Source organism: Sus scrofa, chromosome 15 (assembly GCF_054392235.1).
Source record: "Sus scrofa isolate SSC_HxYL_T2T_F1_AM1 chromosome 15, Sscrofa_HxYL_maternal_Yorkshire_Landrace_v2.0, whole genome shotgun sequence".
In the NCBI taxonomy this organism is placed as follows: Eukaryota; Metazoa; Chordata; class Mammalia; order Artiodactyla; family Suidae; genus Sus; species Sus scrofa.
Genome location: NC_139397.1, coordinates 98,137,651 through 98,209,058, shown reverse-complemented (window position 1 = coordinate 98,209,058; position 71,408 = coordinate 98,137,651). Strand labels below are relative to the sequence as shown.

The 71,408-nt window shown below is 37.4% G+C and overlaps 1 protein-coding gene and 1 non-coding gene across 7 annotated transcripts; both read right to left on the bottom strand.

The window, feature by feature from the left end:
• Nucleotides 1-33,836: 33,836 nt before the first annotated feature.
• LOC146396011 (U1 spliceosomal RNA) lies at nt 33,837-33,999 on the bottom strand. The gene has a single exon (XR_014830665.1). It is a non-coding gene; the product is annotated as a U1 spliceosomal RNA (small nuclear RNA).
• An 11,245-nt stretch (nt 34,000-45,244) lies between these two features.
• Nucleotides 45,245-67,599, bottom strand: RBM45 (RNA binding motif protein 45). Of its 6 annotated transcripts, none has more exons than XM_084999960.1 (10): nt 67,177-67,599; nt 62,831-62,953; nt 60,007-60,133; nt 56,904-57,026; nt 55,725-55,904; nt 52,699-52,828; nt 52,440-52,524; nt 52,100-52,263; nt 49,776-49,976; nt 45,245-45,532 (listed from the first exon to the last, which is right to left on the bottom strand). In XM_084999960.1, exons 1-9 carry the CDS (start codon nt 67,474-67,476, stop codon nt 49,784-49,786), a joined length of 1,425 nt encoding a protein of 474 aa, XP_084856086.1. In that variant the 5' UTR covers nt 67,477-67,599; the 3' UTR covers nt 45,245-45,532; nt 49,776-49,783. The 6 variants fall into 6 exon arrangements, with proteins under 6 accessions (XP_084856086.1, XP_084856085.1, XP_084856087.1 ...); XM_084999959.1 differs by having other exon boundaries at nt 55,725-55,913; nt 56,907-57,026; XM_084999961.1 differs by lacking the exon at nt 55,725-55,904.
• Nucleotides 67,600-71,408: the final 3,809 nt, after the last annotated feature.

Genomic DNA, 71,408 nt, shown 5'->3' with positions numbered 1-71,408 from the left:
ACAAAATGTAAATCTTCTATGCCTGACAATGCAAAAATGAAAAACTAACAAGGGTTATAGGGGCCAAGAGAAAGTAAATTGCACATAAATATGTTGATTCCCTTATCTTTCATAGCTAAAGTAAATGAATAAATATAATTTTAAAAACATGTGGTACTGGAGAAGTATTGTCATTTTCTGTGGCTTGGGTTGCTGCTGTGGTGCAGATTCAATCAACCTCTGGTCTGGGAATTTCAACAAGCCATGGGTGTGGCCAAAAGGGAAAAAAAAAAAGAAAAAGAAAACATATTTGATAGAGAAAAAGTAGGAGGTGGGAGAAAAAAATATTAATTTAATCAACACTTATGATAGGAAAATAGTCAAAATGTCTGAAAAATAGAGGTCTGGGGCATTATATAAGGCTGTAATTGCAAAGAGAACAACAAGAATAATACAAGATTTCCTATTTAGCAGAAGAAATACACAAGGAAAAACATCAAAGGAAACTGGCTACTACTGAAACTTTTTAAAAATATAAAACAATTACAAAAATAACATGAAAAAATTGAGACCATTAAATGTAACTGTCCAATCAATGACTATAAGTGAGCTAAACTTATCCATTTTTTTTTTTTGGCCAGTTCCATGGCATATGGAAGCTCCTGGGCCAGGGATCAAACCTATGCCATAGCAATGACAATGCTGGATCCTTAAGCCTCTCCACCATAAGAGAACTCCCATAAAGTCACCAATTTTTAAAAAAGTACATTTTGCTTGTATCACAAAGTGAATTCGGTTCTGACTTCGAGATATTACTAAAATAAAATAATTCAGTAAGGGTAAAAATAAGAAGATGGGCCAAAGTAAATTAAGCAAATGCAAAGAAAAAGAAAGCAGACACTGTGGTTTTATAGCAGGCAAGGTTGCATTCAGGCCAAAAACTATTAAATGAAAAAAGTAGGACCCTTTATAGCATTCAAGAGTACAATTCACTAGAAAATATGAATAATTTATACCTATTATCAAATAAAATAGCATTTGTATTCATAAAGCAAAGGTGATGCAATAAGAAATAGAAATATTTCAATGGTAGGAGATTAATCATTTCAGTGCGCAATAGATCACAAAGACAAAAAATAAGTAAAATTATAGTACACGTAAATAACATAGTGAATAAGATCTTATTGTTAAAACAGAGAATATATCTTCAAGTGTCTGACGGAAATTTATAAAAATTGACCACAAATTACGCCATAAAGAAAATCTCTACAAATTGGAGAAGGAAAAATGTGGACAATATTCACTGATCACAATGCAGTAAGAATATAAATTAAACCAGATTACACCAAACTTCTACCACTGTAACCCAGAAATTTGAAAAGCAGGCACTATCTCATCTCTTAGGTGATACATGAAATTCAAACTAAAATTGGAGACTATATAGGAAATAAGAACAATGAAAAACTATCAGAACCAATGAGACAGAGGTAAAGCACTGCATAGAGGTAATTTTTATAGCTCTTATACTAATAAAAAATAACAAAAATATAGGAGCTATTAAGTTATAAAATAAATCACATCCATCACAGATGATTGGATTTGGAAGATGTGGTATATATACACAATGGAATACTACTCAGCCATAAAAAAGAATGACATAATGCCATTTGCAGCAACATGGATGGAACTAGAGAATCTCATACTGAGTGAAATGAGCCAGAAAGACAAATACCATATGATATCACTTATAACTGGAATCTAATATCCAGCACAAATGAACATCTCCTCAGAAAAGAAAATCATGGACTTGGAGAAGAGACTTGTGGCTGCCTGATGGGAGGGGGAGGGAGTGGGAGGGATCGGGAGCTTGGGCTTATCAGACACAACTTAGAATAGATTTACAAGGAGATCCTGCTGAATAGCATTGAGAACTTTGTCTAGATACTCATGTTGCAACAGAAGAAAGGGTGGGGGAAAAAATGTAATTGTAATGTATACATGTAAGGATAACCTGACCCCCTTGCTGTACAGTGGGAAAATAAAAAATAAAATAAAATAAAATAAATCACAGACTAGTCTTAAGGAAAGAGAAGAAAAGAATTAATTGAGGTAGGAGTTCTTGCTGTGGTGCTGTGGGTTAAGAATTTGACTGCAGTGGCTCAGGTCCCTGCAGAGGTGTGGGTTCCATCCTCAGCTTGGTGTAGTGAGTTATAGGATCGGCATGGCCACGCCTACAGCTCAGATTAAATCCCTGGTGCGGGAACTCCCATATGCCAAGGGTGCAGCCATTTAAAAAAAAAAAAAAAAAAAAAAAAAAAAGGAGTTCCTGTTGTGGCACAGTGGTAACAAATCCAACTAGGAACCACGAGGTTGCGGGTTCGATCCCTGGCCTTGCTCAGTGGGTTAAGGATCTGGCATTGCCAGTGAGTTGTGGTGTTAAGTTGCAGACACAGCTTGGATCCTGCATTGCTGTGGCTCTGGTGTAGGCTGGTGTCTACAGCTCCAATTAGACTCCTTGCCTGGGAACCTCCATATGCCACAGGAGCAGCCCGAGAAAAAAGCAAAAAGACAAAAAATAAAAAAAAATTTTAAATTTAAAATTAAAAAAATATAAAAAAAGAATAGAGGTAAGTCAGAAATTAATAATTTAGAAAATGTAAAAATATTGAAACTAATAAACATATACAGAAAAACTATTTTTTTACAAAAAACACAGTAACAATATAATATAAACAAGTAATCATAAGAAAGAAATAGAGAAAGCACAAATACACAGAGTAAGAAACACAAGGGAGAAATAATCACTTAAGCAAAAGAAATCAGAGTCATGAAACTGCTTAATTCTGTCATAAATAATTATATCTACAAAAATAAAGTTGAAAAAAAAAATAAAGTTGAAGGAGTTCCTGCTGTAGTGCAGGGGGTTAGGAATCTGACTGCAGCAGCTCAGGTAGTTCCAAAGGTGTGGGTTTGATCCCCAGCCCAGTACAGTGGCTTAGAGGATGCAGCATTGCTGCAGCTGTGGCATAGGTCGCATCTGCACCTCAGATTCAGTCCCTGGCCTGGGAACTTCCATACGCAGTGGGTACAGCCATGAAAACCAAAAATGTAAAAAAAGAAAGAAAGAAAAGAAAAGAAAAAGGAAGAAAAGAAAGTTGGAAATGAATGCAGAGATGAATGGACAGTTGAAAATGGTCTTTGTTCTCACCAGCCCTCAGGAAGCACTCCACAGCAGCGCCAGAGCAAACACTGCCCAGCCACAGGGAATGCAACTCCACCATGAAAAAGAAAATAACAAGCAAGATGAAGAAGCTCAGAAACTATTCCCAGTTAAACCAATAAGAGAACTCACCTAAAGCAGTCAACAATGAAACAGACCTCTGCAGTCTGACAGACTTGGAGTTCAAAAGGGAGATAGTGAAAATACTGAAGGAATTAAGAGAAGATATGAACAGTAATGCAGATTCCCTCAGAAAGAAACTAGAAAATATAAGGAGGAGGCAAGAAAAACTAGAAAATTCATTTGCAGAGATACAAACTGAGCTAAGGGCAGTAAAAACCAGAATGAATAATGCAGAGGAATGAATCAGTGATGTGGAAGATAGAATAATGGAAATCAGGAGTTCCTGTCGTGGCACAGTGGTTAACGAATCCGACTAGGAACCATGAGGTTGCGGGTTCGGTCCCTGCCCTTGCTCAGTGGGTTAACGATCCGGCGTTGCCGTGAGCTGTGGTGTAGGTTGCAGACGCGGCTCGGATCTCGCGTTGCTGTGGCTCTGGCGTAGGCCGGTGGCTACAGCTCCGATTCAACCCCTAGCCTGGGAACCTCCATATGCCGCAGGAGCGGCCCAAGAAATAGCAACAACAACAACAACAACAAAAGACAAAAAAAAAAAAAAAAAGAAATCACCCAAACAGGACAGCAGACAGAAAACCAAATGAAAAAACATGAAAGCAATATAAGAGACCTATGGGATAATATAAAGCGGGCCAATCTACACATAATAGGACTTCCAGAAGGAGAAGAAAAAGATAAGGAGATGGAAAATATATTTGAAGAAATTATCTTTGGAAACTTCCCAAATCTAAAGGATACTGATTTCAAGACACAGGAAGCACAGAGGGCCCCAAACAAGTTGAACTCAAATAGACCCATACCAAGACACAGTATAATAAAAATGGCAAAAGTTAATGATAAAGAGAGGATCCTAAAGGCAGCAAGAGAAAAGCAAAGTGTCAATTAAAAGGGAACCCCCATAACGCTATCAGCTGATTTCTCTACAGAAACTCTACAGGCCAGGAGGGAATGGCAAGAGATGTTTAAAGTGCTGAAAGGAAAAAATATGCAACCTAGAATACTCTATCCAGCAAGAACATCATTTAAAATGGAAGGGGAAATAAAATATTTTCCCAACAAACAAAAGCTAAACAAATACAGCAATACAAAACCCATTCTAAAAGAAATATTGAAAGGGCTTCTCTAAATTAAAAAAAAAAAAAAAAAGAGGAAGAACTAGGATGAAGGAAACCACAATCAGAGAGCAGTCACTCAAATAAGCCAGCATACAGATTTAATCATGAAGATGTTTAAAATACAATTAAAAAGAAAAAAAGAGACATCAAAATCATAAAATGTGGGCAAGAGAAGTAAGGAAATAAATAGATTCTTTCGTTAATTTTCTTTTTTTTAAATTTTATTATGGTAATGATGTGTTTGATCCTACAGACTATCAGGCTAAAACACAATTATAGGAAGGGGTTAATATACTTAAAACACAGGGCAAGCACAAATCAAAACCAAACATTACATTCACAAAAAATGAAAAGCACTCAAGCATAAAATAATTGGAGATCATCCAACCAAAAAAAGAAAGGAAGAATCACGGAATCAACTAGACAATGAGATTTAAAATGGCAACAAATAATCATCTATCAATTAGCACCTTAAATGTCAATGGACTGAATACCCCAATCAAAACACATAGAGTAGCTGAAGGGATAAAAAGGCAAAAACCTTCAATCTGCTACCCTACCTACGAGAAACTCACCTTAGGACAAAGGACACATATAGATTGAAAATGAGGGGATGAGAAAAGATATTTCACGCCAATGGACAAGACAGGAAAGCAGGAGTTGCAATATTCACATCAGACAAAATAGACTTTAAAACAAAGGCCATAAAGAAAGACAAAGAAGGACACTAATGGTTAAAGGATCCATTCAAGAAGAGGATATTACAATCTTCAACATGTATGCCCCAAATATAGGAGCACCCAGATACATACAACAAATATTAATAGACATAAAAGGAGAAATTGCTGGGAATACAATCATAGTAGGAGACTTCAACACCCCACTCACATCAATGGACAGATCCTCTAGACAGAAAATCAATAAACCAACAGAGATCCTTAAGGACACAGTAGAAAAGTTAGACTTAATTGACATTTTCAGGACACTACATCCAAAAAAAAAAAAAAAATCAGAATACACATTCTTCTCAAGTGCACATGGAACATTCTCAAGAATTGATCACATACCGGGGCACAAAGCTAACCCCAACAAATTCAGGAGTAGAGAAATTATTTCAAGTATCTTCTCTGACCACAATGGCATGAAACGAGAAAGCAACCACAGAAAAATAAATGAGAAAAAACCTACTACATGGAGACTAAACAACATGCTACTAAAAAAAACCAATAGGTCAGTGAGGAAATCAAGAAAGAAACTAAAAAATACCTCAAGACAAACGATAATGAAGTCACAACTTCTCAAAATCTATGGGGTGCCACAAAAGCAGTGCTCAGAGGGAAATTCATAGCAATACAGGTCTTCCTCAAGAAAGAAGAAAAATCTCAAATCAACAACTTAACCCACCACCTAAATGAATTAGAAAAAGAAGAACAAAAAAGACCTAAAGTCAGCAGAAGGAAGGAAAGAGCAAAGAGGAGATCAATAAAATAGAGATGCAAAAAACAACAGAAAAAATAAAACCAAGAGCTGGTTCTTTGAAAAGGTAAACGAAATTGACAAACCTCTGGCTAGAAGGAGAGAAAAACCCCAAATAAAGAAAGTAAGAAATGAAAAAGGAGAAATCACAATGGATACTGCAGAAATATAAAAAAACCATGTGAGAATACTATGAACAATGATATGCCAACAAATTTGACAATCTGGAAGAAATGGACAACTTTCTAGAGGCTTACAGCCTGCCAAAACGGAATCAAGAAGAAATAGATCAACTGAACAGACCAGTTACTAGAAATGAAATTGAATATGTCATAAAAACACTCCCTACAAATAAAAGCCCAGGACCAGATGGCTTCACAGGTGAATTCTACGAAACATACAAAGAACTTATACCCATCCTCCTTAAACTTTTGCAAAAGGTTGAAGAAGAAGGAACACTCCCAGAGATATTCTATGATGCCACCATCACCCTAATTCCAAAACCAGACAAAGATACACCCAAAAAAGAAAACTATCGGCCAATATCTTTGATGAATATAGGTGCAAAAATTCTCAACAAAATTTTAGCCAACTGAATCCAACAATATATCAAAAAGATCATACACCATGACCAAGTGGGATTCATCCCAGGTGCACAAGGATGGTTCAACATATGCAAATCAATCAATGTCATACACCACATTAACAAAAGAAAAGTCAAAAACCACATGATCATCTCAATAGATGCAGAAAAAGCATGTGACAAAGTCCAACATCCATTTATGATAAAAACTCTCACCAAAGCGGGTATAGAGGGAACGTTCCTGAACATAATCAAAACCATTTATGACAAACCCACATCAAATATAATACTCAATGGAGAAAAATTGAATGCCTTCTCACTCCTGTCTGGAACAAGACAGAGATGCCCACTCTCACCACTGCTATTCAACATAGTTTTGGAAGTCCTAGCCACAGCAATAAGACAAAAGAAATAAAAGACATAAAAGAAATAAAAACTATCACTGTATGCAGATGACATGATACTATACATAGAAAACCCTAAGGACCCAACCCAAAAACTACTTGAACTGATTAACAAATTCAGCAAAGTAGCAGGATATAAGATTAACATTCAGAAATCAGTCACATTTCTGTGTACTAACAGTGAAATACTAAAAAAGGAATACAGAAATACAATACCTTTTAAAACTGCACCCCCAAAAAATCAAATACCTGGGAATAAACCTGACCAAGGAGGTAAAGGACTTATATGCCAAGAACTATAAAACATTAATCAAGGACATTAAAGAAGATGTAAAGAAATGGGAGGATATTCCATGCTCCTGGATTGGAAAAATTAATATTGTAAAAATGGCCATACTATACAAAGCAATCTATAGATTCAATGCAATCCCTATCACATTACCCATGACATTTTTCACAGAACTAGAACAAAAAATCCAAAAATTTAGATGGAACCACAAAAGACCCAGAATTGCCAAAGCAATTCTGAGGAACAAAAATCAAGCAGAAGGCATAACTCTCCCAGACTTAAGGCAATATTACAAAGCTACAGCCATCAAAACAGTGTAGTACTGGTACCAAAACAGACAGGCAGACCAATGGAACAGAATACAGAACCCAGAAATAAACCCTGACACCTATGGTCAACTAATCTTTGACAAAGGAGGCAAGAACATAAAATGGGAAAAGGACAGTCAATTCAGCAAGAATTGCTGGGAAACCTAGACAGCTGCACACAAATCAATGAAACTAGAACACACCCTCACACCATGCACAAAAATAAACTCAAAATGGCTTAAAGACTTAAATATAAGACAAGACACCATCAAACTCCTGGAAGAGAACGTAGGCAAAACATTCTTTGACATCAACCTTTTGAATATTTTCTCAGGTCAGTCTCCCAAAGCAACAGAAATAAAAACAAAAATAAACCAGTGGGACCTAATCAAACTGACAGGCTTTTGCACAGCAAAGGAAACAAAAAAGACAACTTGGAGTTCCCGTCGTGGCGCAGTGGTTAACAAATCCGACTAGGAACCATGAGGTTGCGGGTTCGGTCCCTGCCCTTGCTCAGTGGGTTAATGATCTGGCGTTGCCGTGAGCTGTGGTGTAGGTTGCAGACGCGGCTCGGATCCCGCGTTGCTGTGGCTCTGGCGTAGGCCGGTGGCTACAGCTCCGATTCAACCCCTAGCCTGGGAACCTCCATATGCCGCGGGAGCGGCCCAAGAAATAGCAACAACAACAACAACAACAACAAAAAAAAAAGACAACTTATAGAATGGGAGAAGATAGTTTCAAACGATGCAACTGACAAGGGCTTAATCTCTAGAATATACAAGCAACTTATACACCTCAACAGCAAAAAAGCTAACAACCCCGTTGGTAAATGGGCAAAAGACCTGAGTAGACATTTCTCCAAGGAAGACATACAGATGGGCAACCAGCACATGAAAAAATGCTCAACATTCCTGATGATTAGAGAAATGCAAATCAAAACTACTGCAAGATACCACCTCACACCAGTCAGAATGGCCATCATTAATATGTCCACAAATAACAAGTGCTGGAGGGGGTGTGGAGAAAAGGGATCCCTCCTGCACTGTTGGTGGGAAATGCAAGGTGGTACAGACACTGTGGAGAACAGTATGGAGGTACCTTATAAATCTATACATAGAACTACCATATGATCTAGCAATCCCATTCTTGGGCATATATCCAGACAAAACTTTCCTTGAAAAAGACACATGGTTCACATGTTCATTGCAGCACTATTCACAATAGCCAAGACATGGAAACAACCCAAATGTGCATTGACAGATGATTGGATTAGGAAGATGTGGTATATATACACAATGGATACTACTCAGCCACATGGATGGAACTAGAGACTCTCATACTGAGTGAAATAAGTCAGAAAGAGAAAGACGAATACCATATGATGTCACATATCTGGAATCTAATATACGGCACAAATGAACCTCTCCTCAGAAAAGAAAATCATGGACTTGGAGAATAGACTTGTGGTTGCCTGGGGGGAGGGGGAGAGAGTGGGAGGGATCAGGAGCCTGGGGTTAATGGATGCAAACTATTGCTTTTGGAATGGCTTTAGAATGAGATCTTGCTGTGTAGCCCTGAGAACTATGTCTAGATACTTACATCACAACATGACAATGGGAAGAAATATTATGTATACATGTATGTGTAACTTGGTCCCCATGCTGTACAGTGGAAAAAATAAATAAACAAATAAATAAAAATAAAAGTAAAAATGCTCAAAGTAAAAAAAAAATTGTTACATGGCAAAATTCCTTTAAAAATCTTTGTAAGTAGAATTCAGTAGCATAGTAATATTACAGTATACCAGACCAAGTAAAGCTTACTTTAAAAATGCAAGGATAATTCAATATTAGGAAATCTAAAAGAGGCGTTCCTATTGTGGCTCAGCGGTAATAAACCAACTGATATCCATGAGGACAGGGGTTCGATCCCTCTTCTCTGCACAGTGGGTTAAGGATCTGGCATTGCCATGAGCTGTGGTGTAGGTTGCAGACACTGGCTCGGATCTGTTATTGCTGTGGCCATGGCATAGGCTGGCAGCTGTAGCTCTGACTTGACCCCTAGCCTGGGAACTTCCATATGCTGCAGGTGTGGCCCTAAAAAAAAAAAAAAGAGAAAATTAAAAAAATTTAAAAAGGAAATCTAATAGAATAATTTATTACATCAATAGATCTAAAAAAATAATTTACGTATGTCATTAAGGTATTTGGTAATGTTTAATATCTATTATTGTTTAAGAAGATAAACCTCCCAACAAAATAGAGATAGAAGAAAAATTCCTTGACTTGATAAGATAGTTTTACCTAAACCCTAAAATTAGCATTATGCTGAATGAATAAACACTAGAAACATCCTTGTTAAAGTCAGGAACAAATCAAGGATATTCCAGATGTCAAAACCAATCTTTATTGCTTGGTGGTATAGTGGTTAGCATAGCTGTCTTCCAATCATTATTTAATACTTTTTGAGGTACTAGCTAATACATTTAAGGAAAAAGGAGATAAAATGGAGTACAAGTATTATAATTTGAGGATGATATGATTATATATTTGGAAAACTCAAAGAAATTTTACAAACAGTAAGAAAATACAACAAAATTAGTTACAAAATTAGTAAACAACAATGAACATATAATATATATTATAATATGTATTGCAGTATATAACATATATTTTATTTTATTTTATTTATTTATTTATTTTTGTCTTTTTGCTATTTCTTGGGCCGCTCCCGCGGCATATGGAGGTTCCCAGGTTAGGGGTCTAATCGGAGCTGTAGCCACCGGTCTACGTCAGAGCCACAGCAACGGGGGATCCGAGCCTCGTCTGCAACCAACACCACAGCTCACTGGCAATGCCAGATCCTTAACCCACTGAGCAAGGGCAGGGACCAAACTCGCAACCTCATGGTTCCTAGTTGGATTCATTAACCACTGCGCCACAATGGGAACTCCAACATATATTTTAGTAATAATATACACTATGGTATATGACATATAGTATGTAATATATATTATTATATACAACATATATAAATATATATTCTCCCTAAACCAATCAGAGTAGTAAAGGGATGGAGTTACATTGATAGTCATGGGCCAATTGGGCCCAAAGACCTGGGGTTAGGAGTGAGGTAATTTCCATCCAAATAGCATGGGTTAGGGAGTTCCCACTGTGGCACAGCAGAAACGAATCTGACTAGGAACCATGAGGTTGTGGGTTCAATCCCTAGCCTCCCTCAGTGCATTAAGGATCTGGCATTGCCATGAGCTGTGGTGTAGGTCCCAGACGTGGCTCGGATCTGGCATTGCTGTGGCTGTGGTGTAGGCCGGCAGCTACAGCTCCGATTAGACCCCTGGCCTGGGAATCTCTATACGCCGTGAGTGCGGCCCTAAAAAAAAAAAAAAAAGAAAGAAAACAAATAGCATGGGGTGGGGTAGTTCCCCTCCCCAACCACCGATGAAAAGTCTAGATGCTATTTGAAGGGAAAAAGAGGAAAGCAATAAACAAATGTCCACTCAACCAAAGGATTAGATATTTTAGTCCTTAACATTAGTAGCTACTGTTAATCTCCTCTCTTGAGTCAATAACAAATAATATTGTGGTTACTAAACAAAGATGTTCAGTGAGAAGCTAGCAAAAAATGATTAATAGTGCTGGGTATTTTATTTTCTCCGGCAATATTAAAAATGAAGTAATGGTGTCTCCACAAGTCTTGATACGTCATAAAATGCTGGGTTACCCCTTACATCTTCTTGCCTTCCTTCTCTTGTTCTTTTTTTTTTTTTCTTTTTCTAAATAAATTTTATTGCAGTATAGTTGACTTAGAAAGTTATGTTAGTTTCAGGTATACAGCAAAGTAAATCAGTTGTACATATACACATTCTTTTTCAGTCTTTTCCTATATAGGTTATTACACAGTATTGAGTAATTACTCTTTTTCTTTTTTTGGCACATAATATTATACAGATGAGTTGTCTAAGAAGTGGACATTGATTCATATGGGTATTTGTGTATTAGGGACTTGTGGTACATGTTGCTATATAAAGAATGTTAAATATCTGTATGCTGGAATCTATGTGTGAGGTCAACAATTTTTAAAATATGTATCACTTAGTTTATTGCAGATTATTGGATCCCAAATGCTTTACTCACTAACAGAATACTCATATATTTCAATTATTCTCATTTTTCTTGGATAGTTCAAAATAATTTTTAAAGCTATTTCTTGTCTTTTTTTTTATCCCTCATGGCATTTACAACAACAATAATTACGTTGAATTGAATATATATTCATGACTTTCTTGTATAAAAATACTCCGCTTGCTTCTTTGGAGAAGACTTAAAAAAAAAAAAAAAAAAAGAAAAGAAAAGAAACAAGTTACTTTGGGTATCTGAGAGATGATTGGGAAATTCTTTTTCAGAATGGATTATTCTTTACCAGATTAAAATTCAGTAACTGTTTAAGTTAGATAAAAAATAGAACATTCATGATCCACAACCCACTTGACTGAATTACAGTAATACAGCAGTGGAAAGATGACAGGTATCATTTGTGTGTGGGAAGAACATGGTAGCATGTTTTGATGGGTTTCATTGTGACATTTATCTCTAGTAAGTATTACTGGAGTTGAGATGAGAATCGTAAAAGTTCTCCCCCACCCACACCAAGACTTGGTTTTATTGAGATATACTGGACACAAAATATTGTGTGTATCATGTGATGATTTCATATATATATATGTATGTAAATGATTACCACAATAAAGTTAGTTAACACACCTATTTCCTCACATAGTTACAATACATGTGTGTGAGAATGTGAGAACTTTTTTTTTGGTCTTTTTAGGGCCGCACCCGAGACATATGGAGGTTCCCAGGCGAAGGGTTGAATTGGAGCTGTAGCCGCTGGCCTACATCATAGCCACAGCAACGCCAGATACCAGCTGCATCTTCGAACTACACCACAGCTCATGGCAACTCTGGATCCTTAACCCACTAAGTGAGGCCAGGGATCAAACCTGCGTCCTCACAGATGCTAGTCAGGTTCATTTCTGCTGAGCCACAACAGGAACTCCTCTGAGAACTTTTAAGATCTACTCTGTTAGCATCTTCCAAATATAGGATACAGTATTGTTGACTACAGTTACCATTTAGAAGTTGTATGAAGCATTTTTAAAGATAAAAGGGCTAAAGAAATCTTTATAATAACTAGGGAAAATGCAACACATTAAGAATTTGTTAAAGCATGTAATGTAACTGTTGCTTGCATTTTAATGACTCAAACTTTAAATTACAAATAGGTGAGTTTCATAGACAAGTGCATTGTATTATGTATTTACAATATAGCTAATGCATATATCAATTTAATAAGTTAAAATGATTGTGATACTATTTCAAATGCAGAATACAAAAAGTATTGCATACCATAACACATATTAATAATGATTTAAACTTAGATTAAACAGCTGAAGACCCAGATAAGAGCTGATGCTGTAGTTCAAGTACAAAGCCCACCAGGCTGGAGAAGAGGGTTGCTAGGCTGCATTTCAAGTCCAAAGGTCATCTACTGGTAGAACTTCTTACTCAGGGGAGGTCAGATTTTGTTCCATTCAGGTCTTCAGTGATTGGATGATGCTCATCCACATTATAGAGGACAATCTGCTTTATTCAGAGTCCACTTATTTAATGTTAATCTCAACCAAAAACACTCTCAAAGAAACATCCAGACTAATGTTTGACTAAATACCTGGGCACTATGGCCCAGGCAAATCAAAATATAAAATTAATTATCATAGTTCCTTAATGATAGCTATTTAGTTTGTTTACAATTTTTGGCTAATATAATATGTATCCTAATATAAAGATCACTTCACAAACATGCAAGTACAACTATAAAATGAATTCCCCTAAGTGGAACTGCTGGCCTATGGGTATATGCTTTTAAAATTTTGATAAGTATCATCAAATTATCATCCAAAGCATTTATAACAATTTATATTTACAAAAGATAAGAGTGGTTGTTTCCCCAATGCTTTACAACACAGTATATTAGGAAATATTTTGATTTTTGCTATTTATTTAGGTGTGATGTGCATCAGATAACTAACCCGAAGGCATTATATGCATCTTAGTGAGGATGGCCTTCCCCATCATGCATCACATACACAGATTCAGGACGGACATGATAGTGTTATCACAGTAATGATAGACTGTAATGTAGAATACAGTTTATTTTAGTCCTAGCATTAATGCTAAGAGGTTAGAAATGAATCTAATCCCTCATTTATTGTTATTAGTCTGATAAGGGCACTTAAAATTTTCAGGTATATGTTATGGGGGAAATCTAGCTACTTGAATAGTACTTATAAACTTGGAGATTCAGTAAAGTTCTCAGGATATATGTCCTGTTTTGACACCAAAGATCCAAGATTAAAACTGAAGGAGGTTTGACTGGCATTTGGAAAATAAATTCAATAGGGAATGATTACATCTGGAGATGACTGCGCTGGGGGAGGCACTGAGAACAGTCCCTCCATTCTTTCACCTTTCTGGCTTTGAAGATCGGTGAGAATCCAATCTATACAGAAGTCATTTCAAAGAAAGACCAAGTTGTGGACAGATTCAGATTCCTCAGACTGTCCTGACCATAGTTACTTACACTGTTGTCTTCAGTGGAGATACAGTGCATGGGAGGTCCCAGGAGCAGAGTCGTGGTGGCTTCTAGCATCTAGTTCTCTAGAACTCCCCTTTCTTCTGCCTCTGAGCCTTAGGGACTCTGATGCTCTTCCCTAATCAAGTGATATTAGCCTCACAATGAATGTGAAAACAGAAAGTTTAACACCCCCACTTCCCACCTCACTTTTCTTTCTTTCCTCTCCTCCCATTTTATTCACTCCCTTCCCCCCACCCCCCACGTCATTCTTTTCAGTCTTCCTTTCATTCAACACACATTTACTGGGGGTAACATCAAATTATTTTTAAAATTATGATTGTGGTTAACAAGATAATGGAAATATCCTTGTCATAAAGTTAAATTTGGTTTCATTCTTTTTTAAGGAAATAAAATATATTAATCATTAAATTTAAATATAACTTTTATACAGCAATAGCAATAGATGAACCTCCATTTCATTTAACAGTGAGTTATATAGTTTGGTTTCCTACCATAGGGGTTTTAAATCATGATATTTAAAAAACATAAAGTCTTATTTGCTTAGTTACAAAAAAGATCTGTTCATCAGAAAATACACCTTCTGTTCACAGAAACAGATGGTATGTAATATTTGACCTTCTCTGAGATGATAGAATTGAAAAGTACATGAACAAGAATATAAATATGAATTTTGAAAGTCTGCAGGTAAATATACAGTTCTTAGTTAAAAATTCTCTTAAAATAGAGTATACCTCTGATCAAACTAGGCCTTGTCTTTAGACAATGGACCTGAAAACAGATAGTCTGGAATGAAGGAAATCATTTATCAGAGTAGTCTGATTCTCTTCCATATCTCTTTTGGAAAAAGAAAAAAATAAGACAGCAGGAAATGAAGAATTCAACCTCTAGTTATCTGGGTTTCAAATGTGTAGCAGACACAATTGTTAAGGCTTCTTTGTTCAGTTGACACACATTGGGTTGCCTACCCAGCCCACAGTGATTCTCCAAATGACTATATTTGTCCTACTCATGCCATCCTCATTTTGGGGAGTTGTTCATCCTCCCTGTGCTCTGAATGGAAGGTGCCATCTGGTTGTAGAGTAATCCCCACCTCCCAAAAGGATATGCATATGACTCAAAAGAGTTAATCATATTACACCCTTTCGGCCATTGTGATTGGTCCAAGGGATGAGGGTATGATTTAGCCTCTGCCAATCAATGTCCTTCCCTGAGATTTTCTAGCTTGGGGCTAAGAGAAAACACTACTTTTTTTGGTTACCAAGTTATGAGGATGAACTTGGGGCCATCAGAGGCCTGTTTCTAGTCTTATGTGGATAGAAGGCCCCAAATCATAAAGCTAATGATCAAAGAGAAGCAGATTCAAGATGTGGAGGGAGGAAGAGAGGGAGAGGGAGAGAGAGAAAAAAAAAAACAACAACCCACTTCAATTATTCGTATGAATAATTGACTCACACCAATGAATGAATAATTGACTCACACCAATCTTTTTGATTATCACCTCACACCCATTTTTTTATGGCTGCCATAAAAAACAAACAGACAGACAAACAAGACAGAAAATAATAAGTGCCGGCAAGAATGTGGAGAAATTACAACTCTTGTGCACCGTTGATGGGAATGTAAAATGGTGTAGCCACTGTGGAAAACAGCATGGCAGTTCCTCAAAAAAATTAAAAATAACATTACCATATGATTCATCAATTCCACTTCTAAGGATACACCTAAAGGAAGTGAAAGCAGGGACATGAACAGATATTTGTACACCCACGTTCATAGCAGCATTATGAACCCAAGTGTCCATTCGAAGATGAATGGATAAATAAATGTGGTAAATGTATACAATGGAATATTATTCAGTCTTAAAGTGGATAGAAATTCTGACATGGTACAACATGGATGAACTTGAAGATACTATGCTAAGTGAAATAAACCAGTCACAAAAGGACAAATAAAATATGATTCCACCTATATGAGGGACCTAAAGCATTCAAACTCATAGAAACACAAAGAAGAATGTAGTTGAGGGAGTTCCCATTGTGGCTCTGCCATAACGAACCTCACTAGTAGCCATGAGGATGCAGGTTTGATCCCTGGCCTCAATCAATGGGTTAAGGATCTGGCGTTGCTGTGAGCTGTGGTGTGGGTCGGGGCTCAGATCCCAAGTTGTGACTACAGCTCTGATTCAACCCTTAACCCAGGCACGTCCATGTATTGCAGGTATCTGCCCTAAAAAGATGGATGAAAGAAAAAGAAAGAAAGAAAGGGAGGGAAGGAAGGAGGGAGGGAAGGAAGGAGGGAAGGAAGGAAAAGAAAGGAAGAAAGGAAAAGAAAGAGAGGAGGGACAGAAAGATGGAAGGAAGGAAGAAAGAAAAACTAGTTGCAAAGGAACTGGAGGAAGGAAGAAATGAGAAATTGTTTAATGACTGTAGTTTGAGTTTTGCAAGATGCAAAAAGTTCTGGAGATTGTATGCGTAACAATGTGAATATACCTAACAATATTAAACTGCATACCTAAAAAGTAGTTAAGATGTTATATGTTATGTTAGTGTGTTTTACTGCAATTAGGAATTTGAAAATGAAGTGGTTTTTAAAATCATTATAAGAGAGCATGGATAAAATCTATCTAATAAAAGCATGATGTCAAAAGTAAAAGCCGTAATGGAAAATGTCTGTATATACAAAGAATGTATTAATGTTGGGTTTCTGTTGCTCTTGGGGTTATGGCTATTTTTGTTCCCATCTTTAAGAAACTATTTTCTTATAATGAACATTATTGATTAGCATAATTAGGAAATATGATAGTTTTTAGTTAGGAAAAATGAGATACTAGTACTTTCCTTCACTCTGTCATTCCCAAAGATTTTGAAAAGTCATGATACTCAACTTTAGGGAAGGTATGGAAACAGGAACTTTTTTTTTTTCTTTTTAGGGCCGCATTTGCGACATATGGAAGTTCCCAGGCTAGGGGTCAGATCAGAACTATAGCTGCTGACCTACACCACAGCCATAGCAATGCCATTTCCAAGCCGCCTCTGCGACCTATACCACAACTCATGGCAACAATAGATTCTTAACCCACTGAGCAAGGCCAGGGCTCGAACCCGTATCCTCAAGGATACCAGCTGGGTTCGTTAACCACGGGAACTCCAAGGACGTAATTAAACTTAAAAGCTTTTGCACAGGAAAAGAAACCATGGAAAAAATGAAAAGGCAACCCATAGAATGGGAGAAAACATTTGCAAATGAAGTGACTGGTGAGGGATTAATCTCCAAAATATATAAACATCTCATGGAGATTTATACCAAAAAAACAAACAAGCAAACAAAAAACCCAAACTAATCAAAAAATGGTCAGAAGATCTAAATAGACATTTCTCCAAAGAAAACACACAAATGGCCAAAAAACACATGTAAAGATGTTCAACATCACTAGTTATTATAGCAATGCAAATCAGAACTACAATGAGATTATCACCTCACACTGGTCAGAATGGCCATCGTCAAAAAATCTACAAAAAATAAATGCTGGAGAGGGTGTGGAGAAAAGGGAATCCTCCTACACTGTTGGTGGGAATGTAGGTTGGTGCTAACACCATGGAGAGCAGTGTGGAGGTTCCTTAAAAAACTAAATACAGAACTACCATATGACCCCACAGTCCCACTCCTGGGCATATACCTGGAGAAAACTATACTTTGAAAGGACACATGCACACTGTATGTTCACTGCAGCACTCTTTACAACAGCCAAGACACAGAAGCAACCTAAATGTCTATCAACAGAGGACTGATAAAGAAGATGTCACACACACACACACACACACACACACACACACACACACACACACACACACACTGGAATATTACTTGGGCATCAAAAAAGAACAAAATAGGAGTTCCCATCATGGCGCAGTGGTTAACGAATCCGACTAGGAACCATGAGATTGCGGGTTCGGTCCCTGGCCTCGCTCAGTGGGTTAAGGATCCGGCGTTGCCGTGAGCTGTGGTGTAAGTTGCAGACGCGGCTCAGATCCCGCGTTGCTGTGGCTCTGGCGTAGGCCAGCGGCTACAGCTCCGATTTGACCCCTAGCCTGGGAACCTCCATATGCCGTGGGAGCGGCCCAAAGAAATAGCAAAAAGACAAAAAAAAAAAAAAAAAAAAAGACAAAAAAAAAAAAAAAAGAACAAAATAATGCCATTTACAGCAACATGGATAGACCCAGAGGTTATCCTACTAAGTGAAGTAAGTCAGACAGAGAAAGACACCATATGAGATCTCTAATAAGTGGAATTTAATAAAAAATGATGCAAAAGAACTTTTGCGTAAAACAAAAACAGACTCAGAGATTTTGAAACCCAACTTATGGTTGCCAAAGGGGAAACATTAGAGGAAGGGATGGATTGGGAGGTTGGAATTGGCATATACACACTACTGTATATAAAATAGATAAGTAACAAGGACCTACTGTATAGCATAGGGAAATCTATTCAGTACTCTGTGATAGCCTAGATGGAAAGAATCTGAAAAAGAATGGATATATGTCTATATGAACGGCTGATTCACTTTGCTGTACACCTGAAACTAACACAACGTTGCAAATCAACTATACTTTAATAAAATTGTTTTTAAAATAACTTTTAAAGTTTTATGAGTGGCTATATCACTTTTGTAAAAAATATGAATACATAAGTCCATGAAAAAGACTAAAAAGCATGAATTAAATAAAATGTTAATGTGCTTTTTTTCTAATGGAGAATAGATGATTTTTGGCATAGTGTAGTAGGTGAAATGGTTACAGATCTTCTAAAGTTAGCCAGGCCCAGATGAATGGTGTAGGATTGCAAAAAAAAGATCTAAAATCATAAAATTTATTTTGTAGTTTTCATAATATGCTCAAAAGTTAAGATACCAAAAAATTCTTTTACTCTGGTTTTCTCCTTATGAGGCACAATATAAATGAAAGAAATAAAAGAAAACGAAGCTATTTTATTACCTAGTAAAACAATGTTAACAATGGAAACTAAGATTTCAATGTGACTTTCATGGGGTTCCTATTGTGGCACAGCAGAAACAAATCTGACTAGTATCCATGAGGATGCAGGTTCAATCCCTGGCCTCGCTCAGTGGGTCAAGGATTTGGCATTGCTGTTAGCTGTGGTGTAGGTTGCAGATGTGGCTCGGATCCGGTGTTGCTGTGGTTGTGGCGTAGGCCAGTAGCTGCAGCTCCAATTTGACCCCTAGCCTGGGAACTTCTATATACTGCAGGTGCTGCACTAAAAAGCAAAAAATTAAAAAAATAAAGAAAGAAAAAAAGTGGCTTTCATGTTCTCTCCTAGTGAATAGAAACTTGAAAAGCTTGTAAAGTTATCTGAAGGCCAACTGTTTTATTTTCCACTCTATTTCAATAATCAGTGTTTTCATAATCTTCATTCTATTTCCATAATCACCACTTGTTTCTTCTAATCCCTCCTTCTTAATCCTCACCTGAATTCTAGTCCAGACACATATTTTACTAACCCGTAATCTCCTGAAAATCCACTTTTTTTTTTTTTTTTGGTCTTTTCGTCTTTTCTAGGGCCACACCCGCGGCATATGGAGGTTCCCAAGCTAGGGGTCTAATCCGAGCTGCAGCCACCCACCTACACCAGAGCCACAGCAACGCAGAATCCGAGCCGCGTCTGCAACCTACACCACAGCTCACGGCAATGCCAGATCCTTAACCCACTAGGCAGGGCCAGGGATCGAACCTGCAACCTCATGGTTCCTAGTCGGATTCGTTAACCACTGTGCCATGACAGGAACTCCTGAAAATCCACTTTTTAAAAGTGACTCCTTTGAATAATGAGAACTAGACACTACAGATTAATTTTACACTGTACATCTAATTCTACTTACACGAGTAGATGGAAACTCTTTGGTGAAAGTTCTTTGACACTTTCCTTTAGACTAGTGAGAACACTACATGCATAAATCATTAACAGAGGAGAAAAAATTCTGTCAATCTTTAGTTGGCTTCTTTAGTATTGTCCTAGAATATAAAAATCAATCTGATATCAGAGATTACATGAATAGATCTGAAACCTCACAGAATGAGAAAGATTCAAGTAACGCCAATTCTTAAGTAGAACCATGGATATAACCAAATGAAAGAGCTAATTTGTATTTTACACTAAAACACTGATTTCTGAAGTCTATAATTTGACAAAACTCATGTCCAATCAAAAACACATAGGATATTAGTTATTATGGTGGAACCATTAGCTACCACTGTATCTTGTTAAAAAAATAACGGCACAAACAGAAAGACTGAAAAATGACCAATAAGGAGCCAATTTTTAAATCTCATTTTCCTAGAGACTGATTATTCTTTTCTTTTTTTTTTTTGTTTCTGTTTTTTAGGGCCGTATCCGCAGCAGATGAAGGTTCCCAGGCTAGGGTTCAGTTTGGAGCTACAGCTACCAGCCTATGCCACAGCCACAGCAATGCTGGATTGGAGCCTCATCTGCAACCTACACCACAGCTCATGGTAGCACTGGATCCTTAACCCATTGAGCAAGGCCAGGGATTGAACCAGCAACCTCATGGTTACTAGTCGGATTCGTTTCTGCTGTGCCACAACGGGAACTATTATTATTATTATTTTCTTAACCTAAACTTTTTTTTTTTTTTTTGTACTTTTCAGGGCTGCACCTGCGGCATATGGAGGTTATCAGGCTAGGGGTCAAATCGGAGCTGTAGCTGCTGGTCTATGCCACAGCTCATGGTAATGCCAAATCCTTAATCCACTGAGAGAGGCCAGGCAGGGATCGAACCCACATCCTCCTGGATGCTAGTCAGATTCGTTTCCGCTGAGCCATGATGGGAACTCCATTAATGTAAACATTTTGATTTGTATTGCCCATAGTCTGCTAAAAATAGATGTTAACAAACAAAATGGAACTAATTTATGTCCTTAAGAGTTAAACCTCACTGTCTGCAAAAAAAAAAAAAAAAAAAAGATTTAATCTTCTGATTCTTGCAGTAAAGAATTTATAGAATTTTTAAAAATAGGCGTGGTTCCAAATACTAGTTTTTCCCAAAATATTTCCTCAAGGACTAATTATAAGAGAACTTCAATTGGTGTGTAAGTGGGAAAAGGATTGCCTGTGAGGCTGATTTCATAGGGTACCAAAAACATCCATCTTACTAGCGCCAATAGATTAGTTACTTTCCTTCCACCATTCTGTGGGAAGCTCTCTGAACATTCAAAAACAACAGATTCTTTCTACTACAAACTTTTTTTTTTTTCCTACTACAAACTCTTTAAGGGGCATGACACATTATTAAGTCCTAATACCTCAGTGAGAACACTACTTTTTTGAGAAAGGAAGGACCTTGCAATAGGAATACACTGGACACAGACCAGTGGGAGACCAAGATTCAAAGGGAAGGAAAATAGCAAAGAAAAGAGAGATGGAGGCAAACTTGCCCCACATCGCAATCTTGCCTTCCTAAGACAGACTTTGGCTTCTGCCTATGTTCTTCCTGTTCCCAGCTTAGTCTCTCTTTCTTCTTATTTCATGCTTGCTGATCAAGAAACAGAAAGTGGATAAGGGAGTTCCCGTCGCGGCACAGTGGTTAATGAATCCGACTAGGAACCATGAGATTGAGGGTTCGGTCCCTGCCCTTGCTCAGTGGGTTAAGGATCCGGCGTTGCCGTGAGCTGTGGTGTAGGTTGCAGATGCGGCTGGGATTCCGCGTTGCTGTGGCTCTGGTGTAGGCGGGTGGCTACAGCTCTGATTGGACCCCTAGCCTGGGAATCTCCATATGCTGCGGGAGCGGCCCAAGAAGTCACAATTTTTTTTTTTTTTTGGACTCTTAGGGCTACGCCCACAGCATGTGGAAATTCCCAGGCTAGGGATCGAATTGGAGCTGTAAGTGCCAGGCTATACCACAGCCAGGTAGGATCTGAGTCACATCTGTGGCCTACACTACAGATCACATCAATGCTGGATCCTTTAACCCATGAATGAGGCCAGGGAGTGAATCCATGTCCTCATGGATACTAGTTGGACTCATTACTGCTGATCCACAATGGGAATTCCATAAAATCGTAAAGCATAGCCTGTTTAATAGGCAAAAAAAAAAAAAAAAAAAAAAAGAATAGTAATGATCCTTCTTGGTTCCAGAGAGAAATCACTGAGAGAAGATGGCACAGGTTGGCTTCACTGAGAAGTTGACTCTAAATAGGAGGTGAGCAGGCAGACGTTCATAAAGAGCATTCTAGGGATTATCACCTACATAAGGAAGGGCAAGGCAAGGGAAAGGGACTGGCAGAGGGAGAAGATGAGCTATAACGGGTTCACAGTGAAAGCCTTAGCCCTTTGGAGATGCTTGAATTGGGGCAAGGGGGCCAGGATTTTCTACCCCTACATTGACCATTGATTGGATACAGAGTCCTGGGAAAGGCATGTGACCTGAAGCAAGGACTCTCCTCAGCTGAGGCAATCCCTGAAGGGGACTGACAGCTGATGGCTGTCTTGTCCACAGCACTCCTAGCAGCTGGGGCAGTAAGACCTTCAGTCCTGAATGAAGATTTGGGTAGTATATCACTGGTGTCCACCACAGAGAGGAAACTAGCACCTACCACAGAGCTTGATATGTATAGTCACTCAATAAACATTTGTTAAAGAGAGGAATATTCTTGTTTTGTCTTTCAATTGCTCACCTCTTCCCAACAGGAAAACAAACATGATGTTATTAAAGCTTTTAGAGACAACAATTGCCTTCGATATGAGTTTTTGTCATGTAGAAAGCCTGGCAAGAAATCTTTGTAATAAAGAACGTGACAGGTATCAGTGAGAATCTCCTGTAACTTAATGTGCATTTAGTTTTGCATTTTTGTATAAACGCTTTTCATTTTGAATCAATGTCCAACATACAGAAAGCCTGAAAAGAAAACTAAGAAGTTTTGTTATTTAAAAAAATCTGGGAGTAAGTTTCTGACTTAATGCCTCATCACCCTCCTTTTGTGTTTATTTCCTATGTACGAGGATACTCTCCTATCTCACAACACAACCAATCAAGATAAGATCAGGAAACTAGCACTGACACATTACTATCATCTAATACCTAGACCCTGTGCAAGTTTTGCTAATGTCCCACTGTTATTTACAGCAAAAGGGTCTAGTCCATGATTAAGTATTGCATTTATTTTCATGTCTCTTTAGAGATCCTCAGTCTGGAACAGTTCCTCAGTCTTTCCTTGATTTTCATGACCTTGGCACGTTTGATGATTACAGGTAATAATTTTTAGAATGTTCCCATTTTAGCTCTAATGTCACCTTACAAGGATATGCCCCTTTGGCAGGAATCTCACAGAAGTGATAAAATGTTCTTATTATTTCCTACTCGGGGCGGGGGTGTTCCACATTTTCAGTTTGTCCCATTACTGGGGTATTCACTTTGATCATCTGATTCATATGATGTCTCCTGGGCAACTCTATTATAATGTAACCATATTTTCCCTTTCAATCCATAAGTATTTTGTAGGTAGTACTTTGAGATGTGTAAATATCTCATTCTCATCAAACATACAACTTATTTATGTCAGTATGGACTCTTGGACTCATATTTCATTCAAGGTTATAACTTATTACTATTATTAGTTATTTTGATGCTCAAACTGTTCCATATTTACTTAGTGGCATTCACTTTAAGCAGATTTCTGTGTCCTTTGGCCATGGCCTCCATCATTTTGAAGGGCATTTCCCTACTTTTAAGCAAAAAGATGTTCCAGATTTACTTTGTATTACCTCTGTCCTAATCTTGGAACCAGATATTTTCCATGAGCCTCTACTTAAGACTACCTCTCCATTAGTGCTCTGAACTCATCACAAGCATATAGCAAGCAAGCATGCTAGAGCAATTTACTAAACTATGTAATTGATTATTTCTTGCTCTTTATTTTATTTTTATTTCTTTGTCTTTTTGTCTTTCTAGGGCCACACCCGCGGCATATGGAGGTTCCCAGGCTAGGGTCCAATCGGAGCTATAGCTGCAGGCCTATGCCAAAGCCATAGCAACACTGTGGATCCAAGCCGTGTCTGCAAGCTACACCACAGCTCACAGCAACGCCGGATCCCCCACTCACTGAGTGAGGCCAGGGATCAAACCTGCAACCTCATGGTTACTAGTTGGGTTTGTTAACCACTGAGCCATGACGGGAACTCCTATTTCTTGCTCTTTAAATGTGAATGAAAGATACATTCTGTGCTTAAAATCCTAAACTCCAAAGGTACAGATTTCATAAGAGTTTATTGTAATATCTTCACTGTACAGATATATATCTTTAGCATACCTAGGAAGTAATGTAGTTAATAATACTTTGCATAGCACAGTGCCTTTATATAACCAAGGCTTGTAAAAGGTGATAAAATCTGTTTAAAACTGCTCTATGGTAAGATTCGAGACTAGTTTAGTAGCGTGGTTGGTGGACTTTAAGTAGATGACATAGGTTTGAGTCTCAATGGGATCATTTAGTATGAAAATAATCTCTACCTCACTAGGTTGCTGTAAATATTAAATAAGATAGCTCTTGTAAAATTGCCATGTAAACTGTAAAGGGCTTTTTTTAATATAAAATGTTATTTAGAAATGCTAATAATCACTTACTTGTTAAAACTAATAAAAGTGAATTAATTGGTCTTAAGAAAAACCAGTGTGGCAAAAAACAAATGCTATTATATTTTTAAAATGTGAGATTGTATTTATATTTTCCTATAGGACTTTTAATATATTTCAAATTGCAATTTTGCTGAAATCCCTCTGATGATTGTGCTATTACTGCTTATTAACTTTCTCACATGCTTTGTTAAATTCAGAATATTTATTCTTTGAGGTCATCTATAGATGACCTCAAAGTATTGGTTATTAAAATTACTGAGAATGAACTACTCATGAAAATGAAGAAAAGTCTGCAGCTCTTTCAAAGCTAAGAAAATAGCTTGTTAAATAGGTAGATCTTAATAATAAGTTAGGAAGAAAAAGAAATATTAAAGAATTCCCATTGTTATTCAGTGGGAGTTTTATAGAAGAGATAAAATAGCCAGTAGGCTCGATTTGATATGTGGGTTACCATTTCCCAAACTGCTATGCATAAAACAAGATTTACCATGATTATTAATTATAAAGCTCAGTCATGGGTACAGAGAGGTCATTACACTACTCTGTGTATATTATATATTTGAAATTTTTGTTAATAGTTTTCACATTTAAAAAGTCAAAAAACAAGAGAGAAAAGTTTGGATAAGAAGAGAATGGGATGACCATTCCCAAGAGACTGTGACAAAGCCACTAATATTTAATATACACATTTGAAAACAGTTTCATGATCAGACCTACTTGCAAAAATAGAGGACTATTTTTAATTTTTATTTCATATAATTTGCCAGATCATTTTTGATGTACTAAATTTGAGTATGTCTATCTTTTGAAACCGGTTATTTTTTGTAATGTATTAATTTAGGCATACTTAAGTGCTAAGAGATAAGACAGATTTTATGTTTAAAGAAACACCACCGAAAATAAAAGAGAACTTTTTCTATAGGATTCTGGGACTTTGGATGGCAATGACATTTTTAAGTCTGAGGTTCAGGTTATCCCCTCGCTCTAAATCCCTGGCTGTGATACATAATCTGTGAAAGAAAAAAATACATAGCTTGGAAAGTAAAAGGCCCAAATTTGTTCAATAAGATAAACATTTCTGTGGGCCAGGAATAGAAAAGAAATGCAGTAAAGAAAGTGGAAGGTGGAGTCATGGGCTTGCTGGCCTCTGGAGGTGAAGTCAGTTGAAGCAACTAAGAGTCCCTATCATTCTGGAGAACATTGAGTAGATGTGCCGTAAATGAGATGAAGACCAAACACAGGTTCACTGCCTACAAGCTGGTGATCCTCACTTACCCTGACCCCCTCACAAGGAAACTTTAAAAAATTTCTGCTAACTACAGCCTGGCACTACAGCTTTATGAAAAGCTGCGTGTTTCTGGATGCAGGACAGAACAGCCTGGCAACCAGTATCCCACATATGACTATGGAGCATGTAATAAATTACTGGCCCTGATTCTTTCCCCTTCCCTCTATCCACATCCTATAACATTCTTACCTTGAAGTTCTTTACACAAAAGGCAATGCACTTTTCCATCCTGACTTTGGGCTCAGCTGTGGGACTTGCTTTGGCTAGGGAGATGTTAATAGAAATGATGAAAACAGGGGCTTGAAATGTGCTTGTCTAATGGGGCTTACCCTCTTACCCTCAATGAAATGAGTTTTCCCCAGGGTAGCTGCTACCCTGTGACCTGGGCCCCAGCATGTATGCTTGTGGAGCACAACTGCTCTTCTTGCCCACAGAGCTGAGCTGCTTGAGTTATTGCTGTGTGCAGCTGCTCTAGCTAACCTGCAGACCCATGAGAGATTTAAAAAGTTGTTACATGTCACTGAGATTTTGAGATTGTTTGTTATGCAGCATTAGCTAGCTATTATGGAAAACCTAACACTGGGATGCTACTGTAACAAGAACCTAAAATATACAGTATTATATTTAGCTTGGAAAACAGGTGGTGGATAGCAAGGAAACTATTACAGAAGCTAGAAAAATGGCAACCTGTATTTGGTAAAACTGCTGCCTGTGGTAATGTGAAAGATAGTAGATTTCCAGGCTAATATTGAAAGCATGAGCAATATACTTTTAGTTCCATTTTACAAAGCACTACAAGAAAAGGATAAATTCAGGAAAAAAACTTGCCAACTTGCAAGAAGAATTTAGAGGGATTTAAAGAGCCCAGAACTTGCTTATTTGGAAAATAAACTCTTCATCTCCAGCCATTAAGAGTCTTAGATTCCAGCCTGGAGGAAAATTTAATTAAGGGCATTGCTGTAACTTCCTTTACTAAGACATCAGAAAGGAGAAGATGCCTGGAAGATCCTCTCAGCTGGACAAGGGGGTTCTAGAAGGCTTAAGGGAAGGGTCCCTTGGAAGCCTCATAATAAAGTCTGAGAGGCATGTATCCAAAAGAACTGTGGGTATGGTTTTGTCAAACAGAGTTCACTGAAAACAAATACATAGAAAATTCATGTTTTTGAGAGAGCAGTATTGGCAAACAAACCACCAGCTAGGATTAAACAGGAATGAGACTGAAATATAAAAAGACTTCTGGGCCAATAACACTTTATAGACAGGGAATAGCTGAGAAAACTTCTTAAAGTGAGAAAGGGCATATTCTCCAATGCTGTCTTTGGAAGTGACCTATAAGGATGATAGAAATCAAAAGACCTCCTGGGATGATAAAACCAAGAGCAATGGAGAACAATGGACTGGAGATCCAATCCAGGGAAAATAATTAGTGTCTAATCAAGCAAAATTCCCTATGCCCAGAGCAGGGGGACCTGGCAACAGTTTCCCTATGGTATTTCAGAACAAGTGAATGCTAATGCCTTCTGATCTTTCCCTTTTTGATTAGGAGTGTTAAATGCAGTTGGATAAGAGTGAGAGGTTGGGGGGGAAGATCACACACACACAGACTTTAGTTCACAGGTTTCTAAATCAAGGAGAATCACATTCAAATCTAATATATATCATAAGATATTGGATTTTGATCCTGATACCATGATTGGATGCATCTGTTTTGCCATGAGACAGATATAAATTGCCTTGTAACTGTGAAGTTCCTCCTGCAAAAGACAGAGTATACTTACCTGCCTCTTAATTTGGGGCTCAACTATAGGACTTGCTTTGGCCATTGAGATATTTGCAGATGTTATATAAGCAAGGGCTTGAGGAATTCTCCTGTGGCTCAGCGGGTTAAGGAACTGGTGATATCACTGCAACGGCTCAAGTTGTGCTTTGGCAAGGGATCAAACCCTGGCCCCTGGGAACTTCCATATGCCACAGGTGCAGCCAAAAAAAGAAAAAAGTAGAAGCTTGAAATGCTTGCACAATAGGTCTTGCCCTATTGTGCTCTTGTCTTTATCATGACATAAGCTTCCCCTAGATAGCTGCTTTGTGAGCAAAATAAATGGTTATTGTTGTTTACCACTGAGATTTTGAGGTTGTACTGGCAATAACCAATGAACACGGGAGGAATCTCAAACTGTCATTTTAAGATCTGGTTTGCCATTGAAGAACCTGGGAGCTTGTTGGCCAAGTGCAAAATCCTTAGGGATATATAGGAGGAAAACCACCTCTCCCACTCAATATGAAAATCAAAGCACACGAAAAAACCTACCATTAAAAAACAGTGCCACGAAATCAATAATCAGAACAATGATTCGCTCCAGATTAAAATGAAATAGGGCAATTTAAAGAAAGAAATAAAGACGTTTCATATCCTCAAAGAGATGAAGCAATGCATACATTTCTTAAAAGAATAAGACATTATGAAACAAAATCAGGCATGTTTCAATAATATGTAGAAAAAGTAAAATAATTAGAAAAACACCTATTGAAATAAAAACCTTAATAGGCATTCTACACTGTATACAATCTGAGAGAAATACTACATTGGGAGTCAATACTGAGGAATTACTCCAAAATGCAACAGAAAGAAATTTTTTTAAAAGAATGAAAAAATTAGTGGCTCAGAGGACAGATTAAGAGATCCTCTATGATGGAAGGAAAAACTATCCAAAAGAAGGTAGTAGAGGAATTATAAAGAAGCAGTATCTGAAGAGATTTAATTTCCAAAATTGAAGAATAACCCTTAAAGGTACACTCTGTCCTACACAGGATAAATACAAATTCATATCTAGATACCATCCACAGAGTGAAAGCAAAGTGAATCCAAGGGAAAGAAGGTAGATGTAAGAAACAATGGTGACTTTATGGAATGTGAATTACAGCTTAATAAAGTTATTACTAAGAAAAATGGTGAGCAGAAAATATGTTGGCATATTTGAATACTGATTATTAAAACATTGATAAAAAAGGTGATGTTAAGTTTTTATTTATTATTTGTTTACTTTTTTTTTTCCTTTTAGGACCATTCCCATGGCATATGGAAGTTCCCAAGTTAGGGGTCTAATTGGAATCAGAGCCACAGCAATGCCAGATCCGAGCCTCATCTGAGACCTATACTGCAGCTCATGGCAACAGTGGATCCTTAACCCACTGAGCAGGGCCAGGGATCAAACCTGTATCCTCATAGATGCTAGTTGGGTTCGTTACCTCTGAGCCACAATGGGAACTCTGACGCTAAGTTTTTAGACGATAAAAGTGAAAATAAAAATCTGTTAATGAGTAAACGAAATGAACTAATGTTCTTTCTTGTTCGGAAGGAAGATGGAAGTATTTACTAACTTTAAACTTTGATAAAAATTTTGTAGATGTGTATGTAGAAAATTTAATGGTGGCCACTAAGGAAGAGAAATATAACTTCCAAATAAGGACAACATAAAGGGGTGGGGAAATAAAATATTCTCAATCTGGCCAAAGACCAGAACTAGAGAAGAAGCTTATGGAATAATGGTAAACAGAACACAAAACAGTAAAAATTAAATCCAAATGCTATCACTCACAATAGATATAAATGGATTAAACTGACAATAATGGATAGCAAACAGAATCAGATTCCCTAAAAAAATAAAATCACTCTACATGTTGCTTATGTGACACATCCAAAGTAAAATGACTCAGAAAGTTTGAAATAAAGAGATAAACTAGGCAGAGTTCTGCTTCTGGAAATGCTAAGGGAAGGCTCTATTAGACTAAGTCTCCTGTAATAATTATAAACTCAGAGCAATATTTAAAAAAAAAGATTCGAAGGCACTAGAGAATGACCAAAGGCAGGCAGAAACTAACGGGAGTAAACATTTTGAAAGGAGGAAATCACACTAGGTAGGATTTGCATATAAAGCTTTTTCCCTGAGGTACTCTCTATGTCCTTTTGAGTGCAAGTATGCTAGTACTCAGAAAGGTCTTACTGGCTTGAGCATCAATGGACAGAGCTGAAGGATGCCCAAGCAACTCTGAGGTGAGGGAGAATACCCAAGAAGGGAAACAGCCACAAAATAGAGAGTTTCAAAATCTATGATAAACCTCATCTAAATTTTTGGCTGACTCCTTTGGCTATGCTTGTGCAGGGGAGATCATAAGGCGCCCAGTGGAAAACAACAGCTGGAAGGTAGAAAGCTATAACAGAAATTTCAGTTGGGGCCCACTGCAAAAGAGACAGCAGGAAATTTGAGTCTAGACAAATCGACTTTTATAACAAAAACACTCTTCAGAAGAAGATAATAGAATCCAGACTACAAATTATTTAGTCTGTGTCCTGTATACAATAAAACTAGATAAGTAAATGTTTATAGCAGCTTTATTCTCCAAACTGAAAACAACTCAAATATCCACCAACAGGAGAATAGATAAATAAATTAAGAGTTAGTCTCATAATGAAAGGTATTTGGTCATGAAAAAAGAATGAATTACTGACATACACAAAAGCATGGATGAATCTCATGGACTTAATGATGAGTGAAGCAAATAAACATAAAAGCAGATTTATTTTGATGATATGTAGGTGATATTCCAGGAAAGGCAAAACTATCTATTGTGATAACAATTAGAAAGAGGATTATCTCTTAGGAGATTGACTGGAAGGGGGCTGTTCCAATGGAAATGATGTGTATCTTAAAGGGGTGTGGTTGTCAAGCACTCTGAAGGGTCTGAGACTTTACCCTGCTTGAAGATAATAAATTAACCTGACAGTCTTATGGATGCTGGCAGAAAAAAATCTTGAGTTAGAAGCAAAGGACTTCATCATGCACAGCACAATAAGCAGTTTGAACTCCAAGTCTGCATTGGTTCCTTTTGCCTCCTAAGCCTTGTGAGGGGTGACGCCGAGGGGCCCAGATGGATGCTGCACATGTAGTTAAGTTTGTAGCAAACTGAGGAACCCCAAGCTTAGGGAAACTAAATCTTTTATAAAGGGCAGTAAGTCTGCCTGCCATTTGTCTTGAAAGAGACATTATTTTTATTATACTGGACAGTAAACGAGCCTGCTCCAGAAGGAGACACTGTATTTTTGTTCCAGAAGAAGACATTATATTCCAAGATTGTCCACATATAGATAAACATACCTGAAGAGACAGTGCCTCTGCTTGCAAGAAATGGAGACTTGCAAGGGACGCATGGAAACAGTCTCTAACATTGGGTAATAAGAATGTATGCACTTGTCAAAATTTATTGAATCTTATATTTATTACCTGTGTACTACATTATAATTTTAACCTCCAAAACAACAACCCCCCCCCCCTCACCAAGACTCTGTAAAACAAACTAAAAAAGATAATTAGGTATGGACAAATTCAGGGAGTTTGAAAAAGGCAAATTCCTTTGATCTGGCGAATCCTTTGAAAGTGAAAGGTTTGGGAGGAACAAGCCTGTCTCACCCAAGTGGCAGGGGACCCCACACCACATCATTTCTTAAAACTACCTCATAATTAAACTAAGCTATATAAAGGCAGGGAAGTTTTTTCTTGTCCTCACTATTGTGTTCCCTGGCAATCAGTACATAGTGCTTAATACATCTGTTAGATAAACATGTACAACCAAGTTGAAAAAGGGACCAATGCATTGACCCCCAAACCACTGAGTCATCCTTTTCATCCTGCTATCTTAATCCTTTCTTGCTTTCTTCATTTCTCAACTTAGGTTTTTCTTTTATTTTGCACCCCACTCTCTCAAGGCCTTATACAATGGAATGAAATTCTCTTTTACATGCTCTGCTTATAAAACAAGGGTTTTATACTTCATTCGTACGCAAAGAAATGTGGTTGAATTAAACGGTGTGTAAACTTAAATGAAACAATAGAGTCATACTTTCTGAGTGTGAATCCCAGCTCCATTATTTACTCACTGAGTCCTGGAAGAAGGCAATTAACCTGGCTATTCCTCACAGTATTAATTTTATAGACCTGTTATAGAGGTTAAATGGGAAAATGTTTATAGTGCTTAGAACAGTAGTGACAAAAAGTTCAATAAATGTTAACTATTATTTTTAAATGCCACCAAGATTTGTATATAGATTATGATTTAGTTGCTAATAGGATTGTAAAAAACAACAAAAACATAAAATTGAAATTAAAATTAGCAGAACCCTTAAAAATGAGCCTAGTAAGGGAGGGTCTCAGTATGTAGAGGCATCCAAACAATTTATTAGGATATATAGAGAGAATATGGACTTCTTTATAGAATCTCTGTGGTAGATGTACATAGGAATCCATTATGTTGTAATTAAGCAGAAAAAAATTTTGTGCCCATTATGTGTACAGAGGATAACTGGGTTCGAGGTTATAAAAAGAAACAGGTTTTGCTTACAAAAAGCTTATATCTTATGGGGATACAGTATACTTTTTAGGTTTAAAAAAGTATACATGTTCACTAAAAAAAAAAAAAAAAGAAAAAGGACAATAGTGAAGAGCAAACATGTTCACGTTGGGTTCTTTTCAAACTCATTCTCAAAAAATTATACACCACAATATATAAAAATTTTATATCCTGCTTGCTTTCATTAAATAGCAAACATTATTCCCTTATTCCCATGTTGTCCCATAGTTTTGGAAGTTGTTGTTGCTGCATTATATTCAATTTGTGTGTGGTAGTTTCTGAATTCTTTGTTATAGCCATTGACATTTAGTGTAGAGTTTAAGAACGTGGGTTTTGGTTAAGACTGCCTGTATTTGCAACCAGCTGCCCCATTTGCTGGCTGTGATCATTTTTTTCTTCCCTCTTGGCTGCACCTGCAGCATGTGGAAGTTCCCAGACCAGGGATAGAACCTATGGCACAGCAGTGACAACGCCAGATCCTTAACCTGCTGAACCACCAGGGAACACCTACTTCACCTCTCTGAGTGTACTTCAGCTTTCTTTCTGTAAAACAGGAGCAATAGAACCTGCTTCATAGATTCTGAGATGTGTGCAAAGCAATTAGCCTGGCAAATAGTAAGGGCTCAATACATTTAGCTATTTTTTCCAAGAAGCAGTTTTAGACATTTTGATTGCTTCATCAATATCCATTCTGCGCTTTCTCATTATATAGTAGTCAATTAGTTAGGGGTGAGGGTGAGGCAATAATTCATTTAAATAAATCAGGCTAATTCCACCACTCCAGACACTGACTGTTTCAAGTAAACCACCCATATTCTAAAAAGTCTATGGGATTTGTATGATCATAAGAATGGACAAGAAGCTAACTGATTAATCAGATTTCATTATTAAGACAGGTATTATAGTTGAGATTTTTCTTAATGTGAACTACTTTTTCATCAAAGGATAAACCCTGCTTGGCAATGGTGAATTGTTCTTTGGACATACTATTTGTACCTCATAAAATTTTTAGGTTTGCATACATATTTCTAGGTGAACTAGGACTCTATATATAGCTTTGATATTAAATTGCCTTTATGTTTTGCTGTCAGGGGAGTGTTAATCCTTTGCTACTTTTGTTTTTAGTGCTGCATGTTTAATTCATTCATTCTCTCACTGCGATGGCTATCAATTTGTCTTTCGGCATTGCTTTAAAAGCACCATCCTCTACCTTTTTTTCTTTTTGTCATTTTGTCTTCACTATATTTTATTGCATTTTTCTTGATAAAATAGCTGTTTAGAAGAGCTCCCCCACCTAAGAGGAGAGCACGAACACTGTCCCCCACTACCACATATAATGCAATTGCGCTTCTCATGTTTGGAGAAATTGCAGGGGTCAGCACATCCCAAGTGCAATGGATAAGTCTCACCCTGGGAAAACCACCTCATGATCATGGTGTCTCCCCTGCCAGGTAAGTGTAGAAAAGGTTTTTGTTTTTGTTTTTGTTTTTTGTCTTTTTGCCATTTCTTGGGCTGCGCCAGTGGCATATGGAGATTCCCAGGCTAGGAGTCTAAACGGAGCTGTAGCCACTGGTCTATGCCAGAGCCACAGAAACTTGGGATCCGAGCCGCGTCTGCGACCTACACCACAGCTCATGGCAACACCGGATCCTTAACCCACTGAGCAAGGGCAGGGATCAAACCTGCAACCTCATGGTTCTTAGTCGGATTCGTTAACCACTGCGCCACGACGGGAACTCCAGAAGAGGGTTTTAAAATTATTTTCCAGGTGATATGCTTTTATTATTTCCTGGTTTTATAACCTTATGGCCAAAGAATAGGACCTGTAACATTTCTGCCCTTTAAAATGCACTTCAGGGGAATTACCAGGCTCCAAGGATTACCTTCATCTCTTTTACACTCCACTCAGATGCTGACAGAATGTCCAGTAGGTGGGCACCAAACGTTGACCCATTTCATTCCTCCAGGAAATCCAAGGAAGCCCAAAGGATTACCAAAGGCTTAGGGTAGAAAAGGGTAAATGATTTCCTTGTAATTTATCTTTAAGACAAAGAGGCTGAAAAGAATAAGTTTGAGAATTTTTTCCTGTTAGCTTTTTAATCCTGCTGTAAACATTCTAAATCAGCTAATATACAGAAGTTATCCTTCTGGGTCCCCTATGCTGCCTTTGTCTTTCCATATTACTATATGATCAATTTGTAAACTAGTCCACTTAAGAAAAAGTTAATTCCCTTTCCCATATATATTATAACTTTGCTCCCCCCTTACTTTTTAAGGGTAATCTCTCCCTTCTATTTGATTCATGTTTTGATAGTTCACAGAACATGGAACCAAGGTCTTGACTACTATCTCTACACCATTTTAAAGGCCTTTGTACTTATATATTTTAATAACATCCTGCATGTAAACATTAAAGTTTGTTGTCTTCACTACAGACCATGATTTTATTAGTGATTATGCTATTATTTAGTCTTTTTTTTTTTTTTTTTGTCTTTTTGCCTTTTTCTAGGGCTGCTTCCCGTGGCATATGGAGGTTCCCATGCAAGGGGTCGAATCAGAACTGTAGCAGCCGGCTTACACCACAGCCATAGCAACTTGGGATCTAAGCCGAGTCGGCAACCTACACCACAGCTCAGGGCAACGCCAGATCCTTAACCCACTGAGCAAGGCCGGGGATCGAACCCACAACCTCCTGGTTCCTAGTCGGATTCATTAACCACTGAGCCACGATGGGAACTCCTATTATTTAGTCTTATACTTTCTCCCTTAAACTGTACTCTGAGATACTTTGTGTGTTAGGTGTGAATGACAGAATTTGATTTAAAGGTGAGTTTCTTGAAAGAAGCAAATTATTCATTTTGTTTTTAGAACTTAAACTAAATAGTTTTGATCTTAAGTGCTTTAATGTTTTCTCTGGACTTTCATCATATCTATAATTTCATTTTTGTTTTTTTCAAGGATTAGAACAGGAGACATTCTGTGATTAATTTTATTATTAGCCACATTGATAGATTTCACAAGATTCTTAAACTTACATTTAATAAGTAGAAAATAGATTAAGTTTTAGTTTTTCTTTACAAAAGAATTTTACTCTTTCATTTCACCCCCTACCACGCCCAAAAAGAAACTGCCATCCCTTCTTGGCCTTCATTAACTTAATCTGAGGTAATAAACCCCACTTAAAGATTTTAAGATAATTTAATAAACCTCTTGCTTTAAATATTACATTGACAATAATTATCTGCAATACTCTAATAGATGACACTGATTTCAATACTCACCGATTGGTCTTTCTTTCCTCATACTTTTATTCTGAATTTTGATTCAAGCTCGTAGTGTGCTGATTATATTCAAGTAATTTTTTTCTATAAAGGGCAAATGAGTATATTATGTTGCACATTACAGAATCCTTTTCTATTACCTTCACATCTGGCTGAGTAGAGAAATCCTGAACTACACAACTCTGTAGACACTGCTCCATTCCAGCTGGCATCTAATGTGCAGAGGAGGATCTTCAGACTCGACCTTTTTGAAGATCAAGGTTTCTTCTGTTAAAACTATTCATTGTTTATTTTGTTCTGTTGTCTTCTCTAGGAGCATCTATTACTCAAAGGATAAATCTCGTTAATCAGCCTTTTAAATTTCTAACTTTTCTCTCACTATATTCACCTGAGGGTGCTTTTGGTTTATTATAACTTATTTAAGTTGCAGAATCCCTTAAAGGAAAGTGTATTAAGCACAGTATATAACAATGAAGGCAGCTCTGATGTGGCTGATGAACAAGTTGGGGGAACCCCCTTACTTTCCCTTCGTTGGCTCATGAGAACCCACAGTGTTCTGAAAGCAGTTTGATATTCATCATTCTTCACTATGGGTTAGATTTAAATTCTGTGACTATTTACTATTTCTGACACAACTACTGCTTTAGCTTCTCCTTTTCTTTGCCTGCTCTTACTCTTTTCATGTCCTTGTCATCATAATTCCCTGTGGCACCAAAGCAGGAGCTGAAGCAGATATTTTCCAGTATTTCTTGCTTTAAATGCACTGGAAGAAGAAAGCCCTTCCTTCTTAACGTCCCTGAATACTACTCTTGTCTCACTCTGTCGAAGTATCCATTCCATTTGCCCCATGCTGATATTGCTTACTGTATTAAGAAACCAAAACTTTACTTTATTTTATTTTGTCTTTTTGCCATTTCTACGGCCACTCCCGGGGCATATGGAGGTTCCCAGACTAGGGGTCTAATCGGAGTTGTAGCCAACAGCCTATACCACAGCCACAGCAAAGCCGGATCCTTAACCCACTGAGCAAGGCCAGGGATCGAACCCGCAACCTCATGGTTCCTAGTCGGATTTGTTAACCACTGCAGCACAACGGGAACTCCAGAAACCAAAATTTTAAATGAAGTACAAGACAAATATAAAAAAATGCATAAAAAGCACAACTCGAAAAGTTATCACAAAGTTATCACCATGCTGGGCAAGATGACAAGATTACCAATATACCATAAGTCCCCTTTGTCCCTTTGTGACCCCTCCCACTCAATTCTACCTAAAGGTAGGTATGTTTTGTTTTTGAACCCTTTCATAAGTAGGATTCATACAGCATTTTCTTTTGTTGGCTGGTTTGCCAACATGTTTATAAGATTCATTCAAATTGCAAGATGTGGCAAGAATTAGCTCATTTCTTTGCTCTAGAGTATCTCATTGTGTCCATTCTATTGACAGACAGTGGTGTTGTAAACACTTTGGGGCTATTACCAATAATGCCTTTTTTTTTTTTGGTATGCATATTTTCTTATTTCTACTGAATATATGCTTAGAAGTAGAATTGCTGAGTTGAGGGCAGATATATGTTTTGATGTGGCAGATATTTGTCAAATATATCCAAAGTGATTGAGCCAATTTACACTCCTACCAGCAGTTTACGAGAGATCCTGTTGCCCCACACTCTCACCAACATGTGGCATATGGTATTGTGAGTATCTTAATTTTTGCTGTTCTTACCAGTGTATGGATATCTTACTATAGTTTTAATGTTCGTCTCCTTGATGACTAATATTACTAAACATTTACTAGATTTTAAAAAAGATTCTTCAACTTACATTAACTGTCAAAGTAAAAAAGAGAATGTTTCAATGTTTCTTTATAAAAGGTAAGGAGGGAGTTCCTGTCCTGGAGCCACAGAAATGAATCCGACTAGGAACCATGAGGTTGCGGTTTGATCTCTGGCCTCACTCAGTGGGTTAGGGATCCAGCGTTGCCGTGAGCTGTGGTGTAGGTCGCAGATATGGCTTAGATCTGGCATTGCTGTGGCTCTGGTGTAGGCTGACAGCTGTAGTTCCAATTAGACCCTAGCCTGGGAACCTCCATATGCCATGCATGCGGCTCTAAAATGACAAAAAAAAAAAAAAAAAAAAAAAAAAAAGAAGAAGAAACTGCAATTCCTTCTTGACCTTCTTTTGTGAAGTGCTTTTTCGTATTTACTCATTTCTCAATGAGGAGAGCTTTAGCTAGGCCAACTGTAGAAGTGGCAGACTCTGAGGATTGTTTCCAGCTCTTTTACAGTCCTCTCAAGGGATGATGTAATATCTACCACATGGTCAGAAATGTTAGACCCATTTCATTCCTCCAGGAAACCCAAGGGTGTCCATCAGATCTGGGTTTATGGTAGAGGAGGGTAAGGGATTTTCTTGCAATAACGCTAAAGTTCTTAGGACAGATGCTAGATACAATACTAAAAAACAACAACAACAAGCCCCCCCCCCCAAAAAAAACCCTGCTGTAAGTATTATAAATCTGTCAATGAGCAGAAACTAAAATATTTCTGGGCTGCTTATGCTGCCTTTATCATTCAGCATTTCTCTATTGGTCAGAGGTGGAATTTCTTTTATGGACACCTCCTAAAAGACAGCTGTTGTTCTCCCTTGGTTAAGGAAAAGCTTCAAGACAGTGTTGCCTCAGTGCCACTGGTTAAGAAATGCAGATGAGGGAGTTCTTGTTGTGGCTCAGTGGTAATGAACCTGACTAGTATCTATGAGGATGCGGGTTTGATCCCTGGCCTTGCTCAGTGGGTTAAGGATCTGGTGTTACCATGAGCAATGGTGTAGGTCACAGACGCAGTTCGGACCCAGCGTTGCTGAGGCTGTGGTGTAGGCTGGCAGCTGTAACTCCAATTCAACCCCTAGCCTGGGAAACTCCATATGTTGCAGGTGTGGCCCTAAAAGGACCGAAAACAAAAAAGAAAAATAAAAGAAAAAAAATAAAAATGCAGAATGAAAGTCTTTTCTGCTAGGACTCTCAATAGCAGTCTCAAATTATTAGTACAGCCTTCTTATACATGGGTTAATAAGGAGTGTTAGAAGGGAGGAAGCTAAGGTCTCATCTTGCTTTACATAACAAGTTGTTTCAATGTGGTATCTGAATCAGTCATTCAAAAAAAAAAATCCACACCTTACTGCTTTATTTAGTAAAAATTTCTTCTTGTTTCTACTATTCTTATCTAAGTTTCTATGAATGATACCAATATTTTTTCTTTCTTTCTTTCTTTTTTTTTTTTGGTCTCTTGAGGGCCGCACCCATGGCATATGGAGGTTCCCAGGCTAGGGGTCTAATCGGAGCTGTAGCGGACGGCCTACACCACAGCCACAGGAATGTGGGATCCGAGCCGAGTCTGCGACCTACACCACAGCTCGTGGCAACGCTGGATCCTTAACCCACTGAGCGAGGCCAGGGATTGAACCCGCAATCTCACGGTTCCTAGTTGGATTCGTTAACTACTGAGCAATGACAGGAACTCCCCTATTTTTTTTTCTTAAATATTTTTGCAGAAAGTTGGAAGAAGAGGGTTGCAAGTGTTTATGTTTACGCAGCCCTTATCTTTTTTCTTTTTTCTGGCTGCCCTGAGGCATATGAAGTTCCTGGGCCAGGGATCGAACTTGTGTCCCTGCCACTGCAGAGACACTGTCGATCTTGTTGCACCACTGCAGGAATTCCTCTTACACTTTTTAGATGAGAAAACAGATCCAAAAAGGTGATGTTGATACCACATATATAAGATATGCTCTGGGGTGAACTGAAAACTAGTAATATAAACAAGATCTAGAAGACAAGATACATTTCTATATTGCAAGTAACTGAAAGCTATTAAATAGAAGCTAGGTATTTCAGGCACGCTGCTAATCTTGCAGGATGATATAAAGAGATCTACTTCCATTCTTTTTTGTTAAATACTTATCTTTGAGTTATTGCAGTGAAATAAGACTGGGCTGGGTGAAAGATGGCACTACATTGTAGTGCCTGTGATTTTCAGATCTTGAGTTAAAAAAGTGGTAGGAAAATGAGCCCTGTTAGGAGGTTCTGGTAAAGGGATTAAGACAAGGTGGTACCAATGGGAAATGAACTCCCGTAGGAGTCTATGATGATAACGTAAAGATAGGTGCTCTCTCTCCAAGTATATGCTTTCTCTTTGCTACTGCTGGTCCAATTCTGACATTGCCAAAGCAGGTCAGCCAGCATCAGTGCTCTCACCAACTACTATAGTTCTTCCTAAAGCAACAAACTGTGATCTCCTCCACATTCCCCCAAATGTTTTATTGGCACTTCAGTTTCTTAACTTACTAATGTACTTAAGATACTAAGTTACTAACGGGGAAGAGGAAGAAAGTTTTTCTGTACTAATGGATCAATAATAAAGCATGCCAAAACTAACTTTAAGGGCCCCAAATCAGTACAAGAGACAGATTCTGCCAATGATGAAAGGAAAAAAATGTATTTTTATATATCAGATATTCCAGTAAATTAGTAGATAACTTTAGATGACTTTCACTCTCTTCTTTTAGCATTAAAAAAAAAAAAACCCACAAAAAGAAACAAAATCCCTAAGAACTCTGTGCTAATGAATGTTGTGACCTATGTATTACTAGCACTGGAAAATGATAATATATGAGCAAGAAAATCAATAGTAATATCATTTAGCTACAAAATCAGAAATGGAAAGAGGCAGGAAAATTCAGGTGCAGATGCCCAGGAGTATCTGTGAGTAAGTACTTTTGGTTATCCTACTGTGCTTAATAGTTTTCCTAATTTGTGTGAAAAACATTACTTGCCTTTTCACAGAGTTCCTGATTTCTATATCTCAAACACAAATAACTTTCCTAAACAGTCTCCTGAGGTGTTCCTCCCTCTACCTCTTGCAGCAGTTTGGTCAGAATGCCGTCTCTAGGATGCCACAGTCATTGCAGTCTTGGTCAACCTACAAGTGAGCTAGCTCACATGGACCTTGGCATCTAGATATTGGTTACAATTCACCTACCACAGTCATAGGACTCTCTTTTCCTGTGATAACAACTCCAATGTATTTTCACAGGGACTGGTGACTTCCTCAAAGTATAGGAGAGCCTGCATATTCTCCTGAGGACAAGTCTTTTCTAATCATATAAGTCAAAGCATGGTCATTGTAATGAATAAATTGCAATTTCATATTTTAACTAAATATTCCTATCTGACTCTCTAGCAATACTATACCTTTAGTTCCCAGGATCCATGGTTCTTGATTCCTGTTTCTAGAAAAGGAAATAATGCAATCCATTTATTAGAATTCAGATATTAAAACTGTACTTACAAATCAACAGATTTTTGGGGTACACCAAAAGCACATTCATTTTATGAGGATTCACTTTAGAACTTCAAGAACATTCAGTGGTACACAATTTCTGTACCTTTGTGATTATTCTACTTCAAAGTTTTAGACTCTGATGATAATTATTATATCATCTTCCTGTTCCTTTGTCATTTAAAAAGAATGACATATACCTATGTACTTCTTTAGAACAAAAAATCTGATAACTTATTAACATAATTCACTTCTAAATAAGTGTAAGTAAAAGATAAAATTAAGTAAAAGCTCTGAATGGCATAAAGCAAATAATTACCCTCCTTTATAGACAACAAAAAATAACTGCAAACATGAAAAAGCTGGCCTGACATTTGCTACTTGTGAGACTGCCTGTGTTTTTCAATTTCTTATTGTAATTTATATTTACTGATGTTAAATTGAAGGAAAGCAGATGCTTAATTCTAAAAATGCTCAAGGTAAAAAAACGTGGAAATTTCTCAATGTCTTACTTTTACAACAGTCCAAACCTAAGGTCCAACATATGGAATTTCTTCAGGCCAGTATACACCAAGTCAACGCCAGTGACTACCATTTCAGAATCATTTAGATAGCGGAGGTTCCCGTTGTGGCTCAGTGGTAATGAACCTGAACCCATGAGGATGTGGGTTAAATTCCTGGCCTTGCTCGGTAGCTTAAGTATTGCAGAGAGCTGTGGTGTAGGTTGTAGACGCAGTTCAGATCCTGCATTACTGTGGCCAGCAGCTGCAGCTCCAATTGGACCACTTCCCTGGGAACTTCCATATGCCACACGTGGAGCCCTAAAATACAAAAAAAAAAAAAAAAAAAAAAAAAAATCACTTAGAGAGCTTGCTGAAAAACCCACCCCAAACCTACAGAATCAGTGTAGCTGCATTTTGAATAAACACCTGAGGGGACTCTTGTAAACACTAAAGCTTAAGAATCACTGCTTTAGGCAATACAGATTCTATCATTTCAGGCTCAGTGCCTTAGGTAACACTGGAATGCTCCACTTTGTTTTTGAGTAGCAATGCTTATCACCACCTAGTGGTAAAGTCTCTAATTTCTATTTTCTGGCAGTTCATTAACACTGTGGAAGTTGAGAACAAAATTCAGAGAAGCCTAAAAATTTAGAGTAATAATTTTCTCAGTATTTTGCATTAACGTTTTATCAAGGGTAGGATAAAAAAAGTTTAAAAAGTAAACTTGTAAATAAAACCACACTATACCATATATTAAAAAAAAGACAGCACATAATTCAAAAGAATCTTTCCTAAAATTTCCTCCTTATAATACTAGTGCCCTGTTAGTAGCATGCTTCTAAAAACATATTATTTCACAGTGGAGACCACGGTCCTCTTTTGGACGTACAGGGATGGTGTATGTTAGCATATTAAAGGCCCTGGAAGTTTCATGGTCTAAAAGCCTGTGAACTAATAACTGAACATTTCCTAAATGTATTTGACTATGAAAATTTCTTTCCTAGGAATACTTACTGACTTCTCTCAGGACAATAGTATTTCAAGGAACATAGTTTGGGATGCTCTAGAAGCTGCAAATATGATAGCTATTCTCAGCATCTATGATCTACCGTAAAATACCTGACAATGAATTTATAAGAAAGTTTGATCAGGCTTTATTTTAAATATTATTACGTGAACCACACATTTAAAAGAGAAGTTTATTGATCTGTATTGCCTAGCATTTTTTTCTTTTAATAAGAAAAATACATACCTAATAAAAATCCCACTGTTTCGGCAATTTTAGTAATTTACATATGCAACAGTATCAATCTATCTATATATTCTGTTCTTACACCAAAAGTGCACTTGAGAAGTAAACATTTAGGTGAAGACATAGGCACTAGATTATTAAATGCTATTTCTTAGGTTCTAGAATTTCCTCATTCTGGGATTTAAAATTTTAGGAATCAACTGCAAGAGTTAGAAAAGCAGAAGTAAGGCTAAATGATTGAGAGGATTAAGATTAAATGCACTGGGAAGTTCCCGTGTGGTGCAGCAGGTTAAGGATCTGGTGTTGCTGAAGCTGGGGAACACGTTCATCCCTGGACTGGTAACTTCCACAAGGCTCAGGTGAGGCCAAAACACAAAAACAAACAACACCCCCACACACAAAAATAAGACAAAACAAAAAGATTAAATGTGCTGAAGCCAAAGCATTATTCGCTGAGCCAGGCTACTGAGAGAAAACACAAGAGAAGGTTGCATTACAAAGGCAAAGTGTTTTTTTTTACAGGCAGAGAGCTATTATACATTTCTTTTTTTAAAAGAATGCATACAAAAGGTTCAAGGAGGAGTTCCCTTTGTGGCTTGGCAGTTAATGAACCCCACTAGGATCCACGAGGATGTGAGTTCCATCCCTGTCCTCACTCAGTGGGTTAACTGCAGTGTTGCCATGAGCTGTGATAGGCTGCAGATGCAGCTGGGATCCCGAGTTGTTGTGGCTGTGGTGTAAGTGGGCATCTGTAGCTCCGATTCAATCCCTAGCCTGGGAACCTCCATATGCCAAGGGTGTAGCCCTAAAAAGCAAAAAAAAAAAAAAAAAAAAAAAAAAAATACAGTTCAAGGAAATAAACATAGCTGAAGTACCCTACTGAAAAACCATGACTGTTTGTTGGAACTGGCTGCCTAACTTTAAATGCAGAATAAAAAATTTGGGATTATTCAATCTGCACAGAAAATTTGGAGGGCAGGAGTGAGAGCTACCATGTGAAAGTCAATTTCTTCCACAGGGTCCAGTGAAAAACTTAAAATCTAATAATCAAAAATAGCTAGGAATCATTTTGTCAATTACTAGGATTAACCAAAGATGCAATGGACTCAGACTGTAGAGAGTTTTCTATTTTTACACTATTTAGATTAACTATCTGGCAGGAATATTTGGGGGGGGGGATTTAAGAATTACTTGAATGGTAGAGCCAGATAACCTACAAGGGAAAATTTAGTTCCAATCTGTGAAAATGGAACTATGTGTGCGGTAAATGAGTTTGGGATGAATAAATCTATCTGTTGGTAATTAATCCTCAAACTCTCCTCACTTAGGTTTTTCATTTCTAAAGACACCATTTGCCTTCTTTTTAAAATACGCCCTTTGGCTCACAGAAAGAAACTTGGTTCAATTCTCACTCAGGAAGTTTCGCCTGGGAAGATAAAGATGGGAAATTTTCTTATCTTAATTTATTTAAATTACTGATTCAAAAAAAGGATTTTAATTTTTCAACAGAAAGATATCCAAGTATGAAATGTGCTATTATGCTTAGGGAATTTAATCTTTTCACTATTTTTAATTTAACTTGGGATGTGAGAGGCATAATGAGGAGGTAATTGATATTTTAACAACTGCATATACCATTTATAATGTCTTTTTCTTAAGGTGCCAAATTCTGAACTTAGATATATCTTTTTTGATACTTACCACTCACCTCAAGAGTGATAAAAAATTTTTCTTGGATTTTCAAAATACAAGCCAAGTAGATACCTAATTTTTAATCATTTTAAAAATGACTATTCTTCCTATTATATAGTCTGTTCATAGACATGAAAACTGCTTACATGTCCTATTTTTGGAGTGGCCATTATGTTTTATAATTATAAAGGGAAAATGTCCACCCACCAAAGCCACTGATATTTATTTAAACTTAACTATAAACAATAACTTACTTTTTTTTATCACTACTGCTTTAAAACCTTGAAAGATCTTTACAAAATTAACAAAAAATTTTGGTATAATTACTTTAAAAAGTATAAAAATATTTCTAATGATACGTCTTTTGGCTCCCACTTTAGATGTGTAGATTGTGTAGCAATTACCATATTTTATTGAATCTAAGATGCAGCTGATTGAAAGAAGCACTTTTGTTTCCACTAAGGAAAAAAAGGTGTCCATTACACTACAGCACAAAATTGCTATCAAAATACTTTCAATTTCAGAAGTGTAAAAATGTGAAAAAAAGGTGCATCTCAGAATCAATGAAATATGTCATTTAGTCAAATTCTAAACACTATCTATTAAGTTTTTTCATTCTCACCTTTCACATAAATAAGGCATGATTTAGTTAAGCAAAGAAAACTTTATTTCTGCCACACATAACAACATATTGCTCTAAGAAACAACTACTATATTAGTTTTAGCATTAACATGTGGTTTAAAAACACATGTCAACAATCCCTGCTCCCCAGATAAAACAATGTTGTGCAGAGACTATCAGGTATATGAAAAGAAAAAAAAGAAAAAGAAAAAAAAAAAAAAAAAAAAAAGCCGTCAACTGTCCAAAGGAGTGCGTCCAGTCACATTTTCAGTCAGTCAGCTGAAGATTATGTCATTATTTAGTCTTTGTTCTGTAGAAAGAACACAACACAAGTATGAAAATCATCACCTGAAAGGAAACAGCTGTTGTATATAGTACTCCTAAAACGTCAGAAATTGTTCCTTTATTTCAATACTCAGTGTTATCTACTTACTTAATCATAGATGCCGCCAAATAAGCAGAATCAAACTTACTCAGAAGGATGATGCAAAGAGGTACTGAATTTCTGGAGGGGAAACGCTGTGTATTAATACAAAAATCAGCTGTGTGAGGATTATAGTTTGGGGTTTTATCCCTACACACCAGGCAGATGAGTGGGTGTCTATATTTTTCGTCGTATTTTTTTTTTTTTTTTTTGTCTTTTTGCCTTTTCTAGGTCCCCTCCTGTGGCATATGGAGGTTCCCAGGCTAGGGGTTGAATTGGAGCTGTAGCCACCGGCCTATGCCAGAGCCACAGCAATGTGGTATCCGAGCAGCGGCTGCGACCTACACCACAGCTTACAGCAATGCCGGATCCTTAACCCACTGAGCAAGGCCAGCAATCGAACCTGCAACCTCATGGTTCCTAGTCGGATTTGCTAACCACTGAGCAACGACAGGAACTCCTGTATTTGTCTTCTTAACTATGAGTTCAACTAGTGCATGGATGAATGTTGAAATATTCTGTGCTTCTGGGTGGTTAAACTCAATTAAACTCAAACGTAATTGTTCAACCATAATTGAAGAACAAAGATAAAATTCATAGGGATTTTCCTCAAAACAATGTGTCAAGATACAAAACACAGGAAATAAGAATGGTGAGATTTATACAGACTGCTTTATATGATTAAAAAAAAGGAAACAGACCTATAAAAAAGCCATACACACACATCAAGAAGCTCTAAAATACCAAATTTCTATTTTCTTCAAATAGAAGGAGAAACCTATTTTGCACATCGTCTCCATCTCAAAATAGAACTCAACTACTTTCAAAGTGATATTCTTAGGCCAGTGTCTTCTCTTATTTCCTAGGCATGGCTCAGTTAATCCTAGGCTTACTGCTCAGAGACAAAAAGAACCAGCTTTCACCAGCAGTGTTTGTGTTCTCTTGAAATTAAAGAAACAAATGAAAAAGTGCCCCCCATTTCCTCCCAAATCTTCAATGGCTACAAATCATGTAAAACTCAGTAAAGTCTTTCATATTTTAGTGAACCTTAAAATGAGATAATATGTTTAATGTAGCAACAAGAGAGGAGAATCTCATTATGAAGTCCATTGTAATTGGGGATTTGAACCAAAAATAAATAAAAAAGCCGTGCTGCAATTAGAAGACATTCAAAACCAATATAGTTCATTATGTCCTACCGTTTTCTTCTTTTTATGGCCACATGTTCAGCATATGGAAGTTCCTGGGTCAAATTGGAGCTGTAGATGCCTGCCTATGCCACAGCCACAGCCACAGCAATGTGGGATCTGAGCCACATCTGCAACCTACACTGCAGCTTGCAGCATCCCTGGATCCTTAACCCATTGAGTGAGGCCAGGGATCTAATCCACAGCCTCATCGATACTATGTCAGGTTCTTAACCTGCTAACCCACAGGGGGAACTCCTGTCCTGCCATTTTCAACTAATCTAACCCTACTTTATCTCTGCCCTGAATATATGTTACAGTTCAATAAAGGGAAAAAGGATAGATTTATATTTCATGACTAGTCATGCTGAAGAATATGCCACTTTCCCTAATATAGGGAATTGGCTAAATGCATTATCACTTCTATGGGGAAAAAAGGGGTACCATAAAGCTTCATTCATACACACCTGCTGGCCTATGTAGTTCTGTATCACTGAACTTAGTTTCTGATTGTTTGGATGAGATGACATAAAGGTTTCACAGAAGTCACCAAAGCAAGTGTTTTAGCTCACACATACAAAACATTTACAAATTTTATTTTATAGGAGTTCCTGTCTTGGCGCAGCAGAAACGAATCCAACTAGGAACCATGAGGTTGTGGGTTCGATCCCTGGCCCTGCTCAGCGGGTTAAGGATCCAGCATTGCTGTGAACTGTGGTGTAGGTCACAGACGCAGCTTGGATCCTATGTTGCTGTTGCTCTGGCATAGGCCAGTAGCTACAGCTCTGATAAGACTCCTAGCCTGGGAACCTCCATAGGCTGCGAGTGCGGCCCTAAAAAAAGACAAAAAAAAAAAAATTATTTTATAAGGAATTTTGCTGACTCATTTTATCTCAATAAGCCTATGAAGAAAGCCTTGGAAAGGTAAAGAGATCTGCCCAATCATAGCCAGTAAAGTGTCAAAGCTGGAATCCCAACCTGGATCTTCTGATTTTAAGTCAAACATTCTCCATACTAAATAAATAATTATTTTAAAAAGGTTCAACCGCAGGAGTAATTAATATATTTTCTCCATAATAAGAAGTCAGTATTATTTCCTTTTTTAAGGATAAAGATTCTTTGAAAAAGAGTAAGAATTGTTGCTTATATTTTTGAAATATTCATAGATACAAATAAACATTTTTATTATATACATAATTAGCATGCTATATTAGAAGACAGCTTGTCTAAAGAGAATTCAGTTCTTAACATTTTATTCATAAACACAAAAAACTGCTTTATAAGGAAGACTTGCTAATTCTTTTTCACTGGCAAATGCAATAATTCTATATTGCATGGAGTAATGGGAGTGGGTTTTGTAATTAAATAAAACATCTAAAAACATTTCTAAATTGAGATTATTCATAATGGGCCCAATGGGTGCTTCCTAGTGACAACTGCCTTCTGGAAAGAGGATGTAATCACTTGACTTGCTCTATCAGAGCAATGTTCATCAGCAGTAAGGCTTCAGATAATTCATTATGATACCTGCTAGTTTTTATAATTGGTCAGAAAGAAAACCTGGGAGGGGGAAAAACTGTTTTCAAGCCAGTAACCAAACCGGATCTAAAGTGCTTGCCAACTGCTATTTGACCAGCAGTGGACTTGGGAAGCAGCTGTGTGTGTGCAGGAAGAGGGAAGTACACAAAGAATTCATTTCCAGAGCTTTAAGTGTTTTTAATTTTAAATGTCTCCCCAAACCGTGGGGATGTGAACTAAATGTCCTAGAAAAGAAATTTAGGTTTGATTTCTTTGTCTTTTTTTTCTTTTTTAGGGCCTCACTCACAGCACATGGAAGTTTCCAGGCGAGGGGTCAAATCAGAACTACAGTTGTCAGCCTACACCACAGCCATAGCAACATGGAATCCAAGCTGCATCTGTGACCTACACCTCAGCTCAGGGCAACACCAGATCCTTAACCCCCTGAGCAAGGCCAGGGGTCAAACTCACATCCTCATGGATCCTAGTCGGGTTCGTTAACTGATGAGCCACAAAGGGAACTCCCTTTATTTCTTAAAACTAAAAGACAAAGGAATTTACATGGCTGTATGTAGTATAACTGATGAGTTTTTGGTAAACTGTCAAGATAATTTTTAAAAATATGTATATGCACATGAGAGTATTTTCTCAATGTGTAGTTTTAATACACAAATTCACAAATATATACCCAGAAAAACATCAACATTTAGATTCAAAAGGTCCAACAAGATGCATTATAACTGACCCTTGAACAACATAGGGGTGAAAGGTGGCGACTCTCTACACAGTTGAAAACTCACATATTGTTTATCCTGGGCCCTCCACATGTGCAGGTTCTCCTTATCCATGGTTCTGCATCCACAGATACAACTAACCTCACACTCAACCAACCTCAACTGGAGCACTGTAGTATGCACACATATGTTCAAACTTGTGTTGTTCAAGGGTCAAATGTATTTGATATTGCTTTTTAGCTCCTTCATTAGTGAACATCAAAACATTCTTTATAAAGATTGCCATAAATTACCTCATTCATAAGACATTAACTCTTCAAGTTAAAAATCTTTAGAAGTATTCCAATTTCAAAGTTCATTTAACCATATACTGAAAAATCTAATTCTTTGTGTCTAAGACATTCACATACACACAAATCTTATTACTCTTCTAAACTGAAATTGATTTTATTTTATGGGAGGGCAAAGACATCCTCCCAATAAACACCAAAAACATTTTTTTAAGTTTAAAAAGTTCAGGTTTAAAAAATATATTATAAAAGTAACCCCTGACCTGCTGATTTATCAGCAAACTTTTAAGCCACAGTTCTTTTAACAACTTCTAAATCCTTAAAAAGAAACTCTATACATATTCTTTTCCTTATACGATTTAACCAAAGTGTTTTAGAATTTAGATTAAAAAGAGCTTACCTCAAGAATCAGTAAGTTCTTTGTCGTTTGTTAGATTCTTCTCTTGGGGAATCTGCCAGCATAACTTTAAGTCTGACTCCATTCAGGATCTTTCCATGTAGAGTAGTAATGGCATCATTAGCACTTATTCTATCTGCATACTTGGCATAGCCCACATTTTTTCCTGACACAAGGTAAACTTCAATCAGGTTACCAAAACGACTGCAACAAAGCAAAAAGAGATCAACTGAAATTTCTAAGTACAGATGCTCAGGTCTAAAAGCTGGGGTCCATTCTGAACTCCTTTTTCACTCCTTTCCATACATCCAATCTCCAGTTCATGTCAGTGTTCCTTCTTAAAAAATTTCCTCTATCAGTCAATTTCTCTTCATTCTCATTCAGGTCTCTTTCCTTGTTTGGACCATCATTATCTTTTTCTTGGATTACTCTAATACCTTCTTCACTTGTTTCTCTGCCCTGTTGGGCTTATCCTGCTCCAATCCATTCTCTAGCCTGTCTTCTGAGTGATCTTTCTAAAACACAAATCTGATCATTTCTTCCCCTAAAAGTCCCTCAGCAGCTCTTCATGCCTCCAGGGAAAGGACAAACTCCCTAACATAGCCTGTGGGCCTATCTTAACTAGGTCCCTGTCCCCTCCAGCTTCATCTTCCCCGCACAGTCTCTCAAACATCATATTCTATTGACACTGACATCCTTTCACATTCTCTCCAGCAGGAATAACCTCCCCCATGTTGAGCTTTCTTCCCTGGCTCAATTATTTTTATCCTCCAGGTCTCCGCTATACCTTGCTTCTTTTAAGCAGTCTTCTCTGAGTCTCTACAGTGGATGTCTCTGCTATGTATTTCATAGCCTGAATATTCCTTTTCACAACACCAACCTACTAAGTTGTAATTTCCTATTCACTTGTTTATCTTCTAAGAGGACAAGATCCATTATGTCTTTTTTCTTTCCTTCTTCTTCTTTAAGTGGCCCCACCCTTGGCATACGGAAGTTCCTGGGCTAGGAAATGAATTCAAGATGCAGCTGTGCCAAGGCTGGATCCTTGAACCCACTGTGCTGGGCGAGGGATCCAACCCAAGCTTTTGCAGTTGGATTCTTAACCCACTGTGCCACAGTGGGAATTCCCATGTCTTGTTTACATGTTTTGTTTGCAAGATGTCTCTGACACTTAGCACAGTGACTGTCTGGTAGAGAGGAGAGATTCAAGAAATAAAATAAATAAATCAATTAAATAAAAATCAAAATACTTGAATGACATCTCTGATATTTTATGAAGCTCTTTAACAAGCTGTCTATCTTTTGTTTTGTTTTGTTCTGTTTTTGAGCTGAGTCCGAGGCATGTGGAAGTTCCTAAGCCACAATACAACAATAACAGTGCTGGATCCTTAACCTGCTGAGCCACAAGGGAACTCCATCTATCTTTTAAATTCACTAACACTGTTGTAAGGCAAATAAGAAAAAGACCACAAAAAGAAAAACTTAAGGTTAAATAAGTTATCAAATAAGAGACTTTTCCGACTTTTACGCTTATTATATACTCTTATTATATACTACGCTTATTATATACTCTTCCCTAAAATCAAGTAATTGCTTACTCAATGTAATTATATTACCCTTAAGGATCCAAAAGAGTGCTGACAAAATAGTAGATGCTTAATAAACACTGTTCAGCTGAATTACAACTACAAAGGAAAAGATATGTGGAAAGAATTCTAGAGGACAAGTCTATATAGATGTATCTTCAATCAAGAAATGATTTGCGGAGTTCCCGTCGTGGCACAGTGGTTAACGAATCCGACTAGGAACCATGAGGTTGTGGGTTCGGTCCCTGCCCTTGCTCAGTGGGTTAATGATCCGGCGTTGCCGTGAGCTGTGGTGTAGGTCGCAGATGCGGCTCGGCTCCTGCGTTGCTGTGGCTCTGGCGTAGGCCGGTGGCTACAGCTCCGATTCAACCCCTAGCCTGGGAACCTCCATATGCCGTGGGAGCGGCCCAAGAAATAGCAGCAACAACAACAACAACAAAAAAAAAGACAAAAGACAGAAAAAAAAAAAAAAAAAAAAAAAGAAATGATTTGCTCATTCTGTGAAGGCAGCTTTTCAAAACAATACTACTTGTTTCATGTCTTCAAAACAAAATAAGAGGAAATTCTGTGTGGAGGGTTAAGACTTGTAAATAACAAAGAAGAGAAGTTAACAACTATATATTTTAAAAGGTGATATAAATATTGGATATAGGAGGTTTCAGTATTGCTAGAGTGCTTAAATGACTGGCTTAAATAAATTTTATTATTTTGAAATGTAACTCTGTGGAATTGAAATCTTACCAGAATATATCCTCTAGTACATCTAAAGGTAAAGGATGAGGATTAAACACGATAAAAAGCCTTTCTTTCACAGGAGTTTCAGGAGGGGCTTTTTTTTTGCATGATGGAAGTACAATATCTGTCTGAATTTGAGGCAGCTGTGATCCAGAACTTCCTCCAAATTGCTGTTGAAGAATTAGGTAAAGAAAAACTTCACTTTAGGGATTTTAAATAAAGAGCTAAAGAGATGTGGATCATGGCAACTAGATGGTCTTTTACTTTTTACACAGGTAATAAACAAAGGTCACATTTATTTTATACACTAGCGATCTACTGTGAAGTTAAATTTTTACCTACTTACCAGAAGTTGCTGCTGACTTGGGTTATTCCACACCATTGATGCAAGCTGTGCAGCTACCATCTGCGTTGCCATTTTTCTAAGGAGACTGAAGATAAGGACTGGTAATTTACAGAGAACTAGAAATATCCAGTCTCTTAACAGTAACTTGCCTTTTGTAACTTCCTCACCTGAGAGGTCAATTGTTTTCTCTTTTTATTCTCTGAGTTATATCATGTATACCCAACTCTGGCTTTGGACCAGCTTCTCGACTGGTACTTACTCGGTTGCATTACTTCCATCATCAATGAAGGAGACACCTATCCTATTCCCAGGAGGGTACTGAAATCCATGTAACTTGTATTTTGCATAAATAGCGGATGCCACATTAAAATACTGAACCACTCCATGACCTAAAACAAAGCAGAATATATGGGAATTAAAAAGAAAACAGATTGAGGCCCTAAAGTTTGTGTTACTACAAAAAGGAAACAACATAGAAAAACACCAATACCATGCAATTAGTAAATATACAATCAAATGTATAAGAAAACAAAGTTCTCTTATACATACGTTCTACAGCTATGTTCCTATGAAGCAAAATATAAACCAGATTTGGGTAAAAATATGAGCAAGATATTTTATTTATTTATTTATTTTTTTGTCTTTTGAGGGCCGCACCCGCCACATATGGAGGTTCCCAAGATAGGGGTTGAATCAGAGCTGCAGCCGCTGGCCTATGCCACAGCCACAACCACACCAGATCCGAGCTGTAGCCACGACCTATACCACAGCTCACAGCAATGCCGGATCCTTGATCCACTGAGCAAGGCCAGGGATTGAACCCGCAACCTCATGGTTCCTAGTTGGATTTGTTTCTGCTGTGCCACAACAGGAACTCCCTAAGCAAAATATTTAAAAAAAAATAGTATCATTAGCTAAATTCTGTACAATGAATTTAATTTTAAGATATTGGCTTTTCTTATATGACAGAGATACACTAAAAAGTAACCAGTTTTTCTTAATTCTGAAATTTTCCCTATTATACTGAGTAGAAATGAAATGACGGGTGATACATGAAAAGAATATATAGTCATCTTGGCTAGCTGCAGTGGTAGAGAGAGGAAATGTGATACATGTATGAAAACCAAGAGAGAGAACAGAATTTTGGATCAGAACTCATATGTCTCATATTCCTTTGAAAAGCTTTTAGCTAAGGTGGCAGATTTCAGTCCAAGGTGATGCTAAAAGAAGGAGATAATTTTATACTAAACCTCTTAATACAGTGAGCCCAGGAGCTTGTAATACAACCAAAGGGTTTTCATGATACATTTATAACTCACTTTTGGAAAAACAAGGTTCCAATTATAATTTAATATTCCTCTCTAAACATAAGCATCTCAACAGTTTAATGGAATTAAAATAAAAAGCAAATAAATCTACAAAACTAATTCAAATAGGATAAGTATATATCTTTACTAGCAAAAAGGTGTTGTTCCAATGATACACATATTTATCAGACACATCCAACAAGAGAAACAACAGAGAAGATAAAGGAATAAATATACTTCAAGGTATCAGATAAAGAGGAAAGAAAATATAGAACAAATAGAATTATATGCAAATAAAATGACAAATATGCCCCCCCCCCCAAATGTATGCCTTAGAGTCAGAAGAAAGAATGACAGCATAAGACTAGGTTAAGTTGGAGACTGTAGAGAATAGGTCAAATGGGCAATCCTGCTAGAAGATCAGTAGGGGAATACTGGGTATGGGAGGTGTCTATATGAAGAATGGGGGCACCCTAGGCCAGTGAGCCCATATAATCTGACTCACTTATCTATTTTCCCTCAACAGCCATAAGAAGATACCCTAAAAAGCCTAAATCAAGTATATCTATAGTACTGGAAGAGACACCAAATATGATTTCTCTATACCACTCCTGTATCTCCAATTTTTTAAACCAAACCAACAAACTCTTCGATTTACTGAGTGCCTATTATGTGCCAGGACTTGTATCAGATGTTTTTACATATATTATTTTAATTCTTTTCTAACTCATGCAGAGAAGGCACTAATAATCACATTTTACAGTTGAGGAAAGAGAGACTAGATAGAATAAGCAGTTTGCTAAGGTCTTAGAGCCATGTGTCACTGCTGGGATTTGCACAGAAGTTGGCTGCAAAATAGACTGCCAACCTTCTCCTGTTATGCCACAAGGATGCATTTTAAAAAATCCTTAAAAAAACCCAAAAGGCTTATAAGAATACTGAGATGGATTAAGCTAACATTAGATAACAGGTTTAGTCAATTAATTAGTTAAGTTCAAATGGCTGATATTAGAGCCTTGCTTCTATTAAGAATGGGGAGAAGAGGAGTTCCTGTGGTGGCTCAGTAGTAAGAGACCCAACTAGTATCCATAAGGATGCAGGTTCAACCCCTGGCCTTGCTCAGTGGGTTAAAGGATCTGGCATTGCTGTGAGCTGTGGTGCAGGTCAGTGGCTGCAGCTCTGATTTGACCCCTAGCCTGGGAACTTCCATATGCTGTGGGTACAGCGCTAAAAAAAAAAAAAAAAAGAAAGAAAGAAAGAAAGAAACAGTGGGGAGAAAAGACAATTAGGATGCTTGAAATGAAGGGAAGGAGTTTCATTTTGAAATATAAAGTTTAAGAAAAAAAGACTTGGGGGGGGGAAGAAAACTTTAAGGGTTTTATAATTTTGCCTAGCATTAATCAAGAGTACAGAAGAGACCTGTTCTGATGTTTATCTGTTGTACAACTGGAAACAAACAGAATGCACTATTCTGTGGGAGTTAACATAGTTTTAAAAAATAAATGACTTTGTATAAAGGAAACATATTTCCAGAGATTTGTTTACTGAGTTATCATTATATTTGAAAGTTTAAAATAGAGAAAAAGGAAACATAAAACTATTACACAAACAGTACCTGACATAACAAGTGCCACCGAAGAAAAGCCTCTTTTTTTTTTTTTTTTTTTTTTGTCTTTTTGCCATTTCTTGGGCCGCTCCCGCAGCATATGGAGGTTCCCAGGTTAGGGGTCTAATCGGAGCTGTAGCCACCGGTCTACGTCAGAGCCACAGCAATGCGGGATCCAAGCCGTGTCTGCGACCTACACCACAGCTCATGGCAATGCCAGATCGTTAACCCACTGAGCAAGGGCAGGGATCGAACCCACAACCTCATGGTTCCTAGTAGGATTCGTTAACCACTGCGCCACAAAGGGAACTCCCAGAAAAGCCTTTTTAACAAAATACAATACATTTAAAAATAATAAAAACATCATTTTACCATAATTAGAGTAAGGATCTCGTTGAACTTCACAGTATTCCAATCCTGGTACTATGTCAAAAATGCTGAAAAGCTGCTCTTCAGTAAAAGGAACTCTTGATACAACTGATAGGCGTTTGGAGATGGCTTCCTGGCCTCTGTTGTCATTCTTGTCAAAACTTGAAAATTCAGATTGTTGTTCTCCAGCAATATACAAAGAAGCAAATCTTTAAATTTCTATATATTCAGAGATTCATTTAATATTTTAGGTACTATGGAGTTCCTGTTGTGGCTCAGCAGAAACAAATCTGACTAGGATCCCTTAGGACACAGGTTCAATCCCTGGCCTTGCTCAGTGGGTTAAGGATCCAGCATTGCTGTGAGCCGTGGTGTAGGTCACAGAGGTCGCTTGGATCCCACGTTGCTCTGGCTGTGGCACAGGCTGGCAGCTATAGCTCCAATTTGACACCTAGCCTGGGAACCTCCGTATGCCACGGGTGCAGCCCTAAAAAAAAAAAAAAATTAGGTACTGGAAAATAAAATGAACTGTCATTTAAGTCTTCTGCATTGCACAAAGGCACCATATTTTGTAGTATGCTCTTGTCATCAGCACTATCTGAAGACACTATGACAAGAAAACACACATATCTCCCCATTCCCCTGCCTCAGTATGGAAATATAAGCAGAAATGTGTAGTCTACTTTCACAGGAATACGTTTATAATGCAAAGCTGTTAAGTATGGCAAGTGTTTCACCTAAAAGGAAATTTATGCCAAATAACATTTACAGGTCTTACTTTCATCACTCGTTTTTCCCTTTTTCTAACTTCTACTTTTGTCATTTCTCTTCTTTCTCTAGCCCTATTTTTACAGCAGCAGTAATTTAGGGATAAATTTTAGGACTCATCTGCATAGAAACAAAAGCTCTCCACCCTCCATCTCAAATGGCAGTGACATAGTGTAACACTTAGATAATACAGAACCATAAAAAACTATAATTAGAAATAAATTAAACAAAGTAAGTGTTAAATAATAAGGACATTAGGTGTCATGACCAACTTCTTAAAAAAAACCTAGAAATTATTTTATTCACTATGTGATATTCTTCTACCAGCAGAATAGAAAAATATTTTAAAAAACCCAACTCCAAATCAGCTTGCATATACTACTTATACCATTAAAATAAAGATAGCCCACTTACCAAATGAAAACATATTTATTCTAGGTTCATGTCCCACAGTCTCCTGCCTCATATTACTATAATAATCTTGTTCTGAGGATTCAGATACTTTATTTTTAGGTTCAGCCAAGATTGCCCTAAAACCTGAAAAAGAAAATCCATTAATTTCAAATTTTATAGCAAATTTAAGATATCTACAAATATACTTGATTGCTAGTGCTTGACTTAATTTTATGATTATATAAAACAAAATCCACACAAACAGCCATCTCTACCAGACCTACCTTTCCCTTGCTTCTTGGAAGATGTAAAGAGAAACAGTAAGAATCCCAAATCACAGGTTCAGTGCAGCAAAGATCAGCAAGTCTATGCTACCCTTTTCAATCTCCCCCTTCTACAGTTGACATCATCATCCATTCTCAACATCAAAATCCAACAGTGCTTCTTCAGAACCTACCTGTCACCAAAGAGTCTTCCTTTGAAATATACTTAGAAAATTTATCTTTCACTCCAACTTCTCTGCCTCTATTTTAAAACTAGATTCTCTCAGTTAATTACAACAACCCTTCAACTGATCTCTTTGCTTCTGGATCATGAGTTTTAACTGGGGGTCCAAGAATGAACTTCAAAAAGGTGGGAAGGGGTTCCACGAATCCTCTAACTTTAAAGAAAAGGCTTATACAGGAGTTCCCGTCGTGGCGCAGTGGTTAACGAATCTGACTAGGAACCATGAGGTTTTGGGTTTGATCCCTGGCCTTGCTCAGTGGGTTAAGGATCTGGCGTTGCTGTGAGCTGTGTAGCCCACAGATGTGGCTCAGATCCTGCGCTGCTGTGGCTCTGGCGCGGGCCGGTGGCTACGGCTCTGATTAGACTCCTAGCCTGGGAACCTCCAAATGCCGCGGGAAGCAGCTCTAGAAAAGGCAAAAAGACAAAAAAAAAAAAAAAAAAAAGCTTATACATATGTGCACATGGGCGTATTTCAAAAGAGAAGGTTCATAGCTTTTATATTATTCAGTAGCTCCAAAAAGGATAAAACCACGTTCTTTTAATTCTTTCTTTGGAAATGCATCCTTGATACAGTGGTTAGATTAACTGTCCTAAAGCAGTTTTTGTTATTTTTCTCCTTATAAAACAATATACAAGGGAAATTCTAACATGGACTAAGCTTGAACTCTTTATGATCTCCCATATATGGTTTCAAAGTACCTAGTTTACTTTGTCTTATAATTTTCAAACAGGAATACCAAGCTTTACTCAGATTGTTGCCTTCACTCTATTAAGCAAAGATCTTTATTTCTAGCTCGGTGTGTCTTCACTGCTCTTATCTTGTCCTGCCTATTCTATGCCAGATGCGAACCCTACCTCCTAATGTATTCCCATTTCATTCAGTGCACTTTTTTTTCACCACTGATAGGCCATCTCACACTTTTTTTTAATTTAATTTTTTTTAATGGCTACACCTGTGGCATATGGACGTTCCTGGGCCAGGGCATGAATCTGAGCCGCAGCTGCCCACTTACATAGCAGCTGTGGCAATGCTAGATCCTCTAACCCACTGCTGGCCAGGGATGGAACCCTCACTTCCTCAGCAAACCAAGTTGCTGCAGTCGGATTCTTAACCCACTGAGCCACAGCATGAATTCACCTGTCTCACACATTTTTGAACATTTTTTCATTTGTCAGTTTTATTGAGTCTTCTGTAAATGGCAGTATCTTTGCTAGAGAGCTCAATAAACCTTAATTGAGGACCCAAGTACTATACTGAGTATTACTAATAACAGTACTAGGTACCTGGCATGACAGAGCTTTAGGAGTTCAAAGAGCTTTAGGAGTTCCCCTGTAATGCAGCGGGTTAAGGATATGGTGTAGTCACTGCAGCAGCTTGGGTCACTGCTGTGGCACGGATTCGATCCTTGGCTCAGGAACTTCCACATGCTGTGGGCCCAACCAAAACAAACAAAACAAAGCAAAAACCAAAAAGCTTTTAAAAAACCCTTCTATTACCCTTTAACTACTTTTTGATTATTAGATCGTGACTATCCAACATAATTGTATATTCCTTAAATGCCAGAGTTGCTATATATGCCATTTGTATCTCTCTACTTATATTCATGAGTATACCATAGGTATTCAATTAATGCTGGCTAATTGAAAAATTTAGAAGGATCTGAGAGAAAATTTTGATATGTCTCTTAGGGTTATCTAACAGTTCTAATTAACAATAATTATTTCCATATTTATAAATTTTTATACTATCCTGAAACCCACTAGTTGAATTATTCTACATCTCATTTCTAAAGGTCAATATAACTAGAAGTATGACAAAGAATATTTTCCTTGGCCTCTTTAAAATTCTTATTCAGGAGTTCCCTTCGTGGCTCAGTGGTTAACAAACCCAACTAAGATCCATGAAGATGCAGGTTCAATCCCTGGCTTTGCTCAGTGGGTTAAGGATCTGGCATTGTCCGTGAGCTGTGGTGTGGTTTGCAGATGCAGCTCAGATCCCACGTCGCTGTGGCTGTGGCTATGGCTATGGCATAGGCTGGCAGCTGCAGCTCCAATTCGACCCCTAGCCTGGGAACCTCCATATGCTGCAGGTGCAGCCCTAAAAAGAAAAAAAAAAAATCTTATTCTTCAGAACGTATAACAGCAATGGCAGAAGGTCTGATTAATGTCACTTGAGCTTGAAATTAACCTGATGTATGTTTTTTTCTCAAAGCTAGTAAATCTTAAACCCTATCCCTATTATTTATATGTCTATTAGTACACAGTTCTATTTAGAGTTTAGGTCAAACATGAACAAATATTACAAAATACTTGAATTTCTTAAAAATATAGAGAATAAATTTAAAAAACCCAATCCAACCTTAAGTATTAAAGAATTTTTAATACTTAAAATTCTAAAATAATTTAATTAACCCCCCAAAACTGTAGAAATAATAACCAATGGAAACTTAATCATGGCCCCCAAATAATTTTCATCCTACAACTATATGTATTTTAAATCTTATTGCTAAGATTAAGTTAGCAGGTAGGGATACAAGCACAAACCAGTATTAGATTATTAGAATAATTAGAATTTTTTTCAAATGTCTATAACAATGATAAGTGAATACATCCTTACTTCGATCACAGTTTTCTATTGCTTGGGCAGCTTGTGATGGTTTTAAGTATCGAACGTAGCCCAAGCCTTTACTTTCTCCAGTTACTTTATTCTTAATAATGCTGCAGTACTCGATATCTCCATACACCTATGAGAGTTAAAAGAAATAATCTTAGAGAAGTCAAAATTAATAACTGAACAGATTCAGAACTAGGTTAAAATTTGTTCACTTGTTCTTTTTGCTTGCCAGAAAGAGATCAGCATTTACAGCTATTTTTAATAATGCAATAAAAATGTCACAAACTAAATGAGGCACTAGAAAAATAACCATAATAATGATAAAATCAAATAATAACATAACCAAAACGCTATTTTTGATTTACTGAGCATTTGCTTTACATATATCACCTTATTGTTCTCACAGTTCTTCAAGGATGTACATATATTATACTGCTTATTTCACAGATAAGGTAACTGGGCCTTAGAGAAATCAAATAACTTATCAAAATCATGAAGGGCGAGTAAGAATTTGCACATGGTCTGGAAAGCTCCAAAATCTTGCCTAGTGGTAGTTAAGAGCAGAGGCTCTGGAACTGAACCTTCTTTGTTCAAATCTTGGTTCAGCCACTTATTAAACTGGGCAGTTGACTTATCCTCTCTGTGTCTTATGTCCTCTTCTGTTAAATGGGGCTAACAGCTGTACCACCTCATAGGGTTGTTTTAAGGGTTAAAAGAACAAAGACACCTAAAGTGTATATACAGGGACTGGTACATACCACACAGTAAGTATTAGCTATTGCTATTCATCTGCCTTCTCACAGGAACATAAATGACTGTGTTTTCTTTTGAAGGAGTACCTCTCAAAGCATATCTTTGAAATGAAACACATTGTTTTACTCACAAAGTTAATACTCTATGTGGTGAATGTTTACTTTTTTTTTTTTTCTTGTGCTCATGGCATGTGGAAGTTCTTAGGCCAGGGGCTGAACTAGAGCCATAGCAGTGACTGGAGCCACTGCAGTGACAATGCTGGATCCTTACTTTGCTGTGCGTCAAGAGAACTCCAAATGTTTATTTTTAATGCTGGAAACAATATGGGATATAAATCCTTAGTGTTTATTATTTATTTTATAAAATATTCATGTAATAAATTAGTAATGTGTAATTACTATACATTTAGATCAAAATGCCATCAGTGTTTACTCAGAAAAAGATAGAAGTTCATAAATACATAAGGTAAAAACTCTTTTCTACTATTGGGGTATACAGAATATATATTTTTGGTACTTGTTATTTTTGAAGTATTTTGTACAATTCTCAATTGAGACAGGACAGAGGAATTACTTGTTTCTTTCCTTCCTGCTTACTGCCCATGTGATTCATAGTACTTGGAAGATTAGTAGAAAATGAATTAAAATATTACAACCCAAAACAACTTAAAACTGCTTTTTAATAATTTTTGTGAAAGTGTATCACTGCATATAAAGCCAATGGCTAAAAAGAGATTTTATTTTATTTACTTTTTTCTTTTTTTTTTTTGATGATTTTTATTTTTTCCATTATAGTTGGTTTAGGCATTCTGTCAATTTCTACCATACAGCAAAGTGACCCAGTCATACATACATATACGTTCTTTTTCTCACATCATCCTCCATCATGTTTCATAAGTGACTAGACATAGTTCTCTGTGCTATACAGCAGGATCTCATTGCTTATCCACTCCAAATGCAATAAAAAGAGATTTTAAATTGTCTTCAAATTTCAGTGACTGCAATCTAACTATAGTTCAGAGCTGTATGTAGTTTTTTTTGTTCTTTAAATATAACTCCTTCAGAGGTCTAATTTTAGGACAAAAACCATAAAGGATAAGCCTTTCTGTGAATATGTACATGAACATTCTATAGGCTTGTAATAAATGTGAGATAATATATTTTGCATACTTAGGCTTGCCAGACCCCTGTTAAATGAGAGACAATAGACAGGAGTAATAAGAGAGTGCTATGAAATTTTTAAGACAAAGAGCGAGGGTTAAATCTTGGCTCTACCACCTACAAGGTATATGATTTTTACTTAAAATTATATTATTACTTATTATTATTATTACATACTATTATTGATACTTCATTTTCCTGAATCTATATTTTCATCAAATGGGGGGAAATTACCATTAATATTGTCTAGGTTTTATATATATATATATATATTTTTTAATTTTTTTTATTTTTTCTTTTTGTTGTTGTTGTTGCTATTTCTTGGGCCGCTCCCGCGGCATATGGAGGTTCCCAGGCTAGGGGTCCAATCCGAGCTGTAGCCACCGGCCTACGCCAGAGCCACGGCAACGCGGGATCCGAGCCGCGTCTGCAACCTACACCACAGCTCACGGCAACGCCGGATCGTTAACCCACTGAGCAAGGGCAGGGACCGAACCCGCAACCTCATGGTTCCTAGTCGGATTCGTTAACCACTGCACCACGACGGGAACTCCGGTTTTATATATTCTTAAAAAGTAACTTACTTTAGTTTTAATATTTAAAAACTAGATTGAAATAGATGCCTTAATAAGTTATTTCTTTCCACCAATCTAATGATCTAACTCAACACAAGATTTATTAAATGTATAACAAATTTAAGATTGTAAATTATAAAAATTAAAAAAAAAAGGCGTTCTCTTGTGGCACAGTGAGTTAAGGATACTGTGTTGACACTATAGTGGCTTGGGTTGCTGCTGTGTTAAGGGTTTGAGCCCTGGCCTGGGAACTCCCACATGTTGCAGGTGTGGCCAAAAAAAAAAACCCAAAAGACTGTAAATTATCATGGACACTAGCTGATTAAAAAACATAAGCACCTTAAATTTTTCCCGTAGATCTTCTTCTGTGTAGGACTTTGGTATCATAACAAATATTCTTGTAAGTTCTTCATCTTCAACATCTCGGTGACTTCCAGATGATCTGGACTGAGCAATGAAAACCTAAGAAACAGAACCCAAAGAATAATGCAGTAATATCAATCAACTGTTTTCCTATTCCTTAATTAGTATGAGATTTATGTTATGTTAAATGCAAAGTAATAGGATCTTATTGAAAGTTTTTTTTAAAGCAATCTTTATTGTAATGACTTTTTATGTGAGACAATACTAATCTCTGCATTGTATTTTTTCCAAATACTTTTTTTTCCATTTGCATTGTTTTTAACCAGGAGTAATAGTGCACTGAAAGAGAATGTGTACTCTGTGACTGCTGGGTAGTGTTCAATAAATGTCAATTGTGTAGTTGATTAACAGCATTATTAGGTGCTCTCTTGTGACACAGTGGTTTAAGGATCCAGCACTGTCACTGCAGTGGTTTGGGTCACCGCTGTGGTGCAGCTCAGTCCCTGGCCTGGGAATTTCCACATGCCAAGGGTGCAGCCAAAAAAAAATTGTTATTAAAATGTCACATATCCTTACTGATTTTGTCTACTTATTCTGAGTCTAAGAAGAGTGGAAAAATCTATGAATTTGTTTTTCTTCTTTTAGTTCTATCAATAATGCTTCATGTATTTTGAAGCTCCATTATTGGCTGCATATACATTTGGGACTGGCTTATACTTTTGGTCTGATACTTTTATTCTTAGGAAATTATTCTTTCCCTGTTAATACTCTTCCCATTGAAGACTATTTTGTCTGATATCACACCAGCTTTTCCTAGCCTTTTAACCACTCTGTATCTTTGTGCATAATGTATCTCTTGCAAGCAGCACTTAATATGGTCTTTTTAAAAAAAATCCTGATAATCCTTACTTTTTAATAGGAGTGTTTAACCAATTTATGTTTAATATTGATAAAGCTGAATTAAGTCTAGATGGTTGTATTTTTGTTTTCTAACATTAATCCTTAAAAAAGCAATGTAACCATATTCTGGATCATCTCAGTGACAATCTGAATTATGTGAGCAAGAAAATGTAGAGAATGAACTCAGGCTTTTTATTTTTTTTCCTTTTTTATGGCCACACCTGCAGCATATGGAAGTTCGCAAACTAAGCCACAGCCACAGCAATGTGGGATCCAAGCAGCAACTGTGACCTATACCACAGCTCGCAGCAACACTGGATCCTTAACCCTCTGAGCAGGCCAGGAATTGAACCTGCATCCTCAGATACTAGCTGGGTTCAAAACCCACTGAGCCACAGCAGAAAATCCTATTTTTCTATTAGCAATGGAGTTTTATTGAAATATCTGACATTAGATTATTGCTTAGAATTTAATTCGCTTTGTGGTATTGCTTTTAATTAATTTATAAAATTGTTTTGGTTTCATATTATTCCCAGAATACCAAAATCTTTAACTGTGATTGTGGATTTATTTATACAACTATAAGCCTAAGAATTTTAATGCTACTCTTATTTTTTTATATAACTCGAAGAAATGTAATAAAATTAATGTTGCTCACTACACAGGGCCCTTGAGTTCATTTTTTTTTTCTCTTGTCTTTAAAGGGGGGGCTGTATATTACTCAATATGAGAAAACCTGAACCTATAGATTTCCAGAGTAGGAGGCAGCAACTAAAAGGACAGAGAACCTAGAAAGCCAAAGGATTTTAGAAAATATTGAAACAAAGGGTCGTAATGTTTGCTTGGAAAACAGCTGTGACAGAGATGGAGAACCTAACTTACAAGATACAGATGGAGATATACTCAACATTTATTCTAGTTATTCCTTCGATATTTATACCATATGTCATATGTTAGTGATAAGAGTACTGACTAAGTACTAGTAGTAGAGTTAGTAGAATTAGTGAGTAGAACAGAAATGGTCCATGAGAAAGTTAGTCCAGTGGGTGTATCAGTAATAAGATAGTCAATAGCGAAATACAAAGAGGGAATGTTTCAGTATATGGGAAGACACCAGGAAAAAAAGTCTCAAGTAAGATTGGTGATGGGAGGTGCCACCAGATCACAAACTTCTAAGTTTTAGAAGATTGTAGCATTTCAAATTTCTGGTAAAGACGGTATCTAAGTAGAACATATGTACAAAAATCAGCTACCTAATGGGATGATTTCTCCTGAGACTTTATGTTCACAGACTATGGGCCCTAAATAACACACATTCTTGCAAAACTAAAAACTAAGATTTTTCTCTTCTATTTTCTAGGTTTACCCTCTTCCTCAAGATCATGTATGGTCATTCACAGAATGATTCTTACTTGGATAATCTTTTTTGGCTACAGGCCTGTTGCTGAAATTTTGTCTTAATAGGGGCTTTGGAACTTTGCAAAAGCAAAATACATGAGAAAAATTGAAACTGAATTAATTTAACTGGAAATAACTGAAAAAAAAAAAAAAAAAAAAAACAACCCACAAAAAACCTACATCCCAGTGTAAGACAGCCCAAACTGAATCTGCTAAAGAATGAATTTAGATGGTCTAGCTAGGCACTGTAGTGCAACAACCATCTGGCTGAACCTGAGTGGATGAATATGTGAAAAACAAATTTTAAACTTTAATTATCTTTGCGAATAATATAATTTTTCTGTGGCTAAAAGGTGGTGTGTGTGTGATAGATACATTTTACTGTTAGGACTTTTACTTCTCTTGTGGGGGGAGTTATATAAGGTTTCAAACTTGGGGCGTTTGGGGGAGTTTCCCAGAAGAGCTCTGTGGTGATATTATGCTCAAAGTATAAAACCCTCTCTGTTAAGATCATCATTGGAAGGAGGTGAATATTATCAACCTAGTGCAGGAGTCAGTAAATTACAGCTTCCTGTTTTTCTAAAGACCATGATCTAAGAATTGCTTTTACATTTTTAAGGATTGTTAAAAAAAAAACCAAAAAGAATGTGACATAGGCTGTACATGGCTCACAAAGCCTAAAACATTTACTAACCCTTTTTCTATAAAAAAGGGTTAACCCCTGATCTTGTATATGTTGTGGCCTTACAATTAATTTCATTGATCATCTTTTCCAACTCATTCAGAGGGTTCAGGAGGCTGGAGGAGAGGTAATGTCCACTATCTATTGTGTTGCTGAGATACTCCCAGCTGCTTGCTGAGATACTCCCAAGCTCCTCTCTTTTTGGGGGATGGAGGTACAGGGAAGGCCTCTGGGGACTGAAATATCTCCAAATCTCTCCTTTAAATAATAAGTCCCTATTAATAACATTCTTCTCAGTTTTCTATAGTAAATGGGGAAAAAATGAAAAGAAGTTGAGAGAAAAGAGAATTATGAGGAAAGTTCCAACAGAATTATAAATACAGCAACTATTTCCACAGGACAGGTGAAAGGTACAATTTAAACTGGGAGATTCTCAGGACTGGGTCCTGAATTGAGCAAGTAAGAAATAGAATCTTGGCAACTACGGACAAAAAAGATGTACTGAGGGCTTACCTTGCGCCAGGCACTGTAGCTAATAGGACAAAGTCAAATAACCCTCAAAATAGCTCTTCCTGCCATGTGTCACTATGTTAATTTTACAGAGAAGTAAGTGTGGAAACGTAATATAAATACCACCAGAATGAATTAAGCGTATTCAAAGAAGCATTTAATAAACATACAATTACACTACGATCACAATGATTTGTCTCTTTTTAAGGCAGTTTACTTTGGTCTGCTTTCAAAGAAAAGTGACATTAACAACCTAGGACACACACACCTTCACAAAAAAGGGTTTATGAAACAATTTTTAAAAATTACAGAAATGTGATAAATGTGTAACAGTAGCAGATTTTATCACCTGCACTTAAATGTTATATACGTGCATACTTTTGCTTGGTACTGGGAAAATGCCTAACACCAGAGGGCCACAGTGTAATGTACTTTTATCAAGTTGTTAAACCCCTACCCACCTGAGGAAAAGCAGTTATCTGTTTTTAGAATGGTAGGCCGGGAGGTCTGAGAGAAGAGGGTCAGAGAAGTCCTTAAAGCAGGCCAGGACCAGAGCTGGGCGGTGGATTAGTAACGGCGGAAGAGGGGCAGGCCCGGCCACTGCAGCTCAGCAGCTCTAGTCATCGGAGATGCCCGGTCACCCGGGGGAGGATGTTCTCTCCGCATTCCCCACCCCCGCATCCCACCGCAGCCTAGAGGGCAGGAGATCCTGGGAAATCTTCTCCCCAACGCCGTCCTCCCTTCCTCCCGCTCAGGAATGTTGGGAGCGGACCGATTAACCCTACCCGACCCTGACACCGCCCCGGGGGCACCCCGACCCGGGCACCCGCACCTTGATGGGCTTGGTGTCGTTGGGGCTGAGGCACTGGCCGTGCATCTCCTCCATGGCCCTGCACGCCTGCGAGCTGCGGGCAAACTTGACGAAGGCGATGCCCTTGGACTCCTTGGTGTGTTTGTCCCGCACCACCCAGATGTCCTGGATCTCCCCGAAGGGCGAGAAGCGCTCCCTCAGCACAGACTCCGGCGTGTACTTGCTGATCACCAGGAAGATGCGGCTGTTGGGCGGCTCGTCCAGGCTGTCCACGCCCGGGCGGAAGCCCCCGCCGCTCGCACAGCTGCCCGCTTCGTCCATGGTGCTCCACCCCAGCGCGGGAGCCAGGCCCGAACCACTCTACTCCACCTCGTTCCGACCCGTGCCGGCCACCGCCTCAGCCACACTCCTAGCGGTTGCCGCTCCAGCGTCCGCTTCCGGAAGACGGAAGAGTCCGGCGCCCGGGCACAGGCGAGCCGCGCAGGGCGCTGGCTTCCGGGGAGCGGCCTGCAGCTCCCCCTGACGGCCTGGAGGAGCCTGATATGCGGTCCGAGCATCCAATCCGAAGACAGAGCGCGCATATTAGGTGTGTGATCCAGGTTCCCTGTTGTTAGAACAGCAATGCCTGGTCCTCCGGCTTCCCCGAAACTGGCTCTGCTCCACCCACAAAGCCCACGAACTCTTCCCCCAAACTTGCTATCTTGGTCTTAAGCTCACTAGAAGACTTCTACAGAACAGAGTTAAAACTGTTTAGTCTGCTGAAAACGAACCTTTAAGACCGATCATCCAACTTCAGGCTCATTTGTTGAGAAAATTGAGATGAAGAATTGGAACCCAAGGAATAGCAAAAGGTAACAGAAATACAAATAACAGAGTCAAAACCAGAAATAACGCCATCTGCTAATCTACTCAACTCCTACGAGCACCCGTGGGTGTTTTGAGATCAGAACTAGGGAAAGTCCTAACGTGCAAGCAAAGTGGAAAATCTGTACTGACATCTAAGGCTTCTTGTTAAAGGGGCCTTGAGGATAGGTCAGCAAAAAACTAGCAGAAATCCAGAAATAAGGAATGAAGTGAAAGGAATAAACAACAACAACAACAAAATGGTCCAGGAAGAGAGCTTCTTAAATGTTCAAGTCTAGAGTGCTAAGACCTGGGTTGCTATGAATGCAAACAGATAAATAATACCACTTATTGCCGGCCAACCATAAGTCAGGCTTTGTGCAAATAATTAGACATACAATAAGGAAACTTAGGGACATGATGCTTACCCTCAGAGAGCGTTTTTTCCTATTGTGGAAGTATTACATGAAAATATATCATGCAAAGTAGTATCAGATTGTGTTAAATGATTTTGCTACTGAATTGTGTGAATTTGAACAAATTACTTCATGTTTCCAACTTGTTTCCTCAACTGTAAAGTAGAAATAGTATTACCTACTAAATAGTGTAGTTGTCAAGTTTAATTAATTCATCAATTCTATTAAGCAAAAAATGTTTTGACCATCTACTCATCTACTGTGTGTTGGGCACTGTGTTATACCCCAATGAGACAGTGCTGAAGAAAATGATCACTCTCCTTCCCTTATGAAGTTAACAGATGGGGTTTGTATAGTTAGGACTACTTGAGATAATACATATAGAGCAAATAGTTTAGGGATCAAATGAGAAAATATGTGTACAGTGCATGATAAAGATTAATTTTCTTATTTCCTTTAATTGTGGTGTCCACTCCCCCACTATTGATATTGTATAGTTGTACAATGGCAGCTAAGAGTTAGGGATTCTGAATTCTCACTCTGGCTTTAGTGCAAAATTGTGACAATTTCTCCTTGCATTTCATTCTGCATCTGTAAAATGATGGCTCTGTTTACCCTGGAGCTTAGCACATTAAGGAAGTAACTTATTTTCTTTCCACTTCTCATTATCTTACTCAAACCAATCAAAGTGAATGAAAACAATGTGGTAATGTAATAATTTTATTGATGTCAGGAAAAGTACAGATTCTAGCAATACTATTTGCACACTACTGCCATCTAGTGGAAAATGTATAATTTTCTTAAACTGAATTTAACTGGGAAATTTCTATTCTTTGTGAAACAAGATTACTCTTTGGTATCCTGAAAATTTTAGAGCAGTTAATTTTATTTTAGAACGGATAAAAAATTGCATGAAACAAAACCAGGATCAGAAATCTTGGAAAATGCCAGCAAAGCGTAATTTCTTTACCATTTAATGATGTGAAATACCACATATTCAAGGAAAATCAGAAAGTTCTTATAAGTTACTAAATTATAGTGCACATACTTTTCCCTTACTTATCTATGTACTTTCAAAAGATTTATTGAGATATAATTCAAATATCATGCAATTCACTTATTTAAAATGTTCAATTAAATGGTTTTTAATATTCACAAAGTTGTGCAACCATCACAGTTGTGGAACATTTTTCATCACTTAATAATGACAGATTTTTCATGTTTCACATTATATAAAATCACATTCGAGCATGAATCACATGCAACTAAAAGCTGAAAATTCTGAGATTTTAAAGAATGATTATTAATTGGTCTATATTAGAGAAAATATGTGCTGGGCATTTGCATATTAAATTAAAACATGTATCCTATAATGCACAATTATTAGAATGATAGATACATTTATTTCACATGAAATTCAGATTTCCGTTGAAATTCCTCTTCTGAAATTCTTATGAATTAAAAAAAAGAGATGATGTAACTTATGTTTGAAATGCAAGGATAAAATAGTAAATTCTAGTCATTGTTTTCCAAAATTTCTCTGAACTATGATCTAATTACAATGAGGCTTATTGGTTATTGATATTAGTCTTCATATGTTATATTTAATTAGGTACAAATGTTTTGCCTTATTTGCAATTTTTAAATAGATTCTACCACTAATATTTATTGGTGATAGATTAGTAACTTTCAGATTATTCTGTATGAATGTAGTCCAGATTCTCGATTTTTCCTATCTTGTAAGTCTCATGGCTATTGATAATGCATGCAAGTACCTATCTTGGCATGTGGTAGGCACTCAAGAAATGGTAGTCTCCTCTTTTTTTGTTGAGTTTGCATTTTTTTGAGTTTGAAAATAACATCAGATTTTTTTTTCCTGGTAGACCTGGTCCTTTGATTCAATTTGATGACATACATCTTTTAAATATGTAGCTCACAGGACAGAACACATAGAATAGTTTAATCCAACCATCTGGTAATTGTGGTTATTTAAATTAAAATAAAATTAGTTAAAATAATTAAAATTAACTTTAATTAAAATAATAAAAATTCTCCCAAGAAATAGCAACAACAACAACAAAAGACAAAAGACAAAAAAAAAAAAAAATAAAAAAATAAAAAAAAATAAAAATTCTGTTAGCCTCATTAGTCACACCTCAACTACTCAAAGCTTCTTTCAGCTAGTGGACAGTGTCCACACTGAACAGCTCCATCATGGCAGAAAGCTGTACTGGCCAGTGCTATAGAGAACAAGAATATGGGTAAGTATTCCACTTACCTAATACACAAAATTAATCAAATTATTTTAATATTCCTATTTCTCTGTTACAGCTTACTATTCATGTCTCACTGAATTGATTTTGTAACCATAGGTAAACTACTTTCCCTTCTTATGTTTCCTAAACACAACTTTGACTTTTTCACCTTTGAATTTCTCCTTCAATCGTCTTCTTCTAGCTTTCTTAGTCCTCTCCTTCATATCTCTCTCCCTTGCTCCTTCAGGACTCATTCTTTACTTGTTTCTACTCATACACTACTCTGCTGTTGTGATTAACAAGCAGCTTGCAACCTTGCTGTCAGTTCTTGTATTACTGCGTTTTTTCTGTAGCTCACTTATGGTGATTTAATGTATTTAAATCTTGACCCAGCTGGATTATAACTCACAGAAAATAGAAGCTTCAGTTTATTTTTTTTATTTTTTTTATTTTTTTGCCACACCCCTGCCATATGTTAGTCCCCTGGCTAGGGTCCAATCAGAACTACAGCTGCTGGCCTAGGCCACAGCCACGGCAATGCTGGATCCAAGCCCGGACAGCGACCTACAGTTCACAACACTGCGGATCCTTTAACCCACTGAGTGAGGTCAGGGATCCAGCTGACCTTATGGATACTAATTCGGCTCCTTACCGCTGAGCTACAAGGGAACGTCTGTGTTTGTCCTTGAGGTTGCTTGGCCCAGTGTCTTCCCAAGCACTTGCTATAGTAAGCACCTGC

Coding starts and splice junctions, on each gene's coding strand:
- RBM45 (XM_084999959.1), bottom strand. CDS start 67,476: ATGGACGAAGCGGGCAGCTGTGCGAGCGGCGGGGGCTTCCGCCCGGGC. Junction 57,027..60,006: donor AATAGAAAACTGTGATCGAA/GTAAGGATGTAT, acceptor TTTCTTTTTCAG/GTTTTAGGGCAATCTTGGCT. Junction 52,264..52,439: donor CAAGTCAGCAGCAACTTCTG/GTAAGTAGGTAA, acceptor ATTCTTCAACAG/CAATTTGGAGGAAGTTCTGG.